The sequence below is a fragment of the Vulpes lagopus genome, chromosome 2 (genome assembly GCF_018345385.1).
Source record: "Vulpes lagopus strain Blue_001 chromosome 2, ASM1834538v1, whole genome shotgun sequence".
Lineage (NCBI taxonomy): Eukaryota > Metazoa > Chordata > Mammalia > Carnivora > Canidae > Vulpes > Vulpes lagopus.
Genome location: NC_054825.1, coordinates 167,634,935 through 167,694,679, shown reverse-complemented (window position 1 = coordinate 167,694,679; position 59,745 = coordinate 167,634,935). Strand labels below are relative to the sequence as shown.

Genomic DNA, 59,745 nt, shown 5'->3' with positions numbered 1-59,745 from the left:
GACCCTGACATCATGACCTAGCTGAAATCAAGAGTTGGATGCTTAAGTGAGCCACCCAGGTGCCCCAGTTAATTGCTTTTTGAAGTTGATTAGTTACATATCAAAATACAGAATGTGGAATCCCTTTGATCTGGAGGTGATAGAATAAGAATTTATGATTAGGAGATTCAAATAGCACGTTCAGTAGCACATTAATGCTGTTAACTAAATTTTAAAAAGTGGAAATATGTTCAGTGATAGGAATTTATATAACTTTTGATAAACGTGCAATAACAGATTAATTAAAATCATGGCTAAGACTTGAGACAAGAAGGTAACAGTTTAAGGTAGTTTAGGGATGTCAAATATCTTAAACGTGTGTCTGTGAATGTGTTAATGCATTCAGTCATGTGAAGGAATATATAAACAGTGGCAAGATTTTCAGGGATTTTTACATATTTAATTCAGTTTTTATTGAGCATCGGTTTTATAGTAAAATACTGTTATTTTACAGTAGCAGTAAACTATGTAAAATATGATTTTAAAAGTTTCTGAGAGCATACCTTTATGTAGTAAGAAATCCTATCATCATGTGGCATAAAAGACCAAAATTAAGGAGCAGAACTCTGGAAATCAGTTGTAAGAAGAAACAAGATTCCATGGTCATTCAAAGACAGATACATTAGTAATTATATACCTTTAACTAATGTATTTTAAGTTTAGGCATAAATCCATGTTATACTAATCCAATTATACTAAAAGATTCTAGTATAATTCCAACGCTGGAAATTTATATATCCTCGTTATCAGACTTCCTTTCTAGGCGTATAAATATCCCAGAGTACTGGCTGGTCCTTTCCAGTGCTTGGTCTGTCTGATTAGGGAAGTAGCTGGGTCTTTCCAGACACTGTGGCCCAGAGAACCTTGAGCTGTGGGAGAAAAGGAACGATGAGAAAATTGTTTACCAGGTAGCCAAGTGGGCAAATCTTGAAGATGGAGAATAAAAAAGTACATATGTTTTGAGGTAAAATTTAACAGATTTCTTAAGGAAAAGATAAACATAGGGGAGCATCTAGCATGATGGGAACAGGCTTTTGAGCAAGTTTGAATACCATTTCCTACTTTGTCATTTCACTAATGTTTAATGGTTCTGTAGTTAATGGGCTTTACTCAGCAAAGGATGAATATAATACAATGTGAAGGCAGGTTTCCAAAGTTGACTTTTGGACCCCACCTTCACATGCTATCTCAAATTGCATTAGATGTGGGAAATCCTATTCCCTTCATGTTTAGTTTTGTTTAGTAGGTACCAGGATAGTCCATCAACTCTCAAGGTAATTTGTAGTTTAGTGGGTTAAACCAAAAGTTAGCAAGCTATGCCAGTGGGCCAAATGTGGCCCACTGATCTTAAAGCTTTATTACTGCCCATTCAATTATGTATCTCTGGCTGTTTTCTCAGTTGCAGTGACAGAATTTAGTACTTGGGACAAACATTGGCCCACAAAACCTAAAATACTTTTTGGCCCTTTACAGAAAATGCCTCCTGGTCCCTGTGTTAAGCTAAAAAGATTTGTATCCCATAGCTGGAAAGACCACAAGTAGAGCAGAACTTAAACCGGGTTCAGTCAGGATTTCAGAATGTGTTCCTTTTGATTCTTGTATCTGCCCTTCTGGTTGATCTTGTTCTTTAGGTTGGTCCAAAGATGATGTAACCATAGGGACTGTTTCTTCACAACTAGTGAAAGAACTAGTCTTTGATTTGTAATTTTGGGTAGTTTACTACTCTGTCCCTGTATGCATTCCTCTGACCTTGACTCCCATCTACACAAAAGATCAAACCTGTAACTGTATCCAGTTCCATTGGCTATTGTAGGCCGTTCAGTTTCAACTCCCACTTGGCACCATGGGCTCACACTCTGGCCTCGGGGGGGATTCTCCTATCTTCATTTTGAACTTGGCTACATATTAATACTTTGGGGACTTATTATATAGGCTAAGCATTTATCTTCTTTTTAAACAAAAAGAGGACCCAAAGTCCAATTCAGTCAGCAGCTGACTGATAACACCTCTATTTACAACCTTGTAGATTCTATTATAGGGCATCAAAGGGAAGGAATAGAAGCCTGAGAAATTGAGGCAGGAATATATGGACGGATTTCAACAAAGCTGAGGCCTTTGACTTCTATATAGATGAGTCTCCTTTGCCAGTAGGAGGAAGCATTTTACTCTGCTCTGACATACTCCCCTTTTGCCTGAAGAACCTGTAATGATTTCCCCCAAGATGGTTTCTTGGCAGGAAACTAGATCCTCTGGTGAGCTTTTCTTATTCTGATCTGAGTTAACATGAGAGTGTGGCCAATTCCATAATGAGTCTATTCCCATTTCCAGAGTATCTTAAAGGTCAGGCTGGGTCCTCTTGAAAGAGTCTGATATACTGCCAAAACTATACCACAAATTGTTCTAGACTTCCTCGAAGTGATTGCAGCTATATTTTATGGAGGTTGTACATTAGGTAAGTGGAAATAACCAGAATATAAGGGATGACCGGACACAAGATGACATTAACTCCTGGAACCTCAAATGCATTGTGCCCAGCAATTAGTAGTGGGGCTTACAAACAATGAATAATTAGTGGGATGCTTTTGCTCAGGTCCCTATATGGTGGTCTGAATGGATGCTTGCACCCATTGGTTATTTTCCAAGTTCCAAAAAGCAGAGTGGCAATAGAAATACCCAACTACTGGCAGAATTCTCACATTGGTTCCTTCACCCATGAAACAAGGGCTATTTTGATAAGAAAGGACAAATAAACACTAACTGCCTTGTATGTACCCAAATAGAAAACCAAAAGTGTGCCTGGGTGGCTCAGTTGGTTAAGCACCTGCCTTTGGCTCAGGTCCTGGGATTGAGTCCTGTATTGGATGGGCTCCCTGCTCTGCTCTCCCTCTGCCTCTGCCTCTCTCTGTCTCTCATGAATAAATAAAAATCTTTAAAAAAAGAATAGAAAACCAAAAGCAATACCATATTCTTTAAGGAGTTCTAGTGACTAGTGCCATTAGCAGTATCTTGAAAGTCATAGGAGTCATGTTTTCTGTTGTATCCCTCTTCAGTGTACTCATTTGATTTGTGCAGGAGACAGGTGAATCTTGGGGAATGATATGGGATTATTGTAAATTTAATTAGGACTTGACATCACATGCAGCTTCAGATAAGGTTTTATTGGAGCAAATTAACACATCTGCTGGCACCTGATAGGCAACCATGGGGCTAACATGCTTTTTTTCTTTCTTTCTTTCTTTTTTTTTTTTGCTCTACCTGTTCATAAAAATCTTCCAAGGAAGTTTGGTTTGGTTTGGTTTCATCTGGTAGGATTATTGATAAACTTTTATGTCCCCAGGTCAGAGCTACTCCAGCTTCCCAATCTTCACTCACACTTTAGTCTGGGAACTGGCAAACTATGGTCCAACGGCCAAATGTGTCTGCCATTTGTTTTTGTTTTGCCTTGTTTTTAATTTTATTTATTTATTCATGAGAGAGAGACAGAGACACAGGCAGAGGGAGAAGCAGGCAGGGAGGCCGATGTGGGACTCGATACTGGCACTTCAGGATCACACGCCCAGCCAAAGGCAGACGCCCAACCACTGAGCCACCTATGCATCCCACCACTTGTGTTTGTAAAATTTTGCTGAAACATAGGCATTACCACTCGTTACATACTGTCTATGGTGCTTTCAGGCTACTATGGCAGAGTTGAATAGTTGTGACAGAACTGTGCAAAGCATAAAATATTTACTAGCTGGCTCTATAGAAATGGTTTTATGACCCCAGATATATCTGATAATGTATGAAGTGTCTATGACAGGTATGGACACTGCTTGGATATCACAGCATACGTAACATATTTGGGGTTTGGGAGCAAAGTTATGCCATTCTCTGTAGATGGTGTTACTCCTGAAAAACAACCTCTGGCTTTTTTGATCCCTAGTTAAAACTAAATATTTGACCATGAGCCAGAAAATTACCATGCAATGATATCATAAATTTGAGTATACCAGTAGCACTTAAACATCAAGTGGAAGTGACTGATAAGACTGGGTTTGGACAGAAGTCACAAAAAGTTGCATGAATAAGTGACTTGTTGCCATACTCTAGTTCCTGCTACCATGACTCCCATCTCAAGCCATGCCTGTGGCCTCATGAGGAGTCCTCTGTGATCAGTTGAATGAGAAGGGAAAAATTTGGTACTCTTCTCCATAGAGAACTACACAGCTCCCTGCTAGGAATTTGGTTACACAAGACCATTTCTACCATGGAAGGGACAACACATTGCTTTCATGGGAGAAAAGTTGCTCTAGATAAGGAGTTGCCTTTCCTGCAGCAGTGCTTCTGCCAAAAGCACTGTATGTGGACCTTATAAAATGTTTTATTCTCCCTCATGGCATCCATCCACCATTGCTTGTGCTTTTATTAAAAAAAAAAGAGAAGAAGAATTGTAGCAATTGGGTTCATGTTTGCAGGATTGACTGGTCTTATACCATGCTCCCTATTAACCATTCTGTTTCAGTAGCTGGATGTGCCTGGATTCTCAGAATTACTACAAACTCTGATATCTCCTTCCACATTGGTGTAAGGTCCTATTTTAAAATTACCTCATCTCTAAAGTCAATGTGACACAGATTTCCTGATGGGACACTGACTAGTTATTGAACCCTGTAGTGTAAGTGCCTGACATTAAGCTATTGATTACTGAGGCATTCATTTAAAAAGATTCATTTTGAATAGACAGATTTCCAGCAATATGACACAGTTTCTAGCAAAACAACTGGGTAAGGAACTAGGCCGTCTATTTCCATGAATTTACCTTTTCAGAAACCATGGTGACCTAAATAGCTACTTAGGTGACCTGGTCTCCACTTTCCCAGCCTTTAATTCCACTTGTAGGTTTGAAATTAGCCAACAATGAGTGGACCCATGTGAAATCCCAGACATCCCACCCTTGAAGGTAGAGCCTCAGGTGTGAACTTGTTCTTTCTGTCTCTTTGACCTCACCATGTGGCCCTTGGCTATGCCATGTTCCCTCTAGAACATGTGAGTTGCACATTTTATTCCTGTTTTTTTGTTTGGTTGGTTGGTTGATTTTTTGTTTTGTTTTGTTTTGCTGAAGTGTGTTCTGTGATGATAGTAAGAACCAACAAGGGCTGATCCAGGCAAAACATTGGCCCCAGTGGGGGAAATGTCTGTGGGGCTCTACACAAGTAATACAGAGCCTGGGCCAGTGCCTCAGGCATCCATAGGCAAGAGTATTACCATCAGTAGGCTTGGACGGACACAACAAACCATTTTTTAAAATATTTTCTTTATGTTTTTAAAGATTTATTTATTCATGAGAGAGAGAGAAAGAGAGGCAGAGACACAGGCAGAGGGAGAAGCAGGCTCCATGCAGGGAGCCTGATAACGGGACTCGATCTCAGGGCCCCAGGATGGCGCCCTGGGCCAAAGGCAGGCACCAAACCGCTGAACCACCCAGGGATCCCCCAAACCATTTTTTTAAATAAAGATTTTATCTTCCTCTGCCTGTGTCTCTGCCTCTGTGTGTATGTGTGTGTCTCATGAATAAATAAATAAAATCTGGGATCCCTGGGTGGCGCAGCGGTTTGGCGCCTGCCTTTGGCCCAGGGCGCGATCCTGGAGACCCCGGGATCGAATCCCACGTCGGGCTCTTGGTGCATGGAGCCTGCTTTTCCCTCTGCCTGTGTCTCTGCCTCTCTCTCTCTGTGACTATCATAAATAAAATAAATAAATAAATAAATAAAATCTACACACACACACACACACACACACACACACACACAGGCAGAGACATAGAGGGAGAAACAGGCTTCCTGTGGGGAGCCCCATGCAGGACTCGATCCCAAGACCCTGGGATCACAACCTGAGCCAAAGGCAGATGCTCAACCACTGAGCCACCCAGGTGCCCCCAACAAATCATTTCTGCTCCTGCTTTTCAGTGACTACCCCTCTCTCAAATGCAGTTTCCTAACTTCTATCACCATTGACTGCTTTTCCTTTTGTCTTTACATAAATGGAATTATATTGTATATATTCTTTTTAAAAAATTATTTATTTATTCATCAGAGACACACACAGAGAGGTAGAGACATACGTAGAGGGAGATGCAGGCTCCCTGTGGGGAGCCGGATGTGGATTTTTATCCTGGGAATATAGGATCACGCCCTGAGCTGAAGGCAGACCCTCTATCACTGTGCCACCCAGGGGTCCCTATTGTATATATTTTTTTGTGACCCACTAATTTTGCTCAGTATTCTGTTTGTAAGGTTGAGCCATATTGCTGTTTATAAGCAATCATTAACTTATTTTGTTACTGCAGAGTAGAGGTAGGCAAACTACATCCTATGGGCCAAATATATGTATTTTGGGATGTGTGTATATAGTGTGCTTATTTTTCTGCTTCCCGGAAATGGAATTCTTATGTCATGGAGGATACAAATATTTAATTCTAGCAGAAACTGCCAAACACTCTCCAAGTGATTGAACTAACTTATACTCTCACAAGCAAAGTGATAAAAGTTATAGTTGCTCCATATCCTTGTTAATGCTTTGTAGTGTCATATGTTTTAATTTTAAAATTAAAAAATTGTTTTGGTCATGGTGGTATGTGGAGAGAGGTATCTCACTGAGGTTTCCCATTATTACTGATAACTAATGCAGTTGAGCAAACTGAGGACCTATTTAAAGGCTTATTGTATATCTGTATATTCTCCTTTATGCACTATGTGTTCAAGTGATTTGTGGACTTTTCTCTTGGGCTGTCAGTCTTATTCTTGGATTTACAGGATTTCTTAATATTGTCCTGAAAATCTTTCCTTATGGTACCTTTCAATGAACAATCATGCTTTAAGTTTTACAATAGTTTTTTTTAGTGATTTTTAGAAATATTTGCCTATCACAAAGTCATGAAGATATTTAATGTGTTTATTATTTAAAAAAATTAAAAATTTTTTATTTAGTTGAGAGAGAGGAGAGAGTGAGAAAGAGCATGAGTAGAGGGGAGGGGCAGAGGGAAAGGAATAAGCAGACTCCCCACATACACACTGAGTGGGGAGCCCAATGTGGGGCTCGGTCTCTGGACACTGAAATCATGACCTGAACCGAAGGCAGACACTTAACCGACTAAGCTACCCAGGCACCCCTTATTTTTTTTATGAAGATATTTTATTTTATTTTTTATAATAAATTTATTTTTTATTGGTGTTCAATTTGCCAACATACAGAATAACACCCAGTGCTCATCCCATCAAGTGCCCCTCTCAGTGCCCGTCACCCATTTATGAAGATATTTTAGTAGCTCTTTTAAAAATCTTTTAAGATCCACATTTCATTTCATATTGGTGTTTGTATACAGATCAAGATTAATTATTTTTCCATATGACTATACAAAGGACCTAGCCTCACTTCTTGAAAAGAATGTACTTTCCTCATTATTCTTGTCATCTTTGTCATATATCAAGGGACTGGACATGTTTGAATCTGCTTCTGAACCTTGTATTGTCTACTTCTCATCTATTCATATATTGTTGCATATGTAATATACCGTTTTATTATTGTAAACTCATAAAAGGTCTTGATATCTTGTAGTATAAATCCACCCCTTTCTATTTTCTTTTAGATGGTCGTGGTTATTATTGACTGTTACTTTTCCTTATAAATTATAGAATCATGTGCATCTGGCTGGCTCAGTTGATAGAGCATGTGACTCTTGACCTTGGGGTTATGAATTCGAGCCCCATATTGGGTACTTATTTATGAGAAAGAGAGAGAGAGAGAGAGAGAGAGAGAGGCGCAGAGACACAGGCAGAGGGAGAAGCAGGCTCCATGCAGGGAGCCGGAGGTGAGACTCAATCCTGCAACCCCAGGGTCACACTCTGAGCCGAAGGCAAACACTCAACCACTGAGCCACCCAGGCATCCCTAGAGATTGCTTTAAAATTAAAAATATATATTAAAATCAGCTTTTTTACTTTACATACACACACACACACACACACACACAAAATCTGTTGGGATTTTTGCTAAATATATAGCTCATTCATGGGAGCATCTTTACAGTATTGAGTTTTCTAATATATGAATGGGACTACATATTTTTAAATTTATCATGGAAGTATAAATGCATGTAAAAAGTGCACATCATAGGTTAATTTTCAACAGTCAAATAACCAAAACCTAAATAAATCAAACTAACACCTGTGATAGCCATGAGTATGCACTTCACAAATATCCTAATGCAAGTGACCAAAGGGTTCCAGTTGCTGTGTTTTAAGAGCATTGCTGTATTTGCACTGAAGCCAAATGTCCCAAGTACCACTGCTGGTCAGTAACTAAGTGCAGCAAGGATTCTAATATAGGCCCATTCCTAGAATGTGGGACTCCTCTGTCAGGCAGATAACATTGTCTCTAGGACTTCCAATGAACTTGACTAACTTTTCTAAGATTAGCTAGGTAGAGATCTACAGTCATTCCACCCAATCTTCCTTCCCTGTCCTTTACTCAATGTTAGACATGTCCTAGTCTGGCAGTTATTCCAGCCTCTTCTGCTCACTTTCCATTTTCTCTCACAGTCATTTCCCCTAATAAAACTATTGCACATTTGTAGACCTGCACTAGCCTATCACCTCATGTCTCACTCAAATCATTGCCCTCCACCTTCACAAAGTAGCCACTATTTTGATTTATAATAGCACAGATTTGTTTTGTTGTTTTTATACTGGATATAGTCTCATAAGATATGTATAGTTTTGTGTTGGCTTCACTCGCTCAACATTATGTCCATGACATTCATCCATACTGTTGGGGGTGAATGTAATTGATTCACTGTCATTGCTGTGTATTATTTTAGTGTATAAATATACCACAGTTATTTATCCGTTTGGTTGTAGATGGTCCTGTCCTTGGCTATTAAAAGTAGTGCTGGTATGAGCATAAAAGGACATGTATGTTGCTGAATATATGGATCTATTTCTTTTGGGAATATTTCTAATGAAAAGGTTATAGGGTAATTTTAATAACTACTTTAGTAGTAGTACTAGAGCTACTCACCTTTAGTAGTTATTGCAAAACCTTATTCCAAAGGGGTTATATCAGACTACATTCCTATCTGCAGGATACAAGTATTTATATCTTTGTCAACTTTTATTCTTTCTTTTTAATTTTGCCCTTCTGGTTGGAATGTGGTAGAATTTCAAAATAGGGATGCCTGGATGGCTCAGTGGTTGAGTATCTGCCTTTGGCTCAGGGCACGGTCCCGCGGTCCTGGGATTTAGTCCTGCATCAGGATCCCTGCACGGAGCCTGCTTCTCCCTCTCCCTCGGCCTCTGTCTCTGCCTCTCTCTCAATCTGTGTTTCTCATGAATAAATAAATAAAATATTTAAAAAGAATTTCAAAATAGTTTAAGTTGTGTTTTTAAAATAGCTAATGAAGCTGAATGTCTTTTCACATGATTATTGGACATTTTGATATCCTCTTTTCTGAACCTCCTGTTCAGTTTTTTTTAATACATTTTTTCTATTTGTTTGGCTGGTGTTTTCTGAATGATTCAAGAATGTGTATATTCTGTATCTAAGTCTTTTGTAATATATATGACGTACAAATTCTGCCAATTTAGGGATTACCTTTTTCATTATCTTAATGGTGCCTTGGTGCAGAGAGGTTCTTAATTTTAAAATAGTCCAATGTAGTTATTTATTTATTTATTTTAGCAGTGGGTGCTCTTTGGTTCCTCTATTCTATGGTAACAAACATGCTCTCTTAGGTTTTATTCTTAAAAGCTTCATTGTTTTACTTCTCAAAATTAGATCTGCAGTCCTTATGGAAGTTATGTTTGTAGATTCTATGAAGTAGATGTAAATATTTTTTTCCTCTATACGGACATCAAAATGATAGAGAAATATATCTAAAATACCCCCCCCCTCTCTCTCTCCCTCCCTCTCCCCCCTCTCTTTCTCTCTCTCTCTTGCAGTGTCTCCTTTTCACAAACCAAATAAGATGGTCTGCTTTGATCTGGACTCTATTCTTCATTATTTATCTATCTTTAAGCAAACATCACACTTTCTTAAATATTGTTGCTTTACAATGATTTAATATGTGATAAAGTCCTCTATTTTGCTCTCTTCACATTATCTTTACTATTCTTAGCTCTTTACTTCTTTACAAAGTTTTCATAACCATTGCATCCAGAAAACTTCCGGGAAAAAAGCTAGTATCTAATTGAGTTTGCACCGTTTTTGTAGATCACTATGGTAGCTGACATTTAAATTATGGAATTTTCTACCTATAAATACCTCTATTCTGTTTCTTTTGTATATGTAGAAAAATAAAGTGGATGCTCCTCTAATATCATATACATAGGTAGACTCTAAAAGGATTAAAGTATCTAAATATAAAGAATAAATTAGAAAGTTAATTTTTAGAAATTTAAATTTTAGAAATTTAAAAATTTCTTTAAAAAATTGGGGGACAGAGATAAAGGGAGAGAGAGAGAATCTTTTTTTTAAAGATTTATTTATTTATTTGAGAGAGTTGGAGAGAGAGAGAGTGAGGAGGAGCAGAGGGAGGGGGATAAGCAGACTCCTCATTGAGTGCAGAGCCAGAAGTGGGGCTCATCCCAGGACCCTGAGATCACAACCTGAGCCAAAATCCAGTCAGTTGCTTAACTGACTGAGCCATCCAGCTGCCCCAAGAGAGAATCTTAGGCAGGCTCTATACTCAGCAGGGAGCCCAATGCAGAGCTCTATCTTACAACCTTGAGTTTTTTATATGAGCCAAAATCAAGAGTCAGATGCTTAACTGACTGAGCCAACAAGGTACCCCAAGAAAGTTAATTTTTAAAATGCAAGATAAGGGGAAGTGGGTGGGAAGATGGGGTAATTTGGTGAGGGGCATTAAGGAGGGCACATGATGTGATGAGCACTGAGTGTTATACACACAACTGATAAATTATTGAACACTGCTTCTGAAGCTAAGTATGTACTATATGTTGGCTAATTGAATTTAAATTAAAAAATAAAGCTGGTCTTAATGCTCAAAAAATTAAAAATTTAAAAAATGCAAGTTAATATTATTGAAACTTGGGAGTTTCAAAAGCACAGAAATTAAGACAAATTCTGTTAAATTAATTTCTTCATAATTAAGGATGTTTATTCAATGTAGGACACAATAAATGAATTAAAAAATCCAGTTCAGGTGCCAAGATAATTCAGTGGCCAAAGAACAGTCTCTTCAACAAATGGTGCTGAGACAACTGGATATGCATGTGCAAAAGAAATTGCATGTCCTACCACACACAATATACAAAAACTAACTCAAGATGGATCAAGGATCTGAATGTAAGAACTAAAAATTATAAAACTTTTAGATGAAAACAAGCAAAATCTTCATGACCTTGGATTAGGCAATGGTTTTCTCTTTCTTTAAAATAAAATTTTATTTATTTATTTTAGAGAGTGAGAGAGCACAAGGGAAGGGGCAGAAGGAAAGAGAGTCTTAAGCAGACTCCATGCCTAGCATGGAGCTCCATATGGGCTCAATCTCACAACCTCAAGATTACAACCTGAGCTGAGACCAAGGGTCAGATTCTCAACTGACTGTACCACCTAGGCACCCCAGGCAATAGTTTCTTGAACGTGACATGAAAGCATAAGGTACAACAATAAAAAATAGGTTTATTGGACTTCACCAAAATTATAAACTTTTGTGTATCAAAAATGCCATCAATAAAGTGGAAAGACATCCACAGAATGGAAAAACATATTTGTTTTCATATCATATATGAAATTGTATATCTGATAAGGAAGTTGTAAGTAGAATATATAAAGTACTTAAAATTAAGTAATAAAAAGACAATTAAACAATGGTCCAAAGGATTTGAATAGACATTTCTTCAAGAAGATATACAGATGGCCAATAAACACATAAAAAGGTGGTCAGTGTTATTAGCTGTTAGGAAAATGTAAATCAGAACCACAATGAGATAGCACTTCACATTCACCAGATTGGCTATACCCAAAACAAAACAACTAGATAATAAAAGAATTGGAAGTGGAGAAGTCAGAACCATCATACACTGTGAATGGGAATGTACTATGATGCAAAGGCTTTTGAAAATAGTCCAGCATTTTCCCAAAAGGTTAAAGTAGCTATTATTTGTAAGTATATGAATATGCTGTAAACCAACAAATGCACTCCTCAGATATATGTCCTAAATAAATTCTCATACATTTGTATAGGAGCATGGAGACCTATCACCTTATAATTGCCAATGGAAAACTGGGTGTCTGTCATGGAAGAGTAAATAGATAAGATGTTGTGGATGAGTTCTATAATATAGTTTTTTAAATATAATATAGTTTAGATGTATGCTGAAAAAACATGAACTTTAAAGACATACTACTGGATGCGGAGTGTAAAATTTCATGCAAAACTGCATCACACATATTTTGCACAAGAATACACACAAAAAGAAATACAGCTGCCCTAGAACAACACCGGATTAGGAACACTAATTGGACCCACCCAATTGAAGATCTGTGTATAACTTTTAACTCCCAAAACTTAATAGCATACTATGGACCAAAGCATTACTGAAACAATTAGCACATATTTTGGATGTTACATGTATTATATATTCTATTTTTACAATAAGGTAAGCTAGAAAAAAAATGTTATTAAAAAAATCAGGACGCCTGGGTGGCTCAGAGGTTGAGTGTCTGCCTTCTTCTCAGAGCATGATCTCAGGGTCCCAGGATCAAGTCCCACATCGGGCTCCCTGCATGGAGCCTGCTTCTCCCTCTGCCTGTGTCTCTGCCTCTCTCTCTCTCTGTGTCTCTCATGAATAAATAAAATCTTTACAAAAAAGAAAATCATAAGGAAGAGAAAATACACTTATAGTGCTGTATGATATTTACTAAAAAGGAATCCAAGTATAAGTGGATCTGACAATTCAAACCTGTGTTGTCCAAGAGTCAATTGTACATCAAATGAAATAATATCCTATGGGTAAAGGAGTGAATGAAAGTGTTCCATGGGGGGGAAAAGGAATAAATACAAAATTATTTTATCATATTTTACCACATTTTCTAGGATTTAAATTTAATCATACTGAAAACAAATTCTGCAATTTGCTTAAAATATTCCAGCAGGAATCGTTTTGAAAAGTATGAAGGGGCTAAAAAAAACAAGAGTTCTTGTCAATGCACAGAAGAAAAATACATAAAAATATAAATATTGAAAAAGAAGAAATATGGAGATTCCTGGGTGGCTCAGTGATTTAGTGCCTGCCTTCCGACCCGGGGCATGATCCTGGAGTCCCTGGATTGATTCCCATATCGGGCTCCCTGCAGGGAACCTGCTTCTCCCTCTGCCTATATCTCTGCCTCTGTGTGTGTGTGTGTCTCTCTCATGAATGAATAGATAACATCTTAAGAAAAAGAAGAAATACAACTTATTTACCAATGATATGATTATGTATTAAAATCTAACTTACAACTAAGTTATTGGAATTGACAAATAAGCTTGACCAGTTTACTGGATACTGGGCCTAGTACAATTTCATTAAAGGGGTGGTAATTCAGCATTTTCTTCGGATTCCTGTCCTCAACGATAAAATTTTCAATATTTTATCACTAAGTATTATGTGTAATTATTGTGTATATTGTGTAAATTTATTTTAGTTTTAAGGTGGATTTTTCTAAGTTTATAATCATTTCACATATATTTCATATATATTCATATATTTTCAAATTTGCCATTGTAATGTTTTCCATAATGTTTTCTTAATATCTTTACTGATGTTTCAATTTTTATCACTGAAATTGGTAATGTATCCTTTCTGTCTTTTTTTCCTTGGGCAGAGGGAGAGGGTGAGAGAGAATCTCAAGCAGGCTCCACACTCAGCAGGGAGTCCTGCTTGGGGCTGGATCCCACGTGGATCCTGACCTGAGCCAAAAATCAAGAGTCGGTAGCTTAACCAACGGAGCTACCCGGGTACCTCTTAATTTTGCTTTTTAAAGTTTGCTTTTTATTAGGTTGAAGCTGTTATTCTTGAAACTTCAAACTGTTTCTTTATACACATCTCATAATGCTTTTATCTTCATGGACTATTTTGTCTAGTATTAATACATTTTAAAGTTATAGAAATATTTGAAGCCCGGGACGAGGCTCTTTCTCTAGAAAAGATTTTCCTTAGTTTCTGCTAGGTGCTTGAAGAGCGTAACAAAAAAGGTTTGCTCTAATCCAATTTCAATTAGTGAGGTGATTTGGAGTTTGTCTTCAGTCTCTACCAAAGACAATCCATTTCCCCTCAACTTTTACTCCTACAGCGCAGCTCTTTGGGATTGCTCACCTCCCTACCCCAACTTCCTCCCGACCCCTCCTACCGAGTGGCTAAAGTCCTGCTCAGTTTTCTTTTTTCTTTGTTTTGCTTTGCTTTCTTGCTTTCTTTGTTTGCTTTCTTGATTTTATTTATTTACTCGTGAGAGACACACAGAGAGAGAGGCAGAGACACAGGCAGAGGGAGAAGCAGGCTCCATGCAGGGCTGCTCAGTTTTCAAGAACAGAATCTAGGAGCCACGGAAGAAGACACTCGCAGCCTAAGGTGGCACAATTCCGTACAGATTCCCTCTGGCATTCTAGGAGTTAATACCCAGAGCCTCATTGTACCCGGAAGTAATTACGCTTTAGGAGGCGGAACTGAGGGCGTCATTTTTCTTCCGCATTCTGGGAGGTGTAGTCCGGGGCTCTTGTAGCCCGGAGCACTTCCGCTTCTGGACGGCCTGACGAGGGAATTGTGGGAAGTGGTGCAGGAGCTCCCTCTAGTAGGAAGGAGACTCTCTCAATAGAAGTAGGGCTGCGCAGCTTCCCATCTTCCTGTCAGGTAGATGTGTTTTCCATCTCGGGACTCTTTCTTTCTTTTTTCTTTTCTTTTCTTTTCTTTTCTTTTCTTTTCTTTTCTTTTCTTTCTTCTTTCTTTCTTTTTTTCTTTCTTCCTTTCTTCCTTCCTTCCTTCCTTTCCTTCTTTTCTTCTCTTTTCTTTTCTTTTCCTTTTTTCTTTTCTTTTCTTTCTTTTTTTCTTTTCTTTTTTTCCCGGGGGCTCTTTCAAGCCTGGAACTCCCCATGGCCTGGGCGAGGAGTCAGCGGGGCCCTAGTTCTCGGGGAAGGTGCGAGAACCGCGGCGGCGGGCGAGGGTGGTGGTGGTAGAGAGTTGCGTTCCTCTCCGCTAAACTTCTCGTGAGGAGCGCCTGGTGCTCCTGGGGGTTGGGCCGGCCCGTCTCCTGGCGCTCCAGGCCGCTTTCCTCACCTGCCGGTCAGCTCTGCCACTTCCAAGCAGAACAGCGTTGTGCGATTTACATAATTTCTCTTGCTATCTTACAAGATATCTTGCTATCCTCATCTCTCAAGTGTCATTCATTGGTAGCGGTCCATTATCATTTTATACGACTTAATTCATGAAAAGACCTCAACAGCCTTGTGGGGGTAGGGAATCATGTTTTACTTAATGGACTTTATCTGAGGGAATAATATATCTTATCTCCCCTGTTAGCAGATACACAATTCAGGGAAAAACACCTTGGTTCAACTCCCACAGTGATAGGGACGCCACATTATTTTCTCGGATCTTTACATTTAAAGGGGACAAAGCCTCAACCTTTTATTTTGAAATTTTTAAATTTAAAGCCAGACTTTTAAAAAACACTTCTGGATTTTAAACGTGGTAAGAAGGTTATTTGACGTCTAACAAGATTTACATGTGTGTCTAAAGGTCAGAGAAAAGATCCAAAAAAGCACTTGGCTTCCTGTGGGAAAGCTCCATGGTTTCCTATGCTCTAAGAAAAAGGGCAGGAAGAATGCATCTTTTGGATAAGGAAAATCTTTTTTTTTCTTTTTGATTACTCTTGGTAAGTTTACCTTGTTTGCCCAAAACTTAGAGCTAGTAAGAGGAAGAACTGCTATTTGAACCCGTGGTGTTAGACACTTAAATCTTTGCTTTTAATATCAATGTTGTATTTTTTTTTAAATAGTATAGGAAATAATTCTGTATATAGTTTGAGGATGTCTTTTTCTATCAAATTTGAAAGATGGTTTAGGGCTTTATACTTTATATTCTAATTACAGAACGAATACATTCCCATTATAGAGAGATTAGGACATACAAAAATTTATGTAAAAAGGAGAGAATAGGAATACCCATAATCAAAAAAAAAAAAAAAGAAATACCCATAATCTCAGGGTTTAGAGATAACCTCTGTTAACATTTGTAATGCATTTATGCATTGGGGGTGTACTGTGCATGATACTTCTTCCTTAAATTTTTATTATGTAAAATCCCAAATGTACACAATCAGGGAAAACACCATAATGTACCCCACTCCACACACAAACACACATCAGTCATCTGCAACCCTTGTCAACATTTTTCTTATCTTATTTCATCCATTCTCATTCTCACACAAAATACTTTTGGGGGGAGTGGGGGGAAGGAGAGCTGACATACTTCTTTTAGGTAGGCTCCATGCCCAGCGTGGAGCCCAGTGCAGGGATTGAACTCACAACCTTGAGATGGAGACCTGAGCTGAGATCAAGAGCTGGATGCTTAACTGACTGAGCCACCTTGGCGCCCCAGAGCTGCTGTACTTCCCCCGTCTTCCTACCTTGATAGAAGCGCGAACTCTCCTCACTGTAGCATTCCAGCTGTTCTATCTTTAAATCTCAAGCCGAATTCGTAGGTTTTCAGGATGACTTGAAAGTTATCTAAGTAATTTGGTGGGGACAGGTGACTTGGAGCCCCTACTCTTCTGCCATCTTGCCCCGCCTCCAAGCCGCTGTATTTTAAACCAACTCCCAGTCATGGAGTCACTAGAGTTCAAAATCCATTAACAAATTGATTGTATATAGAAAGCAAAGGAGAATAAATGTTAATTCAGGGTTTTCATTCCTGGCAACTAGGAGGATGGTAGTTACATAAGCTAGGAGATATAGAAATAGTGAACTTTGAAGAGGAATAGTTATGCATTTGGTTTCTTGGAGTTTGACTTGGTATAGTCATCTAGATCTTAGTGTTTTTGAAAACAATTTTATTTAATTATTCATGAGAGACACAGAGAGAAGCAGAGACATAGGCAGAGGGAGAAGCAGGCTCCCTGTGGGGAGCCCGATGCAGGACCCTATCCTGGGACCCCGGGATCACAACCTGAGTTGAAGGCAGACGCTCAATCACTGAATCACCCAGGTGCCCCTAAATCTTAATTTTTTATTTGTTTCTCCCTTCGGTGCATGCTACTTTGCTGCAGGTGTGTCCCATTCTTTACAGTGTGCTCTGCACCCAGCCAGAGACTTGGCAGAAGTTCCTCAGTGTTTGTGGTCAGTGTAGCTGCCCAACATCCTGCAACATGGGCCTGGAGATCAGTTGGATTTTACTCGGATTTTACTCAGAATTCCTTAAATGGATTTTTTTTTTCCTTAAATGGATTTAGAAAATGATAAAAGGGAATAACAGAGACTTTAGTAATCCTTTATCTCACTTTCAGCGGGTTGTAGAATCTGCCAGTTTTTTTCCCCCACAGCATTTAAAAATTGCTGTACAATTGTTGGTAGTATTTTAATGATCTTAAAGCAAGGTTACTAAACCAACCATCCCTCACTGATGTTTCTTATCATCTGAGGAAAATATTTACTTTTTACAGAGTCAGAGTTTCCAGTGCTCTTTCAGGTATTTATCAATACGTTCCTCATATCAATCCGATTGTTATCTCCATTTTACAAGTGAAGAAAAAAGAGACTGAGTTCACAGAATAATTGGCAGGAGTAGTATTTTAACCTAAGCAGCCTGATTCCGAGTCTGTAGTCTTTGTTACTACATATTGCTTTTTATTAGTGTACAAGACAAAAACCCACAAGAAGTCTTACTGGAGTGAGGAATATTTAAGCTGTAGATGAAGACTATGCCCTGGAAGTGAATGGAGCAACTAGGTATGATATAATGAACAGCAGATACAAAGAAGCTTTTTTTTTTTTTTATAAGTCCAAGTTATTCGCTATGGCTGGACATGAATAGAAAGTGGATTTGAAGAGGAAAAAACATGGAAGTTTCCTGTGTGTGACATGCTAAAGTATTTGGAACTTCTCTTGAGGGCACCAGATAGAAATACAGATGAAAATAACTGAATTTCCATGACATGCTGTATCTCTCTGGCATCATCAATTGATTGAAATGAAATATCTGTTCATGCATGTAGATAATACAAGATGTGGCTAGTGAGTAGTTTAGCACTCAGGCTCTGATTGTCAAATGCCAAATGTTGAAACTTGGCTTTAGTGCTTGATAATTGAGCAACATGGACAAATTACTTAAACCTTCCTCTGTCTTTGGCTCCTAAACTGTAAAATGAAGGAAATAATAATATTTACCTAAAAAAAGTTGTGACAAGAGAATCCCAGAGTTGAAAGTGTTTGGGATAGTCCCTAGCGTACACTAAGTACTTCATAAGAGAGTGTTGCGTGTGGGATCCCTGGGTGGCGCAGCGGTTTGGCGCCTGCCTTTGGCCCAGGGCACGATCCTGGAGACCAGGGATTGAATCCCATGTTGGGCTCCCGGTGCATGGAGCCTGCTTCTCTCTATTCCTGTGTCTCTGCCTCTCTCTCTCTCTCTCTCTCTCTGCGTGACTATCATAAATAAAAAAAAGAGAGAGAGAGTGTTGTGTGTAACGGGAGGAATACACGTTTTTTTTTTTAATTTTTTTTTATTTATGATAGTCACAGAGAGAGAGAGAGAGAGGCAGAGACACAGGCTGAGGAAGAAGCAGGCTCCATGCACCGGGAGCCTGATGTGGGATTCGATCCCGGGTCTCCAGGATCGCGCCCTGGGCCAAAGGCAGGCGCCAAACCGTTGCGCCACCCAGGGATCCCAGAATACACGTTTTTTATTGAGAGGTAGATGGAAAAGAAAAGAAGCCTCAGTCCTTTTCACTGGTACAGAAAGGAATTGCAGGACAGTGAAATGAAAGTAAAGTTGTGTAAGTACACTCCAAAGGAGGAGTAAGCCAATCAACAGAGACTATGCACCTCCCCCACCCAGGACATACTCCAGGGTGTGGGCTTATCTCAACTTTTTCTTTTGGTCTGGTCTTAGGGTCCTGACATCTAAGTGACAGACCTGGATTATATAATAACTAGCCAACTACACATGTCCTTTCCCAAAATATATTGGAAATGCCTGGGCAGGGTAGGAAACTGGGACACTATTTCTATTCTGGAGATAGGTCAGATAAGGACAAGAGGCTGCTTTCTGCACAAGTGCAACAAGCACAACAAACTTAACTCTTCCTCTGCCAGGATGTTGTAAACACAAATCATGGGCATAAGGTGGATGGGATAAGGATGGGATAAGGGTGGTCCCTGGGCAATCCTTGTTTGGGGCTCTCCATCAGGACATCTAAGGCCCATTCTCCTGTAGCTCATGCCTGACTTCCTGCCTAACGTTCAGTAAATAAGATCTGCAAACATATATTGTATTGAATATATGGATATTTCTAGGTATTCCTCTCTGCTCCCCATCTTTATTTCTTTGAAACATAAGTTCTATCATAAATTTGCGCAAATAACAATAGTTTTTTACAGTGACCATTGCATAAAAATGTAATTAACAATAATGTATTCATCCTTCAAACTCAGAAATCTGAGGAATGATTGCAAACCCCCCAGTTAGGAAATTGATCATACACGTGTTCTGAAGCTTGTCTTTTTACTCTGAGTATGCCTTAGTTAACTTAAAAGTCAAGTTCTGAATTATTCGTGCTATTCACAAAAGTTGACATCTACAATATATTCTGTCTCCATTGCATCTTTTTAAAAATCCCTCATCCTTTTTTTAATATCTAAAAAGTGTCTGAAACTGCAAAATAAAGACTATCATTTTATCCCTTCTTTGTCTAGTAGTAGTGGATACAATTTTATTTTGTAAAGAATCACGTGATCTGCTTGTTACAAACTTATTTTATTCTAAGACTGACTATTCAAGTATCAGCTAAGTATGTTTTGTCAATTGGAAAAAAAAACTCAACTTCACTGGCGCCAGAGAACTGCTTTATGCCTGCAAAATAAGAAACCATAACGCGGATTCTGCAAGTTGCAGTCCTCAAACTACCAAAGGGGAGATTTGCTAGAGGGTGGGGAAGGAGGTGGCTTACGGGGGCGGACATAGTTCTCCCTCCTCTTGGGGGCTCTGGGAACTGTAGTCCTCAACTCTGTCTGGAACCAAGGATCCGCTGCAGCGCTTGTTCCGTTTGGGGGCGTCTTGGGACATGTAGTTCCGGGGCGCCGCGGAGTCGGAGGCACTTCCGCCCCGGAAAAACAAGACGGCCGCCATGTTTTCGGAAGTCCGGAGGTGAGTCAGGCTTGTACCCCACCCCCGACGCCTCGGAGCCCTCCCGGCCTGAGCGTGGGACTAGTCGCTACCTCGCCGGCCGTCTTAGAATGGAGAAGTCGCGGCCGCCGGCGAAGGCTGAGACACGGAGGGCAGACGCTCTCCTCCCCCACTTACCAAGCGGCGCTGCTACTCGCCTCGGTACACTATCTGGCGACTTGTTCTTTGCGCTCCTCTGTCTTCCTCCGTCAAGGAGCGAGCGAGCGGGAAAACACTGGGGAGGGTTGTGATTCGCAGGAAACGGGGCGATACGTGTTCAGAGCTTAGAACGGTGGCGGCACGGGTAGCGGGGTGGCTCTTGCTATTGGGAACGCGAGTTCTGTCGCCCGCGCCCGTTGGCCTGGAAGCCCCAGCGGAGGGAGGGAGGGAGGCAGGGAGGCCGGGGCTCTGGGAGCAACGACTCGGCCCCGCTGTCGTCCTCCCGGACGCTGAGCTCTTCCCGAGCTTTACCCACCTCTCCCGAGGGCCCGAGGACCCCGCGCTCGCGCCTGGCCGTGGCCGCGGGGCCCCTTTCCTCACCGTCCCCGACTCCGGAAAGGAGAGGAAGGACGGACCCCCTGGCTCCTCCACCCGCCGCCCCGGGTGCCTCCCAGCCGCAGTACTTTCTTGGTCTGTCATCTTCCGTTTTCAGTTCATTGGGTTTCCTTCCCTGAGTAAATTACCTCTGGGAAAATGTTGCAAGTGTTTGTTGCACCAATCTGCGGGATGTTTGATCTCCTTGTTAACATGTGTCAGTGTGTGTATTTTAAGTATACTTTTTTAAAAAATATATTAATTTATTCATCAGAGACACAGAGGGAGAAGCGGGCTCCCTCCGGGGAACCTCATGCGAGCGAGACTCCATCCCTGGACCCCGGGATCACACCCTGAGCCAAAGGCAGACACTCAACTGCTGAGCCACCCAGGTGCCCTATACGTATTTATTTAAAAAAAATTTTTTTTTTAATTTTATTTATTCATGATAGGCACACAGTGAGAGAGAGAGAGAGGCAGAGACACAGGCAGAGGGAGAAGCAGGCTCCATGCACCGGGAGCCCGACGTGGGACTCGATCCCGGCTCTCCAGGATCGCGCCCTGGGCCAAAGGCAGGCGCCAAACCACTGCGCCACCCAGGGATCCCCGTATTTATTTTTAAATCGATCGCGTTGTATATTTCTTTTGCTCTCCTTTCTTCAGTTTTGTTTCTTTTTGTTTGCTCTCAACTGGTTTGGAATAAAAAACGGTTGTCTGTCTCAGATACTAAATTTAATCAGCGTGTGTTCTCATTCTGAGAAACGTTGAGTCTTAACATACTTGATATCTGATGATGGCCCCTCACAACCACCACCTTTTTTAAACTGGAGGGCAAGAGGGCACCTGGGTGGCTTAGTCCGTTAGGGCACCTGCCTTCGGCACAGGTCATGATCTCAGGATCCTGGGATCCAGCCCCTAGTCAGGCTCCCTGCTCAGTGAGGAGTCGGCTTCTGTCTTTGACCCACTCCCCTGCTGATGCTCTCTCTCTCTCTCTCTCTCTTTTTTTTTTTTTTGCTCTCTCTCTCAAGTGAATAAATTTAAAAATCTTTTAAAAAATAAGCTGGAGGGCAGGTTTTAAGTCTACATTTTGTTATAACCACTCTCCAAATTGGTCCTATCATTCTTAGCCTTTTTTTTTTTCTTTTAATTACAAAGACATACCCAAGATATTTACAGGTGTTTACTTACCATTGCTTCTTTCCAGGTTCATATAGTTGTGATTGTCCTTCATCTTTGTTCAGCTGAAATGTTCTTTTCTTCCCTCCTGTCAGTAATCTCTCGATTGAGCTTAGAATTCAAGTTTGACAATTATTTTTTTTTTCTTCCTCTTGGAGATAGCATTCTCCATACTCTTTCCTGATTCTGTGAATCTAATAGTCATTTCTATTAGTAAACTATATTTTCTTTCTGGGAGCTTTAAGGATTTTTGTTGTATTTAGGTCTTCTTAGCTATTTAGAGTTTTTCTTTGTATTCCTGCGTTTCAGCATGATTTTCTTAGGATGTATTTATTTATTTTTACTTTAAAAAGATTTTATTTATTTATTCATGATAGACATAGAGAGAGAGAGGCAGAGACACAGGCAGAGGGAGAAGCAGGCTCCACGCAGGGAGCCCGACGCGGGACTCGATCCTGAGACTTCAGGATCGTGCCCTGGGCCAAAGGCTGGTGCTAAACCGCTGAGCCACCCAGGGATCCCCTAGGATGTATTTATTTTTAAAATATTTTAGAAGTGAAGTGAGGCAGGGGAGAGGGAGAGAAAGAATGTTAAGCATGCTCTATACCCAGTGCAGAGCCCAAGGTGGGGCTGGATCTCATGACCTTGAGATCACGACCTGAGCCAAAATCAAGAGTGGAATGCTTAACTGACTGAGCCATCCAGGCATCCCAGGAGTGTATTTATTTTTATTTACACTGTTCAGAACTGGTGTATATGAACTTAGCAATTATCTTTTGAATTAAGACTTCTCTGACATTTCTTCTGTTTTCTTTTCCTCATATTCCTTCTATTGGACAAATATTGGAGCCTCTCAATCTATCTTCTGTCTTGATACTTACTTTGTATCTTTTTTTTTTTTAAGTCTCCATGTTCATAGGATAAAAGGCTTTTTACCAATAATTGTTTTTGACTTCATGAAGTAAATTGGAAATGATGCTAATAACAGTGTGGATAAAATGTTATTAGCTGAGCAACAAATTCTTAAGAAATTTATTAATGTATGTACTTATTTATTTTTAGATAAGTAAGAAGAAATTTTAAGTCAGAATTAGGATTTTCAGAGAATAAAGATGATTTTCGTAGGAGAGCATTAATACATTTAGTCCAGATATCTTTCAGGTCTTTTTTGCTATTGATGGAAAAGACATCTGCAGATAAGAGTTTATGATGCAGACTATCATCTGCTTTTTTGCAGCTGCAAGAAAAAGGGACTCCTGGTTCTTTGAACTTTCCATCTACTCATTTAATCCGTGGAACAACCTTATGAGGTGGGTATGATTTGCAATTCTTATATTCATGTGCAGATGACCTCAGTGAGGCACGGAGAGTTTTTTTTTTTTAACACCGCCAATGTTATATAGATGGTAAGTATCATTTCTAGGATTTAAACCTAGGTTCTTGGCTGTAGAACCCACTTAAAAAAAAATCTACATGTTAACCATGCCATTCATTTTCTATCATCCTCAGGATGAGAAATTCTTATAGTAGGGATACTGCATTTGGTTGTACAGTGAACTGTACAGTTGTTCACTGTCCAATGGCCCCAGGCTGACAGACTTAGTAGTTGCAATCTGCTCCATGCTCTGCTTACCGTGCTATATGTGGCTACATCTGCCTGGAAGTAGGAGAGCTATTGTATAATTTCTGCAAAGATCGACATGGGCTTGTGGCAGCCCTGGCCTGCATCTCATGGCTTCTTTGTCCTTCCCAGTTATGCCTCCTCAGGACTCTGACCTTCCCCAGAAGGAGCAGGAGAAAATGACCAAGTTTCAGGTAAGGCATTCTTTTCTGTCTCCTCAGATATGATTTAATTTCTAAAAAATTAGGCACATCTTTTTCCTCTTCCTTGGAAAAGTTAGTGGAAAACAGATTTTGAGTACATGTTGTATGCCAGGCTATGTGTGTGCACGTGTGTTTTGTTTTATGTTTATTATGTCACAAAACAATCTTTTTTTTTCCCCACAAAACAATCTTTGAAAAAATAATACAAATTTGAAATAGACCAGAAGAATTTACACTTACAACTTGGCTTTCAAACCGCCTCTTTTCAATTTCCCATATGATTTTTTCACTTGCATTCTTAACTCTGTAATATTGGAATTGGCAGGATATATAGTTGAACCTCAATAATGCAGGGGTTATTTGACCTCCTCCTCCACAGTTAAAAATCCATGTAGAACTTTGACTCCTTAGAGACTTGACCTTAGCCTACTATTGATCAGAAGCCTTACCAAGAACATAAACAGTTGATTAACACAAATTTTGTATGTTCTACATATCCTATGTTGTGTCTTATAAAAAAGTAAACTAGAAAAGAGAAACTATTATTAAGAAAATAATAAGAGGGATCCCTGGGTGGCACAGCGGTTTGGCGCCTGCCTTTGGCCCAGGGCGTGATCCTGGAGACCCAGGATCGAATCCCACGTTGGGCTCCCGGTGCATGGAGCCTGCTTCTCCCTCTGCCTATGTCTCTGCCTCTCTCTCTCTCTCTCTCTCTCTGTCTCTCTCTCTGTCTCTCTCTGTGTAACTATCAAAAATAAATAAATAAAAATTGAAAAAAAAAAAGAAAATAATAAGAGAGGATACATTTATAGTACTGTAAAAAACCAATGGGCGCCTTGGTGGCTCATCAGTTAAGTGTCTGTCTTTGGCATAGGTCATGATCCCAGGGTCCTGGGATCAAGTCCTGCATTAGATTCCCTTCTCAGTGAAGAGTCTGCTTCTCCCTCTGCTCCTCCCCACTGCCTGTGTACTCTCTCTCTCAAATAAATAAATAAAATCTTTTTAAAAAACAATCTTCATGTAAGGTAGACCCATGCCATTCGAATCCTTGTTGTTCAAAGGTCATCTGTGTTTATATACATTAGAGAAAGGCTTAATAGCTCTTATTAAGATAGATGAGGAAAAATCAAGTTGGAATATGAGTAAAATGAAATATCAAAGCAAACTTATGATGAAAATAATGATCATTAATAAGTAAATGTGTGCAAATGTTAACAAAGGCTTTCTATTTATTTATTTCACTTAGATTTCCAAAAATTTTTTTAAAAAGGAGTTATGTCCTGTTTGGCCAGAGTCTAGAGATTTAGGAACACTTGTACTCTCTTGCATGAAAGGTGAATTGGGAAAACCTTTTGAGAGGGAAATCTGCCATTGTGCTTAGAAAATTTTGGAAGTGTTTATTCTATGACCTTATAGTTGCTACTTTTAGCCAAGGTCTCTATAAAAGGATCTTTGCAGTGTTGATTACAATTAAAAATCTATAACTAATTATACATGATTTGGATTGATTAAAGATAAATCATGATTTCTAAGGAATGTAATATTCTGTGGTTGCAAAATGGAATGAAACACTCTAACAATAATAATTGTTTGGATTTATTGAGCAATTTGCTCACATACCAGGCACCATTCTATACTTATCTAATGTTTTCAAACATCTTGTGGTTTAGACATCATTAAAGAGAAGAGAAAATTGAGATAGTGGGAAGTTAAGGAATTTCCCCAGGGTCCTGGAATTAAAACTTTGAAATATGACCTCATTGCCTTCACCAGCTGTGAATGCTGCAGGTGGATACAACATGTACATTGAAACAACAGAAGAGCTGTGTGTCTGTCCTGGAGGGCTACTGAAGGCCTGTGAATATTGCAAACATTAAAAACTGACAGAATCCAAGCTTTGTTGGGTGGTTGGAAGGGGACATTGATGGGGGACAACTGCTGGGCTAAAATCTGCCTGGGTTCCCTTCTAGGTTGAAAACAATTTTTTGGTAATCCTCTTTGGAGATCATGGAATTGAGGTTGTGTGTGTTTGATGTTGTAGGAGGTAGTGACGTTCAAGGACGTGGCTGTGGTCTTTACCATAGAGGAGCTGGGGCTGCTAGACTCCACCCAGAGGAAGCTGTACCGAGATGTGATGGTGGAGAATTTCAAGAACTTGGTCTCAGTTGGTGAGAACAGGGGCCCTATGACACCCCCTTGAGAGTCGGTGTCCTTAGTTGTTAAAAGCTTTGGACCTTTTGAATTGGTTCCCTAACCCTGAAGACACAAGTTTTTCTAATCCCTGGGACTGCAATCTTGGTCTTTCTGCTCAGGCAAAATTCTGTTCAGGGGTGATTTTTCCCCCAGGTGACATTTGGCAATGTCTGGAGACAGTTTGGATTGTTACAAGTTGCGGGGGGGGGTGGTTGCCACTGGCACCTTGTGGCTACCAATGCTGCTAAACCTCCTACAATGCACAGTACAACCCCCATGACAAAGAATTAGTTGGTCTAAAATATGAGTAGTGCCTCAGTTGAGAAATCCTGTTTAAATTAATTATAAGTGGGAAACATAAATTATAAATGGGCTTCTATACTGTGTCTTTTAAATACTTTTTAAAATTTTGGTCATGACCCACTGGTGCATCATGGAATTAATTTAGTATCTTGTGCTGGCATTTTTTTTTTTTTTTTAATGAAATAGGATAAAATGAAATGATAGAAACTATTAGAGTTCCTTATCAAGACCTGCTCACATTGTAGCAAAACTGACTATTTGCAGTAAGTGCTGTGAGAGTGTGGGAAATAGGATGAGAACAGACATTGGCTAAATCTAATTTTATCTCTATCTAGACATGACCTAGGTCATGACCTAAATTTATTTATTACAGTTCATGATCAGAAAAGTCCCTAAAATATCACTTTAGAGATTCTGAGGATTGTAGAACTTGGACAGAAATACACTTTAGCTGTGTGTTTACCTTAAAAATGTATATCTACCTTTTCATAGGACGTCTTCCCTTCAAGCCAGATATGGTATCCCAGTTGGAGGCAGAAGAAAAGCTTTGGATGATGGAAAGAGAAACCCAAATAAATGGGTATTCCAGTGAGGACCACGTGACTGTTCCTTCAGGTACCAGCTAATCTGCTTCTCACCACGTCCATGATTACCACCCTTGTCCAAGTACTATCCTCTCTTTCCTGGACTGTTACAGCAGCCTCCATGTTGGTCTCCCTGCCTCCTCCCTTGCATTCCTGTTGTCTGTTGTCCACATGGTACCAGAGTGATTCTTTAGAAAGCAAGTGAAGTCATGCCATTCCCATGCTGAAAACCCTCCAAAGACTTCCCATTTCACTCAGAGTCCTCCCAGTGGCCTGCAAGACCCTACCCAATCTGAATTCCTCACCAGGTTCACCTTTGATCAACCTTGGTTTTATCCTGGTTCAGATCATTCCTTGCATCCTGGATCCCCTGGAGTGTTCTCCCTGCTGTTTCAGGGCCTTTGACTAGCTGCCCCTCTGCCTGGGCATAGAATCCGCAGCCACTCTCTTATTAAATAAGGTCTTTGCTCGGATTTCATCTGTCTGCATCAGCTAGGTCTTCTGTGTCTGCCATTTAAGACATCATCCTCTTCCCGTTCTCCATTCCCTTACCTTGCCTTATTTTGTGTCTAAGTACTGATCAGCTCCTGACCTACTAACACATTTTTATTTACTTGTTCACCATCTGTCTTTCCATAAAGTAGGAATCTTGGCAGTTTCATTTGTTGTGTCTACTCAAAGCCTCGGATGGTACTTCTGCATAGGAGGTGATCCTGTGCACTTGTTAAATGAATAGGTTATTTAAATAGTTACTGTCCTTGTAGAAGTGAACTGTGATACCAGTCTTTTCCGAATGGGAGGAATGCCTGGTCCATGTCCCAAGCCTGCTGATTTCCTTCCCACCTCGCCTTTCACTGCCCCCCTCCTTTCTCCTGCCCGCCCTCTCTTCATTTTTTTACCTCACTTCTCCATGTCCTTTCCTTTCTCTTGAAATTTATATATTTCTCAGTTCTACCATTTTGAAATTAAAAATTCAATATTCCCAGAGCAAGCAAATTTGTGTGCTCTCCTTTCTGCTTGAAAGATGAAGTGGAGAAGCTTGTCTGCAAATGTGATAAAATAGGTGATGAGTTCTGTGAGTAATTGATGGATGTGCCCCTTCTTTTCTCCTTTCCCTATTTATGTCACTTCATTTTTGATATGTTCAAGATGTTAGATACTTCACTGGTTCTTACTAAGTCTCACTAAGTGCAGATTTAACCAGGAATGATGACCCTAGTAATTACTGTCATTTCTCAGTTTTGCACAATAGAGTAGGAGAAAAGCCACAAGCCTAGGTGAGCTCACAGGGAGAAGAAGAAGGCCCAAGTACTGGGCCCTGGGTCCTTCCTACAGTAAGAGGTCAGGGAGAGGAGGAAGATCTCTCTTTTAATCAATCTTGTAGCATTTTCTGCCACCTTTTCTCAAAGTTTTTTTTTTTTTTTTTTTTAAGATTTTATTTATTTATTCATGAGAGACAGAGGCAGAGACATAGGTAAAGGAGAGGCAAGCTCCCTGCAGGGAGCCTAATGCAGGACTTGATCCCAGGACCACAGGATCATGACCTGGGCTAAAGGCAGATGCTCAACCACTTAGTCACCCAGGTGCCTCTCTCAAAGGTTTTTGATGTCTTCAACATCAGCATCATGCCACACATTAAAAAATTGTCCTAAAACGTTCTTTGTAGGTCACAAGAGGCCAAATTAAAGGGCTTATCTTTTGTAAAGATTCTTAAAACAAAAAGCTTACAGATACTAAAGACCAGCAGACATCACATCTCTATTATTCCTAGAGATGGCTGATAGATTTAGAGCACACTAGTGTGACCAGTGGATTGTTCTGGAACATTGTCTTCCGATGAATGTCTAATGTCTCATTTCTAAGACATCTTTGAATATGTAAATATTTATACTGATTAACCTTAGAAGATAAAAGCTGTTCACAGTGGAATGCTGTGAACTAATTAAACTATCAGAAATTACTGATGCCCGTATGCCAGGCATTTCAGCTCATCAGCTCTCCTGAAACAAGCTCAGGTTGACTATTTAAAGTGGAAACTGCCTCGTTCATACAGCCAGCTTTGCAATTAACCACCCTCGCCTCTCTCTAACGCCTAAATAATCATAAAACCTATATATGGTGGTTGTTTAGTGGTTTCAAATTGAACATATCCAAGCATCAAAAGTCACTGATGTAGTTGTGGAGATGAGGAGGGTCCTTGTTAGGAAATAAAATTACAGACTTTCTAAAGTTTTCTGGTGCAGTTTGCATCCTGGTGGTATTAACTAGCTGATAAGAAGCTTTTTACATGCTGTAGTGAGTTCTGATACCAAACAACCTGAAGTTGGCTTCACCAAACACCGATTTCCCAGGTTAATGGCATAGTCCTCCACAAGACTGCCCACCAAGACGCCAGACACCAGCTGGGCTTTCCAGGGCCACCGTCACTTCTAACCCAATTGGCATTCACTAGAATGACAGAATTCGGGAAAGCTCTACACTTAAAATTATAATTGTATTATAGCAAAAAGAAAACAAATTTGCTAGGGCACCTGGGTGGCTTAGTGATTGAGTGTCTGCCTTTGGCTCAGGTTGTGATCCCAGGGTCCTGGGATCAAGTCCTGCACCAGGTTCCCTGCTTCTCCCTTTGCCTGTGTCTCAGCCTCTCTCTCTGTGTCTCTCATGAATAAGTAAATAAAATCTTAAAATATATATATATAAATTTGCCATTTTTTTGGTATATTTTTTATTGGACTGCGATTTGCTCATCCATCAAGTGCCCCACTCAGTGCCCATCACCCAGTCACCCTGTCCTACCTCCCACCTCCCCTTCCACTACCCCTTGTTCGTTTTCCAGAGTCTCTCATGTTCTGTCACCCTCTCTGATATTTCCCACTCATTTTCTCTCCTTTCCCTTTTAATCCTTCTCACTATTTTTTAATATTCCCTGTATGAATGAAACATAGAATGTTTGTTCTTCTCCGATTGACTTACTTTTTTTTTTTTTTTAAAGATTTTAGTTTTAAGTAGTCTCTATATCCATGTGGGGCTCCAACTCAACCCCATGATCAAAAGTCACATGCTCTACTGACTGAGCCAGCCGGGTATCCCAAAAAGAATACAAATCAGAACCAACAAAAGGGAAAGATGCATAGAGTGGGCCTGGTTGCCTCCCATCTCCCTCTCAGGAACCTTAATTTAATGAAATCTAAAGTCCCTTTTGCCATGTACATATTCACGGGTTCCAGGGATTAGGGCATGGACATCTTTAGGGGGCCATTTGACTAGCCTACCATACCTAGAAATGTGTACACACCTATTGAGACCTTTTCAGCTTATATTATTAGAATGTAACTTTACATTTAAGGAAATTAATTATTAAGGACTTGGTACTGCCTCCCTCCCTAACATTTTAAGCCAGTGGCTTCCATTTATTTTTAGCTATGATCCTCAATCAAATATTTTATATCTTGACCCGGCATGAATATAATATATGTGTGTATGTGTGTGTCTATAGCTAAAACAAGCATTTCATATAGTGGTGTCCTTACTGCTTGTGATATACTTCTCATATTCTTACTCTAGTTCTATCTTCTCTTTTCTTTTTTCTTTTCTTTCTTTTCTTTCCTTTTTCCTTTCCTTTTTCCTTTCCTTCCCTTTCCCTTTCCCTCTTTCCCTTTATTCTTTCACTTGTCCAATTTGTGAAATTGGTTTCATAGTTCATTAATGCATCCCAACAATTTGAAAAATTCTATTAGAGATAATGTAATGAAGAAAACAAAACACATGTTTTCTTTGTGACTGTTTAATTCTAGTGGGTCTAAAAAGATAAGAACTAGTTAGGAAGTATGCAGTAAGTCAAGTAGTATGTGCTGTAGGGAAAAGTAAAGCAGGTAAGCCAAATGTAGAGACTCAAAGGTGTATGGGAGTGGGGAGGAATTATTTTATATCAGGTGGTAAGGAAGGCATTTTAGTGGGGACCTAGAGGGAATGAACGAAAAAGCAAGCTGTGCAACTTTCTGGGAGAAAGCCTTCCACACCAGCTTAACTGCCCTCTTCCTTTTCAGGGTTGCCCTTAAGAGTCTCCACTGTGCTCTGTTTCTTGCCTTCTCCCAGGTCCTTTCTTGGTCATACAAGATTAGTTTTCCCTTTTCCATTTCTTTTTAGAGCCCTGAATGACTAGCAGGTTTAGAACAATGAGTGTTAGTATTCCACTCACTTCCCAAATTTACTCTTGGAAGATAATTCCTGCCAGGACCTAAAATATCATTTAATGCCTACAATCTGAGCTTTTATAGGCTACCTGGGTAGAATCCCTCTTGTCAGAAGCCTACTGAGGAACAGGTTAGTAGGCTTTTAATGGATGTTATTGTAAGATGGAGTGTGGATTGTCTCTGTGGCCTACAGTCATTTGATTTTAAACTTACAACTCTCAAACCATCAAATTTATGGTTCTAAATGGGTCACACTTATACTTAGTAGATAAGAGTGTGTTGACCCCATTCTTTGCTTCTACTTCCATAGAAAAACATAAGAGGATAAATGATACTATACAGACATGACCCCCCATCCCCCAAACCCCACTCTGTTCTTTGCTTCCACTAGTATGGAAAAACATAAAAGGATAAATAATATTGTACTGACATAACCCACCCCCCCCTGACCCTCAGACATGAGGCTTTATGCTATGGCTTAGATGTGAAACCCTGATATTTCTGTACCTAATCATTTACTTATCGTCATCTCTGAATATTGCTTTTTCTTATAGGCAGCAAGAATCAAAATGAGATGGAGACACTTCGAAAAGTTGCATTAAAATTCCTTTCAAATGAAGAACTATCCTGCTGGCAAATCTGGAAACAAGTGGCAAGTAATTTAACCAGGTGTCTTCAGAGAAAGCGCTCCCAGTTACAACAAGGCGATTCTATTCAGGTTTCTGAAAGTGAAAATAGTGTAATGAATCATAAAGGAAATGGCTCTGCTTACACTGCAAATCAAGAGTTGTCCGTTTCAAGAATCCAGGACTCTTCTGGTAATACATACTTTCACGAGTCACAGAATCAGAGTAGAGGTCAGCAAGTTAATACGAAAAATAACCAGCGTATATCTGAAGCCTTCATGAAGAAATCACCACTTAATGATCATATTAACATTGACACAGAACAGAAACCTTACATTTTCAACAAATGTGGCAGAAGCATTTGTGATAGCTTTAATCAGCGTATACCTCCGAGACCAGAATTTCATCCATGTCGTGAGTGTGGAAAGGGTGTCAATTATAGCTCAGTGCTTCTACTTCATCAGAATGTTCACACAAGAGAGAAATGCTCTAGTCAGAGCTCACATTTGCAGACGCATCAGAGAATTCGCCCAAGAGAGAAACTCAGTAAGTACCATGAATCTGGTGATTGCTTCAAGAAGAGCACTTCTCATCCTCATCAATCTCACCATATAGGAGAGAAGTCCTATAGATGTGACAGTTGTGGCAAGGGATTCAGTAGCAGCACAGGACTTATCATTCATTACAGGACTCACACTGGAGAGAAACCTTATAAATGTGAGGAGTGTGGTAAATGCTTCAGTCAAAGTTCAAATTTTCAGTGCCATCAGAGAGTCCACACTGAAGAAAAACCATATAAATGTGAAGAGTGTGGTAAGGGCTTCGGTTGGAGTGTTAATCTCCGTGTTCATCAGAGGGTTCACAGGGGTGAGAAACCCTATAAATGTGAAGAGTGTGGTAAGGGCTTCACCCAGGCTGCACATTATCACATACATCAGAGGGTACACACTGGGGAGAAACCTTACAAATGTGATGTCTGTGGTAAGGGCTTTAGTCACAATTCGCCATTAATATGCCATCGGAGAGTCCACACTGGAGAGAAACCGTACAAATGTGAGGCATGTGGGAAAGGGTTTACCCGTAATACAGATCTTCATATCCACTTCCGAGTTCACACAGGAGAGAAACCCTACAAGTGTAAGGAGTGTGGGAAGGGCTTCAGTCAGGCTTCTAATCTTCAGGTCCATCAGAATGTCCACACTGGGGAGAAGCGATTCAAATGTGAAACGTGTGGGAAGGGCTTCAGTCAGTCATCAAAGCTTCAAACCCATCAGAGAGTCCACACTGGAGAGAAACCATACAAATGTGATGTGTGTGGTAAGGACTTCAGTTATAGTTCAAATCTTAAGCTGCACCAAGTAATTCACACTGGAGAAAAACCATATAAATGTGAGGAGTGCGGGAAGGGTTTCAGCTGGCGATCAAATCTTCATGCTCATCAGAGAGTCCACTCTGGAGAGAAACCCTATAAATGTGAGGAATGTGATAAGAGCTTCAGTCAGGCTATAGATTTTCGGGTACATCAGAGAGTCCACACTGGAGAGAAACCATACAAATGTGATGTATGTGGTAAGGGCTTTAGTCAGTCCTCTGGTCTTCAGTCCCATCAGAGAGTCCACACTGGGGAGAAACCCTACAAATGTGATGTCTGTGGAAAGGGTTTCAGATATAGTTCACAATTTATATACCATCAGAGAGGCCACACTGGAGAAAAACCTTATAAATGTGAGGAGTGTGGGAAAGGCTTTGGAAGGAGCTTGAACCTTCGTCATCATCAGAGGGTCCACACAGGAGAGAAACCCCATAGATGTGAGGAATGTGGTAAGGCCTTCAGTCTCCCCTCAAATCTTAGGGTCCATTTGAGTGTTCACATTAGGGAAAAACTATTTAAGTGTGAAGAGTGTGGTAAGGGCTTCAGTCACAGTTTACGTCTTCAAGCCCATCAGAGAGTCCACACTGGAGAAAAACCATACAAATGTGATATATGTGGTAAGGACTTCAATCACCATTCACGTCTTAAATACCATCAGAAAGTCCACACTGGCAGGAATCGTTAAAAGTGAAGAATGTTAATGCTTCAGTCAGGATGCGTATCATGTGTTTGGAGAGTCCATGCTGGTAAAAGGGATTCCTCAGCTCTTTCTAACAAATCCATTAAAATGATAACATGGGACCATAATAACAGGAATAGAACTGAAATTCAGGAGGAATGGCTTGCAACTCTTGCCAAGATCCAAGTGATATAAATGGTCTTTAAAACTGAACATATGCCTAAAGATAATGTGTGAAAAGGTTATTTGCCAAATACTAGCTAGTTTGGGGGGGCGGTCAGGGAGGCTTTTGGATAATTTTCCCTTTAATTTACATTTTATACTTATTTATAGTAACTGTTATTTTTACTAGAGCTATCAAGCTGTGAAAAATGAATAAAATTACTGACTAAGGTTTCCTGACCAAGAACTCATGATTGCTTTATTTCATATGGTATATTAGATTACAATTAAGGAATAGAACCCCAGTGATGAATCTTTGATCTTCAGAAGTAAATTTGTATCTGCTGCAGATGTATATAAAAGAATGGTCATTGCCTCATTGTTTACAATAGCAAACAATTGGATTGCCAAAGTATTTTATGATTTAATTCAGTGGAACGCTAGCTAGACATCAAATAGAAGGTAAATTTGTAGTTAAGGATGTTGGAAGATGGAATATATAAAATATATTAACCTGAAAAAACCAAGCATGGGATTTTTGTGTAATCACATGAATAGGTACTTGTAGTTCTTGCTAAATAAGATTTTGCTTCCTATATTTTGTATTTCTTTAAACTTACTGTTTTGAGGGATCCCTGGGTGGCGCAGCGGTTTGGCGCCTGCCTTTGCCCCAGGGTGCGGTCCTGGAGACCCGGGATTGAATCCCACGTCGGGCTCTCGGCATGGAGCCTGCTTCTCCCTCTGCCTGTGTCTCTGCCTCTCTCTCTCTGTGTGTGTGTGTGACTATCATAAATAAATAAATTAAAAAAAATAAACTTACTGTTTTGAAACAATCTAAAGCTACAAAAATGTAAAAATTATATAAAATCTCCTATATACCCTTTACTCACTTCAGCAGTTAATATGTTTGAATCATTTGCTCTATGTATATGAATGTCTATATATACACACATATTGATTTCTATGGGTACACAGAATTTTTAACCATGAGTATATTAGAGACCATTTGCCCCTTGCACCCAAATACGTTAAGTGTACTAAGAACTAGGATATTTAATTTACTTACATAGCTACAATACAAAGTATAGCATTCAGGAAAATTTATTTATTTTTTTAAAGATGTATTTATGATAGGCAGAGACACAGGAGGAGGGAGAAGCAGGCTCCATGCCGGCAGCCCGACGCGGGACGGGAGCCCACGCGGGGCTCGACCCCAGGACTCCAGGATCGCGCCCTGGGCCAAAGGCCGGCGCTAAACCGCTGAGCCACTCGGGGATCCCCGCATTCTGGAAAATTTAATGTTGATACATAGCACTAACTTATATAGCATCAAATTTTATCAATTGTCCTCATATTTACCACATTGTTTCTGGTCCAGAATCCAGTCAAGGATCATACATTGCATTTCAGCTTTTTTTTTTTTTTTTTTTTAAGATTTACTTATTCATGATAGAGAGAGGCAGAGACCCAGGCAGAGGGAGAAGCAGGCTCCACTCTGGGAGCCCGATGTGGGACTCGATCCTGGGACTCTAGGATCGTGCCCTGGGCCAAAGGCAGGCACCAAACCGCTGAGCCATCCAGGGATCCCCGCGTTTCGGTTTCTTTAATCAGGATCACTATCTCCTTGTTTTTAATGACCTTGATATTTTTGAGTGTCTCTTAACTGGATTTGTCTGAGGCTTTCTCATTATTGGATTTAAATTATGCATTTTTTTGACATAAGATTCCCTAAATGATATGTCCTTGGTGTGTCACATAGGAAAGATGATATGTTTGTCTGATTATAGGTGAGGTTAACTTGGTTAACTCAAGGTAGGTGTGAGTTGGGTTTTTCCCCTGTGAAGTTACCATTTTTACCTTTGTAACTAGTGATTTGTGAGGAGGTATATTCTGGTTCTGTACATAGCTTGTTTCTCAATAAATTTTCCTCCGCTAGTTTTACCATCCATTGGAAAATGTGGCGTAAGTCAGCTGTTACTGATGGTTGCAAAAGTGGTTTTCTATAATCATTCCTTCAACATTTGTTAGCAAACATCTGTCCTGTTTACTCATTTACTTTTCACAGATTTGAGCACATCCTTACTGTGGCACAGTATGATGTCTCACACTTATTTTGTACTCCCCTATTTCTCCAGAAGCCTTGGTTCTTTACAGTGGGGAATGGTTTTTAGAAATCAAGACCTGGGAAATAGATATGCTGTTTTTCACTATGGAGAGGACTGAGATGATAAGTAGGTAGGTAGATACGGTGGTGGGTAGGGAGTGCATAGGTAGAATGAGTCATGAGTTTATTCTACCACCAACTTTTTTATTTAGAGATTTAGAGAGAGTGTGTGAGTGGGGAGCAGGGGCAGAGGGAAAGAGAATCTCAAGCCGACTCTAGAAGGTGAAGCCCAATGTGGGGCTTGATATCACAACCCTGAGGTTGAGATCTGAGCTGAAATCAAGTCAGACAGTTAACCAACTGAGCAACCCACATACCCCTCTACCATCAATTCTTTTTTTTTTTTTTTAAGATTTTATTTATTGCTGAGAGACAGAGAGAGGGAGGCAGAAGGAGAGGCAGGTTCCCTGTGGATCAGGGAGCTTGATGCAGGACTAGATCCGGGACCCCGGGATCACAACCTGAGCCGAAGGTAGACACCCAACTGACTGAGCCACCCAGGTGTCCCTCTACCATCAATCCTTAATCCAACATCATAGTGTTCTTTCTTGCCTTCCCCCATTATAAATTGCATCTTTGTTCTCCAAGAATAAGAAATTTGACTCTCAGTATCATCCACATATTTACCGGAGAGTGAATATGCACTCAGCTACACCTTGGGAGTTCCGTTGTTCATGGAAAAAGAATAGGGTATTGGAAAACTAGTGCCAGAAGTGATTTGAATAGTTTAGTCTTTCCACTATAACTTTTCACATTCTCAGGGCATTGACTCTTTAAACCAAATAAAATCTCATAGGACCATGAAGAAAAGAGCCTAATAGAAAAATAAATCCAAAGATGGACATATCCAAATGAGAACCCACCAGTTAGTGATTCCTTGCTGATACTTGTACAGCTAATGTGAGGGGATGGTTCCTGGTGAAGTGCAGGTTGGAGATCAGTTCTGGCCATTAACCAGTCATCCATTATCATCTACTATTCACCTCCCATTTTCCCCTATACTTCTGAGTGAGTTTGACAATTCTCAGGCCATCAAGGACCACATCCTTCCATTGCTCCTTGAGAGAACTAAAGTATTTTAGGAGAAACTAAATAGACCAAAAAAGAATATTGGTTACAAAGTAGAATATTGTAATTTAAAAAAGACTCTGGAACTAGACTTTGGTTCAGCGATTTGCCAGTTGAGTAACTGCAAACAAGATGCTCAACCTCTCTGTTCCTCAGATTGCTTGTGTGTTCAGTATGGATGATAAAATCTCTTCTGTTGTGAAGGTTGGAACTTTATGCCTGGCATGTAGTAAGAGATATTCAGTATTAGCTATTATCTTCAACAGATGAAATTATTACTATATATTACAAAATTCTAAGCCAGGGAACAGTATAGTTGTTGGCCAAATCCAGCCTGTATCTTATTTTTGTATGGCCCAAGAGCTGAAATTTTACATTTGTAAAGAATTTAAGGAGAAAAAGTTAAAAAAAATTGTAAGGAGAAAGCAAAGAATATGCTAAAGTTAATGTATATGGACTACAAAGCCTAAATCATTTATTGTCTGGCCCTTTAAAAAAATGATTATTTTAGAGAGAGAGAGAGTGCACAGAGTGGGAGGAGGAGGGGCAGAGGGAGAGACAGTCCCAAGCAGATTCTGCATTGAGTGGGGAACCTGATATTGGGCTTGATCTCAAGACCCTGAGATCACGACCTGAGCCAAAACCAAGAATTGGATACTTAACTGACTGCACTACCCAGGGACCCCTGTCTGGCTCTTTATAAAAATTTTTCCCCTTGGTGTGAGCAAATTTCAGTTTCTCAAAATCCCTTCTGAGATATACACAGAATATGTGATAATACAGAAGGGTGTTATCTCAACTTAGCACTCTTCAAACCACAGGACTTAAAACTTTGAGCACTTTAAATCTTCAGGAGGTTTAAAAAAATGCCCTAAGCAACATCAAAAGCTATATTTTTAATACAAAGTTATGACCGTATGTGAAGCAGTATGCTGCTATGCTACTCTTGATGTCTAGTTAACCTGCAGTCCCAAGAATAGATGCTATTTATTTCTCCATTTTTGCATGTAAGAAAATTTAGGCTTAAAGACATTAAGTATTTTCCCGAAGACAGTGGGTAATAAGTAGCACAACCAGAGTTTGAACGCAGGTCTGTCTGACAGACTTCAAAGCTACTTTTAACTGCCATCTGCATGAATTAAATTGCAAGGCCACAACCCCTAAAAATTGCATCTATACAGCATTCACCCTATCCCATGTGAATGAATCATGAATGTAAGACTGGAAAATCCATAGACAAATAAATACCAGATTAATCTACAAAGCCTTTTGTTATATTTCTAGTCAGGTTTTTTTGGTAATAATAACCCAAGGGATACATTTTTTATTTAGTGTTTCCTTGACTATGCTTCTGACCTTCTTAATGCAATTAATTTTCAAAAAATTTTCCTTGATGTTCTCAAGTATAAGTTTTAAATATCTATGAAGTCAATTTTGCAATTGTTCTTTCATAGATGAAAGAAATCTTTGCTTAATCCAAGGTCACAAAAAATATCCAAGATCAGAAAGATTTTCTCCTATGTTTTCTTATACTAGTTTTCTAAGTAGGTTTTACATTTAGGTCTATGATCTATTTTGATCATTCATTTTGATACTTGTACATGATACAGGACGTGCTTAGGTTCACTTTATTTTTTATTTTATTTATTTTATTTTATTTTTTTATTTTTTTAGGTTCACTTTAAAATGTAGATACCCAGTTATTACAATACTATTTTTGTTCAAGAGATTATCCTTTTTCCATGGAATTGGCTTTTGCACCTTTGTTAAAAAGCAATTGACCATATATGAATGGGTTTATTTCTGGACTCTATTCTGTCCTATTAATCTTTGTGTTTATTCTTTTATCAATACCTCTTATTCCTGATTACTATAGCTTTATAACAAGCCTGTAAATCAAGTAAAGAAACTTTGCTTTTTCAAAAATTTTTTAGCTATTCCAGCTCTTTTGCTTTAAGCTGTAGAAGGATCTTGTTGATTTCTTTAAAAAAAATATTTGCTAGGACTTTGAAGGGAAGTGTGTTGGATGACCTCACATCTTAAGTCTTCCCGTCCATGGATATGGCATGACTCTATTGAGATCTTTTATTTCATCAGTGATTTTGTTTTTCAGTACCAGATTTTGCCTGTGTGTTGTTAGACCTATACTTAAGTATTTCCTGAAATTGTTTTGTTCTTTGTAACTTCTATGTATATGTGGCCCGCAAAATGTCTATTGTCTGCAAAGTTATTTCTTCTTATCCAATCTGTTTTTTGTACTAAGAACTAGGATATTTAATTTACTTACATAGCTACAATACAAAGTATAGCATTCAGGAAAATTTATTTATTTTTTTAAAGATGTATTTATGATAGGCAGAGACACAGGAGGAGGGAGAAGCAGGCTCCATGCCGGCAGCCCGACGCGGGACGGGAGCCCACGCGGGGCTCGACCCCAGGACTCCAGGATCGCGCCCTGGGCCAAAGGCCGGCGCTAAACCGCTGAGCCACTCGGGGATCCCCGCATTCTGGAAAATTTAATGTTGATACATAGCACTAACTTATATAGCATCAAATTTTATCAATTGTCCTCATATTTACCACATTGTTTCTGGTCCAGAATCCAGTCAAGGATCATACATTGCATTTCAGCTTTTTTTTTTTTTTTTTTTTTTTTAAGATTTACTTATTCATGATAGAGAGAGGCAGAGACCCAGGCAGAGGGAGAAGCAGGCTCCACTCTGGGAGCCCGATGTGGGACTCGATCCTGGGACTCTAGGATCGTGCCCTGGGCCAAAGGCAGGCACCAAACCGCTGAGCCATCCAGGGATCCCCGCGTTTCGGTTTCTTTAATCAGGATCACTATCTCCTTGTTTTTAATGACCTTGATATTTTTGAGTGTCTCTTAACTGGATTTGTCTGAGGCTTTCTCATTATTGGATTTAAATTATGCATTTTTTTGACATAAGATTCCCTAAATGATATGTCCTTGGTGTGTCACATAGGAAAGATGATATGTTTGTCTGATTATAGGTGAGGTTAACTTGGTTAACTCAAGGTAGGTGTGAGTTGGGTTTTTCCCCTGTGAAGTTACCATTTTTACCTTTGTAACTAGTGATTTGTGAGGAGGTATATTCTGGTTCTGTACATAGCTTGTTTCTCAATAAATTTTCCTCCGCTAGTTTTACCATCCATTGGAAAATGTGGCGTAAGTCAGCTGTTACTGATGGTTGCAAAAGTGGTTTTCTATAATCATTCCTTCAACATTTGTTAGCAAACATCTGTCCTGTTTACTCATTTACTTTTCACAGATTTGAGCACATCCTTACTGTGGCACAATATGATGTCTCACACTTATTTTGTACTCCCCTATTTCTCCAGAAGCCTTGGTTCTTTACAGTGGGGAATGGTTTTTAGAAATCAAGACCTGGGAAATAGATATGCTGTTTTTCACTATGGAGAGGACTGAGATGATAAGTAGGTAGGTAGATACGGTGGTGGGTAGGGAGTGCATAGGTAGAATGAGTCATGAGTTTATTCTACCACCAACTTTTTTATTTAGAGATTTAGAGAGAGTGTGTGAGTGGGGGCAGGGGCAGAGGGAAAGAGAATCTCAAGCCGACTCTAGAAGGTGAAGCCCAATGTGGGGCTTGATATCACAACCCTGAGGTTGAGATCTGAGCTGAAATCAAGTCAGACAGTTAACCAACTGAGCAACCCACATACCCCTCTACCATCAATTCTTTTTTTTTTTTTTTTAAGATTTTATTTATTGCTGAGAGACAGAGAGAGGGAGGCAGAAGGAGAGGCAGGTTCCCTGTCATCAGGGAGCTTGATGCAGGACTAGATCCGGGACCCCGGGATCACAACCTGAGCCGAAGGTAGACACCCAACTGACTGAGCCACCCAGGTGTCCCTCTACCATCAATCCTTAATCCAACATCATAGTGTTCTTTCTTGCCTTCCCCCATTATAAATTGCATCTTTGTTCTCCAAGAATAAGAAATTTGACTCTCAGTATCATCCACATATTTACCGGAGAGTGAATATGCACTCAGCTACACCTTGGGAGTTCCGTTGTTCATGGAAAAAGAATAGGGTATTGGAAAACTAGTGCCAGAAGTGATTTGAATAGTTTAGTCTTTCCACTATAACTTTTCACATTCTCAGGGCATTGACTCTTTAAACCAAATAAAATCTCATAGGACCATGAAGAAAAGAGCCTAATAGAAAAATAAATCCAAAGATGGACATATCCAAATGAGAACCCACCAGTTAGTGATTCCTTGCTGATACTTGTACAGCTAATGTGAGGGGATGGTTCCTGGTGAAGTGCAGGTTGGAGATCAGTTCTGGCCATTAACCAGTCATCCATTATCATCTACTATTCACCTCCCATTTTCCCCTATACTTCTGAGTGAGTTTGACAATTCTCAGGCCATCAAGGACCACATCCTTCCATTGCTCCTTGAGAGAACTAAAGTATTTTAGGAGAAACTAAATAGACCAAAAAAGAATATTGGTTACAAAGTAGAATATTGTAATTTAAAAAAGACTCTGGAACTAGACTTTGGTTCAGCGATTTGCCAGTTGAGTAACTGCAAACAAGATGCTCAACCTCTCTGTTCCTCAGATTGCTTGTGTGTTCAGTATGGATGATAAAATCTCTTCTGTTGTGAAGGTTGGAACTTTATGCCTGGCATGTAGTAAGAGATATTCAGTATTAGCTATTATCTTCAACAGATGAAATTATTACTATATATTACAAAATTCTAAGCCAGGGAACAGTATAGTTGTTGGCCAAATCCAGCCTGTATCTTATTTTTGTATGGCCCAAGAGCTGAAATTTTACATTTGTAAAGAATTTAAGGAGAAAAAGTTAAAAAAAATTGTAAGGAGAAAGCAAAGAATATGCTAAAGTTAATGTATATGGACTACAAAGCCTAAATCATTTATTGTCTGGCCCTTTAAAAAAATGATTATTTTAGAGAGAGAGAGAGTGCACAGAGTGGGAGGAGGAGGGGCAGAGGGAGAGACAGTCCCAAGCAGATTCTGCATTGAGTGGGGAACCTGATATTGGGCTTGATCTCAAGACCCTGAGATCACGACCTGAGCCAAAACCAAGAATTGGATACTTAACTGACTGCACTACCCAGGGACCCCTGTCTGGCTCTTTATAAAAATTTTTCCCCTTGGTGTGAGCAAATTTCAGTTTCTCAAAATCCCTTCTGAGATATACACAGAATATGTGATAATACAGAAGGGTGTTATCTCAACTTAGCACTCTTCAAACCACAGGACTTAAAACTTTGAGCACTTTAAATCTTCAGGAGGTTTAAAAAAATGCCCTAAGCAACATCAAAAGCTATATTTTTAATACAAAGTTATGACCGTATGTGAAGCAGTATGCTGCTATGCTACTCTTGATGTCTAGTTAACCTGCAGTCCCAAGAATAGATGCTATTTATTTCTCCATTTTTGCATGTAAGAAAATTTAGGCTTAAAGACATTAAGTATTTTCCCGAAGACAGTGGGTAATAAGTAGCACAACCAGAGTTTGAACGCAGGTCTGTCTGACAGACTTCAAAGCTACTTTTAACTGCCATCTGCATGAATTAAATTGCAAGGCCACAACCCCTAAAAATTGCATCTATACAGCATTCACCCTATCCCATGTGAATGAATCATGAATGTAAGACTGGAAAATCCATAGACAAATAAATACCAGATTAATCTACAAAGCCTTTTGTTATATTTCTAGTCAGGTTTTTTTGGTAATAATAACCCAAGGGATACATTTTTTATTTAGTGTTTCCTTGACTATGCTTCTGACCTTCTTAATGCAATTAATTTTCAAAAAATTTTCCTTGATGTTCTCAAGTATAAGTTTTAAATATCTATGAAGTCAATTTTGCAATTGTTCTTTCATAGATGAAAGAAATCTTTGCTTAATCCAAGGTCACAAAAAATATCCAAGATCAGAAAGATTTTCTCCTATGTTTTCTTATACTAGTTTTCTAAGTAGGTTTTACATTTAGGTCTATGATCTATTTTGATCATTCATTTTGATACTTGTACATGATACAGGACGTGCTTAGGTTCACTTTATTTTTTATTTTATTTATTTTATTTTATTTTTTTATTTTTTTAGGTTCACTTTAAAATGTAGATACCCAGTTATTACAATACTATTTTTGTTCAAGAGATTATCCTTTTTCCATGGAATTGGCTTTTGCACCTTTGTTAAAAAGCAATTGACCATATATGAATGGGTTTATTTCTGGACTCTATTCTGTCCTATTAATCTTTGTGTTTATTCTTTTATCAATACCTCTTATTCCTGATTACTATAGCTTTATAACAAGCCTGTAAATCAAGTAAAGAAACTTTGCTTTTTCAAAAATTTTTTAGCTATTCCAGCTCTTTTGCTTTAAGCTGTAGAAGGATCTTGTTGATTTCTTTAAAAAAAATATTTGCTAGGACTTTGAAGGGAAGTGTGTTGGATGACCTCACATCTTAAGTCTTCCCGTCCATGGATATGGCATGACTCTATTGAGATCTTTTATTTCATCAGTGATTTTTGTTTTTCAGTACCAGATTTTGCCTGTGTGTTGTTAGACCTATACTTAAGTATTTCCTGAAATTGTTTTGTTCTTTGTAACTTCTATGTATATGTGGCCCGCAAAATGTCTATTGTCTGCAAAGTTATTTCTTCTTATCCAATCTGTTTTTTTGTCTGTTTTTCTTTCTTATTGTACTGTCTGGATCTTTCAAAGAGCTGTTGAATGGGAATGTTGAGAGCAGTCATCTTTGCCTTTCTCTTTCTTTTATTTTATTTAAATCCAAGTTAGTTCACATATAGTGTATTCTTAGTTTTAGGGATAGAATTTATTGATTCATCAGTTGTATCTAATGCCCAATACTCATTACATCGAATCAGTCTGCCTTTCTCTTAAGAGAAAGCATTTAGTCTTTTAAGTGTTATATTAACTGTAGGTTTTGCAGATGCCTTTTCCAAGGTTAAGAAAATCCTTCTATCCTTAATTTGCTGAAATTAAAAAAAAATTTTTTTTAATTTATGATAGTCACACAGAGAGAGAGAGAGAGAGAGAGAGAGAGAGGTAGAGACATAGGCAGAGGGAGAAGCAGGCTCCATGCACCGGGAGCCCGACGTGGGATTCGATCCCGGGTCTCCAGGATCGCACCCTGGGCCAAAGCCAAACCGCTGCGCCACCCAGGGATCCCAATTTGCTGAATTTTTGTATCATGAATAGATATTGAATTTTCTCAAGTGATTTTTCTGTATCTATTATGATGATCACATAGTTTTTCTTCTATAGTCTATTAATATGGTAAATTACATTAGTTTTCAAATGTTGGAACAGTATTGCATTCCTGAGATAAACCCACTTGATCATGGGGTATTTTACTTTTAAAATATTGTAGTCTACTTGTTAATAGTAATTGTTAAGGAATTCTGCATGTGTGTTTACGAGGGATTCTGGCCTGTAGTCTTTCTTGAAGTAATGTCATTTTCTCTTTTTGGTAGTAAGGTAGTGCTGGCCTCATAAAATGAGTTGGGAAGTGTTCTCTTTACTTCTATTTTCTCAAAGTGTTTTTGTAGATTTTTAAAAAATATTTTATTTATTTATGAGAGACACACAGAGAGAGGCAGAAACATAGGCAGAGGGAGAAGCAGGCTCCCTGTGGGGGAGCCCGATGTGGGACTCAATCCCAGGACCCTGGGATCACGACCTGAGTCAGAGGCAGATGCTTAACCACTGAGCCACCCAGGTACCTCTCAGTTTTTTTTCCCCCTTAAATTTTAGTAGTATATAAGCAGTCTAGGCCCGGTTTTGTTGTTTTAAAAGTTTGTAAAACTTGAATTCAATGTCATTAATGGATTCAGGAATACTCTGGTTGTCTATTCTTTTTAAAAAGATTTTATTTATTTGAGAGAGAGAAAGTGTGCACATGAACAATGGAGAGAGGGTGAGGGAGAAGCAGACTCCCTCTGGGGAGCTGGACTTGGGGCTCCATGCGGGACTCAATGTAGGGCTCAATCCCAGGATCCTGAGATCACCACCTGAGCTGAAGGCAGATGCTTATTTGACTGAGCCACCCAGGCACTCCATTGGTTGTCGATTCTTGAATGAGTTTTGATAGGAATTTTGACAAGGAATTTGTTCATTTGATCCAAGTTGCCACATGTGGCAAAATACTATCATAACATTCTCTTATTATCCTTTTGATGTCTTTAGGATCTGTAATCATGTCTTTTAGTCCTGCCATTGGTAATTTCTTGTAGCCTCTTTTCAAAGTTTATTGCTTTTTTTCTCTGGTGTGTTTCCTCTGTCAGTTTCTTTGATTTCTGCTTCTTTTATTATTTTCTTCCTTCTGCTTGCTATAAGCTTCATTTTTTTTTAACTTCCTAAGGTAGAAGCTTAAATAATAGATTTAAGAGCCTTTTCCTTTTCAAAACAAGCATTTAATGCTCTAAATTTCCCTCTAAGCATGTCTTAGCTGCATCCCACAAGTTATTTTTTAAAATATTTTATCTAAAAAAAATAAAATAAAATATTTTATTTAATTATTTGACATAGAGAGCACAAGCAGGGGGAACAGCAGGCAGAGAGAGAGAGAGAGGGAGAAACAGGCTCCCCAGTGAGCAGGGAGCCCAACATGGGGCTTGACCCCAGGACCCAAGCCAAAAGCAGATGCTTAACTGACTGAGCCATCCAGGTACCCCATCCCACAATTCACAAGTCCCCTTGTGACTTCCCTTCTGGTTATTTAATTTCCAGATTTGGGGGGTTTTCCTGTTCTTTTTAGAAGATTTTATTTATTTATTCATGACAGACACACAGAGAGAGACAGAGAGAGGCAGAGACACAGACAGAGGGAGAAGCAGGCTCCACGCAAGGACCCCAATGCGGGACTCAGTCCCGGGGCCTGGGGATCACGCCCTGAGCTGAAGGCTCAACTGCTGAGCCATCCAAGCATCCCTTGGTATGACTTTTTATTGAAATATATCTTAGATACAGAAAAGTGTACAAATTATAAATATATAGCCCCATGAATTTTCAGGGTGTAAAATAACTTATCTGTCTTATGATTCTTTTTACTGAGGCACAATTTAAATTTATACATCTTAAGTATGGAGTTTGGTGAGTTTTGACAAATGGATACTCCTCTGTAACCTGTATTCCTTAGAATGCTGAACACATCTTACAGCACATTCTACCCCTATCTCCCTTATTAAATGCTCTTTTGGGGGATCCCTGGGTGGCTCAGAAATTTAGCACCTGCCTTCTGCCCACGGCGTGATCCTGGAGTCCGGGGATCGAGTCCCACATTGGGTTCCCTGCATGGAGCCTGCTTCTCCCTCTGCCTGTGTCTCTGCCTCTCTCTCTCTCTCTCTCTCTCTCTCTCTCTCTGTGTGTGTGTGTGTGTGTCTCTCACGAATAAATAAATAAAATCTTTTAAAAATAAAAATAAAAAAATAAAAGTTCTTTTGGCAAACATCAGAATACCCCAGGATTTTGCATTTTGTCTATCCATCTAGGTGCATTGCTCCATCTATGAGGAATATTCTTGAGGTCTATTTTCACTGCACAGAAGCACAAATTAAAGGGTTTCTTAATCTTTACAAACAAACTCACATAGAATAATGCCAAGTGGATCCTACTGCCTTCGCACCTCCTGGAGACAGCTCACATAACAGAATAAACTAGCATGATTAAAGGATTACTTTAGAACATTGTGTGTGTGGGGGGGGTGGATTTTAGAACATTGTTAATGTCTGATCTAGAGTTTCTGTGGCACTTGTATTTATTTATTGCTGTATAACAAATTATGCTTAAACTTACTGGCTTAAAATCACAAACTTTTATGTACAGTTTCTATGAGCAAGGAATCTTGGATCAGGTTTCTGGGTGGCTCAGGCTCGGGATCTCATGAAATCCCTGTCAAGGAGTCACCATAGCTGCAGTCTTCTGAGGTCTTGGTGGGGCTGAAAGGTTTGCTTCCAAGATAGGCTTATTCACATTGTTGTTGGCAAAATACCTCAGTTCCTCGCTAGCTATTTGGGGGTCTCAGTTCCTTGCCAAGTGGGCCTCTCTGCAGCCCTGTCTGAGTGACCTCAAAACGTGGCACCTGGTTTCCCCAAGAGCTAATGGTCTAAGAGAATGGAAAGCAGAATCCAGCATATGTTTTATGACCTAACCTTGGAAATGATGTAGCATCATTTCTGCCATATTTTGTTGGTTTCATAGACCGATCCTGATACATTGTGGGAGGGAACCTTTATAGGGGTAAGGATGCCAGGGGGCAGGGATCACTGGGCACCATCTTGTATGTTGACTACCACAGTAGCTTTTGTACAGATATGAACCCACAAAACCTAAAAGATGACATTAACCATTCAGGTTTATCAGAAAATCCAGCCACATTAAGTGACCACAATGGTCATAGGGTTTTTACTCCCATGGGATGTGTCCACTGTGAGAATACATTTTCTAGGTTTTTCTTCTAGTTATAGTGTTCATCAGTTGAATATTATACATTAGGACTTCACTGAAATAAAGGAGAATCCTCTCAAATTTAGCTTGTTTAATGTGTGTTTACTAGCTAAGGATATAAAGGTACCATCTCATGGACTCATTATTAGGACAGAGGAAGTATTTCCCTTTGCAAATACATTCTTTTCATTTTTAAAAAAATATTTTACTTATTTATCCATGACAGACACAGAGAGAGAGGCAGAGACACAGGTAGAGGGAAAAGCAGACCCCACACAAGGAGCCCAATGTGGGACTCAATCCCGGGACCTGAGGATCATGCCCTGAGCTGAAGGCAGATGCTCAACTGCTGAGCCACCCAGGTGTCCCTTTCTTTTCACTTTTCTGAGGATGTCCTCTCTTTTTTTCTGTGGGAACTCTTGGCATCACAAGATAATTCATCTGTAAACACAAAAGGACAGATTCAGCCTTAGTTTCTAGCCATTTTTAGTTTGTCTTATACAAATATGCAGGTGGTATAATGTTTTAACCATGACTTTGTAGCTCTTATACACCTGTTGCAGAAAGAGGCAATCATTATTTAGGTGATTATTTTTATGAACAAGAAAGTAAAGTTATCCTCTGCAAAATCTTTCTGGGACATCTTTTTATTGCTCTGTAGCCTTGTATTTCTATTTTGACCTCATACATTAGTTTTGGTATAACTGTAAATGAGTCTCTTGGCCCTTAATGGGAATGAGCCTAATCATTGCCTCTTTGTTTCTATAGGCATGAAAAAACCAGTGATAAAGTCAAGCTGAACTCTTCATTGGTTCGAATAGGGCCTCTTGGAGTGATTGACCTGTGAAATATTTCTGTCTCTGAACAAACATTCACTTGTGTGCATTTTCACCTCTGAATCTTCTTTATCCTTCCAGGACTCAGGAATCAAAACAGGATACAGACTTTTCAAAAACTGGGATTAAGATACCTTTTACATGAAGATGTGTTAGATGCTGGCAGATATGGGAACAATTCACAAGTAAATTAACCAGAAATCAAGACTCAGTAACAAATCTGCAAAGCAAGAAGTCCAAGTTGCCAAAACAAGGTGATTCCTCCTGTCAGATGCAGGCAGGAGAATCTGCTCAGGTTTCTGAAGACGAAAACTATGTAATAAAGCTTCACTGGGAGAGTTCCAATATCAAAAGCCAAGAGTTTCCAAATAAGACCACCTGGGATTTCTGCAAGAAAATCTGAGAGAGCCACACAACTATCAGAGTAGGTGTCATCAAGTTGATGTAAAAAATAAACCATATAAGTGTGACCATTATGTTATGACAAAGATCTCTCATCGTCATGATGATCAGGAAGTTCACAAAAGCAAGAAGTCTTATAGCCACAATAATTGTGGAAAAGACTTCATGAGGAAATCATGCCAACATACTATAACCCACTCAGAAGAGAAGCACTATGTATGTAGTGAGTGTGGGGAGGACATTGGTGACAGCTCAGTGTTTTGCATTTGCCAGAACATCCATGCAGGGGACAAAGGTGGTGAGAATGATAAGTGTGATGGGGGCTTCAGTCAGAGCTCACACCTGCAAAATCATCAGGGGTCAGCACAGGAGAAAAGCCCTACAAATGTCAAGTATGTGCGAAGAGCTTCATCCAGGACTCCTGTTTTCCCACTCACGAGCCCGTCCACCCAAGAGGGAATCTGTACAGGTGTGATGTGTGGGAAGGGCTCCATTCATTGCCTAGATCTTAACATTCGCTGTGTAGACAACACTGGAGAGAAATCATCTAAACGTGAGATGTATGATAAAGGCTTCAATTAGACATCACCACTTCAAGCCCATCAGAGATCCCACCCTGGAGATAAACCAAACAGATGGGAGGCATGCAACAGGCTAGTTCATCAGAATCTTGGTCCTCATCAGAGAGTTCACACTGGAGAGAAAACACATAAATGTGAAGTAGGTGGGGAGGACTTCAGCAAGGCTCAAATATTCAAGCCCATCAGAGAATCCACATTGGAGAGAAGCCATATAAATGTGCTATGTGTAATAAGAACTTTAGCCGAATTCCCATCTTTAGGCCCATCAGAGAGTCCACACAAGAGAAAAACCATTCAAATGTGACATATGTGGTAAGGGCTTTGCTCAGATTTCACATCTTCAGGCCCATCAGAGAGTCCACACAGGAGAAAAGCCATACAAATGTGAGACATGTGGTAAGGGCTTTTGTCAGAGTTCACATCTTCAGGACCATCAGAGAGTCCATACTGGAGAGAAACCCTACAAATGTGATGTGTGTGGGAAGGGCTTCAGTTGGAGCTCACATCTTCAAGCCCATCAGAGAGTCCATACAGGGGAGAAGCTCAACAAATGTGAAGAATGTGGGAAAGGCTTCATCAGGAACTCCTATCTTCATGTTCATCAAGGATCTACACGGGAGAGAAACCACATAAATGTGGCAGGTGTGGTAAGAGCTTCAATCAGACCTCACATCTTCAAGCCCATTGGAGAGTCCACATGGGAGATAAACCCTACAAATGTTTTGACTGTACTAAGGGCTTTAGTAAAAGTTCATGTCTTCGAGTTCATCAGAGAGTCCATAATAGTGATAAATCCAGTTCATGTGATGAGTGTGATAAAAGTGTTCTTCAATTTGTAGACTTCACATTTTCTTCCAAAAATCCACACAGCAGAGAATATTTATAAAATATTATGTCTTAATAGTTCAAGAGTGAGCTGAACTTTTTTACAGTCATCTCAGTTCCATTGGAGGAAACCTATTTGTTGTGTGAATGTAGCCAGTGTTTCTAGCAGGAGTCAAAAGTTCAGTCCTCAAGACATAGAAACCCGGTGAGAATGGTACAGTAAGTTTCGGTCAGAACCTTCACATTCAATCAAATTTACACAAGAGAGAGGCCTTAAAAGTGATAACTAACGTCAAGATGTTAGCAAAGTATACTTACGGACATGACAAACCCCATGTCCACTAGAAGAGAAGCTCCATGGGGGCAGGAAGTTTGTTTACTGCTGAATGACCATGACCTCAAACCAGTTCTTAACAAACAGTAGGTGCTCCGGAAATGCCTAATTTGGTGGCTAGGAAAACCTACAATAAATAAGACAAATACTTAAAAATTTTAAGGAGCTCAACCCTAGTCATAATCAGTTGTACCAGGAAATGGATTCATTATCAATTATTTTATTTGAGAGAGGATGAGTGGGGGGTAGGTGGGAGCAGGGGCAGGAGGAGAAGCAGACCGCCTACTGAACAGGGAGCCTGACATGGGGTTCGATCCCAGGGCCCTGAGATCATGACCTGAGCTGAAGACAGATGCTTAACAGACTGAGCTACTAGATGCCTGAGGGAAAAAATCTTGTAAGAAGCTTTAAAACAATTCAAGGAAGTGACCACTTAATAAAAATACATAAAATCATGCAATCTGCAATTTGAGTGTAAGATTTTTTTTTGCAGTTGGCTCCTATCCTCTGCACGTCTTCACTTTCCAGCAGTAATAAGCTGAGTTTTTATATTACCATTTAAGACTTTGTACATCATCAGTTATGTATAGTGTAAATCTCATTATATCTTTTGTGTCTTTTGTACCAGGAACAGACTGAATGAAAAAAGATGTTTGTTTTTAACTCCATAAAAGATCATGAGAAAGGGGTGTGGAAAGAGTGGGAACATTATAGCATGTATTTTGGACAATGAGCAAAGCTATTAAGGCACAGAGCATTTTGGATACCACCCCACACTTCCCAGCTGCTTCAGTAGTTTCAAGTGTGCTTGGCTGAACAGTTTACTTCGGTGTATATTTACTGGGGAGAGGGAGAGAGAGAACAGTTTCTCACAATTTTTTTTTTTTGGCCCTTACCTTCCAGGACACTGAATAGTTAAGTTCCATGTTACTAGCAAAAGTTCAAGGTGAGTAATGCTGTGCTTTGTCATTTCAAGATCCCAGGGTGGGTACTGGATCTCATGGCTGTTTATCAGGATGTTTTCAGTTGTAAGAAATAGAAAGCCCAGTTCAAACTGAGACAAAAGGAGAATTTACTGGTGTGCATAATTAAAAGGAATATGGGTAGGATCAGATATAGGCCCAGTTGAAATTGGCTCTGGATCAAGTCTTCTGTCATTTTCTAACCTCTGCCCTTCTGGTTGAATTAGTTCTCACATTCATTTTTTTCCCAACCCACTTTTAGGAAATTTATTTAAAGAACCGACACTCTATTAACTCTTCTAGCATATTCCCCTGTCTGTATACTTCTAAAGTAGTTGTTTTCTGAATCTCTTGTTGTTCCTGTTAGTTACCTAGAGGTTTGGCATTTTCCTAAATATTCCATATCTAAATGAAAATATCTGTAAGGTTACTGTGAATTATGATTTGCTATTTTTATCATGCATCTGTGTTCTGGAGTATCTTTTTCTTTTCTCCTGTGTAAATTAGGGTTTCTTTTCTAAAAAATAATGCCTGAAATTTTTTAAAGCAAAATAATTCAGAAAAGGCACTAATGCAATACTGCGGACATACATAAACAATACTGAATATTTTTAGGATATCTGTGCATATGAATACAGATCTATTCAGGTTTACAAAACTAGGATAATATGCATACTATGTTGTAACTAGATTTTCTTCACTCATTAATACATTGGGAACATTTTCCATCAATATTGATCTATAACATTTTAATTGTGTAATATTCCAGTAATGCAGACATACCACATTTTAACCAATTTCCTACTGATGAATGTTCAGTTTGTATCTTCTAAATGGTTCAGCAAATAATTAGAACAGTGATATCTATTTTCAAGTTCTTGTACTGTTATTTCCTTGGAAGAAGTTTCTAGAACTAGTGCTGTATCCGAAAATAGTAACTTTTAGATTTGGTGTATACTGGGCTGCTATATTTCCAAAATACACAAGACTGTTCATTTCTCTCAACCCTTATGAGTAAAGGATACACAATCTTGATGGGATAAATATGACCTCCTGGTATTCATCTTGCTTACCAGAAGAAAAGAAATCCTCTGTGGAAAAAGACACTAGACAGAGCCTCCACATATTTTTATGAGCAATGTCTGGCATTAAAATATAAAATCTTATGAGGAAAAATAACGATTAAATACCCAAAGAAAAAGATGGTTGTAACTGACCCATAGTGATCTAGAAATTGGATTTACCAAATATGGATTTAAAAATATCTTTTATTATGTTCATGAAGATGTGGACAATTTCACCAGAGAACTGAAATCTATTTTTAAAATACCATCAAACAGTTCTGGATTTGATAAATACAGTAACTCATTAAGAATTTAGTAGATGGACTTAAATTAGATGTGGCTAATGCTGTTTATTCTCAAGTATTTTGCTCAGTAGACTGAGCAACTCCAGGGCAGACACCATGTTTTATTGTGTAATATCTATGCAGTGAGTGTTTGTAGAATTGATGAGGCTTCAGAGGATAGGATCCTTGCTGGAGAGGTTTTATTTATTTATTCATGAGACACACACACACACACACACACACACACAGACAGAGACAGAGACAGAGACAGAGAGAGAAAGGCAGAGAGAGGCACAGGCAGAGGTAGAAGCAGGCTCCATGCAGGGAGCCCGACATGGGACTTGATCCCGGGTCTCCAGGATCACGCCCCAGGGCTGAAGGCAGCACTAAACCGCTGAGCCACCCAGGTTGCCCAAACCAGACAACTCTGTCAATAAAAATCTTTTGCACAGCAAAGGATACAGTCAACAAAACTAAAATACAACCTACAGAATGGGAGAAGATATTTGCAAATGACCTATCAGATAAAGGGCTAGTTTCCAAGATCTATAAAGAACTTATTAAACTCAACACCAAAGAAACAAACAATCCAATCATGAAATGGGCAAAAGACATGAGGAGAAATCTCACAGAGGAAGACATGGACATGGCCAACACGCACATGAGAAAATGCTCTGCATCACTTGCCATCAGGGAAATACAAATCAAAACCACAATGAGATACCACCTCACACCAGTGAGAATGGGGAAAATTAACAAGGCAGGAAACAACAAATGTTGGAGAGGATGTGGAGAAAAGGGAAGCCTCTTACAGTGTTGGTGGGAATGTGAACTGGTGCAGCCACTCTGGAAAACTGTGTGGAGGTTCCTCAAAGAGCTAAAAATAGACCTGCCCTACGACCCAGCAATTGCACTGTTGGGGATTTACCCCAAAGATTCAGATGCAATGAAACGCCGGGACACCTGCACCCCGATGTTTCTAGCAGCAATGTCCACAATAGCCAAACTGTGGAAGGAGCCTTGGTGTCCATCGAAAGATGATGGATAAAGAAGATGTGGTTTATGTATACAATGGAATATTCCTCAGCCATTAGAAACGACAAATACCCACCATTTGCTTCAACGTGGATGGAACTGGAGGGTATTATGCTGAGTGCAGTAAGTCAATCGGAGAAGGACAAACATTATATGTTCTCATTCATTTGGGGAATATAAATAATAGTGAAAGGGAATATAAGGGAAGGGAGAAGAAATGTGTGGGAAATATCAGGAAGGGAGACAGAACATAAAGACTCCTAACTCTGGGAAACGAACTAGGGGTGGTGGAAGGGGAGGAGGGTGGGGGGTGGGGGTGAATGGGTGACGGGCACTGAGGGGGGCACCTGACGGGATGAGCACTGGGTGTTATTCTGTATGTTGGCAAATTGAACACTAATAAAAAATAAATTTATTATTAAAAAATTAAAAAAATCTTTCCTGAGATTTCTTTCCAAATCAGTAATTCTGGAACTTCCCATCCTTGGTAATTAAGGCCTAGGTAGTGTGGCTGCATTTGGGAGACTTAGAAAAGAAAAAAGAACATGGAGGATTTGATTTAGAAGCACAAGAAGAGAAGTGAGAATGACAAGGGTTGGCGGAGGCAGGGGGGCAATCTTTGCAGGTAAGGAGCAAAGTGAAGATATCTTCAAGGAAAAGGGTAGATGAGGAAATGTTTCAGGCTAGGAGGAGCCAGTTGTCATAGCTGGTAAATGTTAAACTTCCTACCAGGTAATGCCCAGGCTGAGTAGTTAGGAGGGCCAAGCAGACCTGGTTTTACGGATTCTTTTCTGTCATTTGCCTTCTCCTGTTCCAATGGAAGACAGTTCAGCAAATTCCAGCGAAGTGAGATGTCTTTACATATCTTGTCTAATCTCAGAGATGGATATGTATGTCCAATGAAGGAAGCTTAACTTCCATGGGGGTGAGGAGTACTGCAGGGTCACCATTCTTATGTATTGGAGCCTCAGTAAAGTGAGTGATAGTAATCCTCATTGTAACATAAGAAAATAGGCTTGGGAAAATTAAAAACATTGCCCTAGTTCACACAAGTAGCAGGATTTCCACAGGTTGTCAATTTTCAAGATTTTAATTCTTTTAAAAAAAGATTTTATTTATTTATTTATTCATAAGAGAGAGAGGCAAAGACATAGGCAGAGGGAGAAGGAAGCTCCCTGTAGGGAACCTGAAGTGGGACTCGATCCCAGGACCCCCAGATCATGACCTGAGCCAAAGTCAGATGCTCAACCACTGAGCTACACAGACATTACAAGATTTTAATTCTTAATTATGAAAAATTTCATAAAGAGAAAATATAATGGTTTCCCACATACTGATCTCTCACATTCAAATTACCAGGATTTTACTACATTTGCTTAATCTATCCCCTTTTACTTTTTATTTTAAATGCTGAAATAATTTAAAGCAACTCTGATATTTTATACCTATTTCAATAAGCAGTTCTTAAATATTGGCTTTTTTTGTTTTTTACAAAACCACAAAGCCATTATAAAACCTAATAAAATTATCAAATTTCTGTGATTGCTCCAAATGCTTATTTTACAGTTTAATTTACATGTTTTTTCATTTCTTATTTTTTATTTTATCTTCCTTCATACTGTTTTTATCTAATTTTAGTATTGAGATTTTATTGCCCTCTCCTATTTTCTGGGAGAGATTGTGTAGAATTAGTTCTGATTATTCTTTACATGTTTGGTAGAATTCTCCAATGAAACCATCTGGCCTTGGGTGTTGTGCCCAAGAGTACAAATGTGGACTCAGACTGTTAAGTTTACGTACTGGTGTGACTACTTAAAAATTGTGTGACCTTATACACATAGATGAACCTCTCTGCCTCTATTTTTTCATTGTTAAGTGAGGCTAATATTTGGAATGTTATGAATGAAAGACTTAATACATGTCAAGCAGTGGAAACTGTACCCTGCTCACAGTAACAGCTCATGGATCTTTGTCTCACTAGTCTAATAGATGGTACACACAATCACAAAACCGCGAGAAACATAATTCTTAATAGTTACACACCCAAATCAATCCCCTGAGATCAAGAATAACACAGGAATGTCTACAATCAGGACGCTTGGGTGGCTCAGTGGTCGCCTTTGGCTTAGGGTGTGGTCCCGGGGTCCTGGCATCGAGTCCCACATCTGGCTCCCCATGGGGAGTCTGCTTCTCCCTCTGCCTATGTCTCTGCCTCTCATGAGTAAATAAATAGAATCTTAAAAAAAAAAGTCTACTATTACATATTATCTATAATTATAGATTTTAGCCAGTGCAAGGAAACGATAATTAAACAAGGAGTAGAAAGGAAACTAATTATTTGCAGATATTATAATAAAATATAATATAAATAAAATATTAGAGGGGCACATGGGCAACTCAGATGGAGTCTTGATTTTAGCTCAGTCATGATCACGACCCAACTGGGGCTCCACACTGAACGTGGCATCTGCTTAAGTTTCTCCCTCTACTTCTCCGTTTGCTCCTCCACCATTCCATGCTCTGTCTAAAAAATAAAAATAAATTTAAAAGATTTTAAATATTAGAATTATTAGGTAAATTTAAGTCACAACATACCATAAAATTAAAAATTCAATGATATTCTTATATACTAGCAACAATCACAATATTAGAAGTAAAAGAATTTGTGAAAAGTTGAGAGTATCAAATAGGCAGAACTAAATCTAAAGAAAGAAATGTGAGACCAGGGCGGCCCGGGTGGCTCAGCGGTTTAGCGCCGCCTTCATTCAGCCCAGGGCGTGATCCTGGAGTCCCGGGGTCGAGTCCCAGGTTTGGCTCCCTGCATGGAGCCTGCTTCTCCCTCTGCCTGTGTCTGTGTCTCTGCCGCTCGTGCGCGCTCTCTCATTAATAAATAAAATCTTAAAAAAAAAAAAAAGTGAGACCAACACAGAAAACAAAACATTACTGAGAGAAATTGCAGACCCAAATAAATGAAATCTCTCCTAGTTGATCTATAGATTCAATACAATCTCAATACCAAGCAGGATGTGTTTAAAATGACAAATTGATTCTAAAATGTGCATAGGTATTTTAAGGGCCAAGAACTGTGAAGACAATCTAGAACAACTAGAGGGGTTATGGTTACAAATACCAAACCTTTGATAAAAATACAGTTACTAATGGGACTCCTGGGTGCCTCAGTTGCTTAAGTGGTGGACTCCTGATTCCAGCTCAGGTCATGATCTCGGGGTTGTGAGATCAAGCTTTGTGTTCTGGCTTTGCCTTTCACTGGGAGTCGACCTGAGATTCTCTTTTCCTCTCCCTCTGCCCCTGATCTTAACTCCATAGTATGTTAAATAAATAAATAAATAATAAATAAATAAATAAATAAAAGCAGAAATTGACGCTATATAATCCCCCAATTTTACCAGTTTTTTTCTAAAGATTTTATTTATTTATTCATGATAGATGCAGAGAAAGAGAGAGGCAGAGACACAGGCAGAGGGAGAAGCAGACTCCATGCCGGGAGGCTGACGTGGGACTCGATCCCGGGTCTCCAGGATCACGCCCTGGGTCAAAGGCAGGCACTGAACCACTGAGCCACCCACGGATTCCCCAATTTTACCAGTTTTACAAGTCCTTTTTTTTGTGTGTGTGTATATATTTATATAATTTTATGTAGTTTTATGTAACTATTACTGCAATCAAGATACAGAGCTGTCCCATCACCACAGGCTCCCTGGTGATAGGGTGATATGGTTATAGACACACCCACTCTCACCATCCCTCACCCCTGGCAACCAATAATCTGTTCTCCATCACTACAATTTTATTTTTAAAATGTTACATAAATAGAATCATACAGTGTGGAAGCTTTTGAGATTGGCTTTTATCATTCAGCATAGTGACCTGGAAATCCAACCCAATTGTTGCTTGTATCAATATTTTTTTCTGTTGACCTTAAAAGTAAAACTGTTATTTTACCAGCAAAAATGGGTTTATTCAGGAATAGCAGAGAATTGCAATTTGGGCCAAGCAAGTTGCAGCAAAAACCATAGGCTAGTCCAACAAATAAAGGAGAGGAATGTTATTTTATGAAGAAGGAGGAAGTTGGAAGAGATTATTTCAAAGGAAAGTCCATTGGACAAAGGGAAGAGTCCGAGGTGAGGACAATCTTTCCTTAACCGGTCCGTGTCTTGTAGGAGATGCAGTGGATGCTACAAGATGCAAAGCAATCTTTCCCTGTTGGGGTCCGTAATTGACATTTCTTGATGAGGAGTGGGATGGTATGAGAGCGCCCCCTTCTGGCCTTCTGGCTCTATTTTAGTGAAGTTTCTTTTTATTAATTAATTAATACATTACTTTATTAATGCAGATTCATATTCCATGGGATGGATGTACTACAGTTTGTTTAACCATGCACCTGTTAGGGCAGCCCGGGTGGCTCAGCGGCTTAGCGCGCCTTCATCCCAGGGCCTGATCCTGGAGATCCAGGATCAAGTCCCATGTCAGGCTCCCTGCATTGAGACTGCTTCTCCCTCTGCCTCTCTCTCTCTTTCATGAATAAATAAAGAAAATATTTTTAAAAACCATGCACCTGTTAGAAGACATTTGGGTTGTTTCCAGAGTTTATTTAAGTTCAATTTTCCAACGTATAACACCCAGTGCTCATCCCATCAAGTGCCCTCCTTTAGTGCCCATCTCCAAGTTACCCATCCCTCTTCCAAAAACTGTTTCCAGTTTTTGATGTTACAAATAGAGCTGCTGTAAAGAGTCACATACAGGTTTTTGCATCAACGTAAGTTTTCATTTCACTTCGTTTATTCATAAGGGCTCAAGAGTGCAATATTAGTGCATATCTTGTTTTAAGTGAAATTACAAAATACTCCTCTAGAGTATCCATGACGCCTTGTATTCCCACCAGCAACGTATGAGTAATTCAGTTTCTTTACATCCTCACCAGCATAGTGTTTTCACATTTTACATTTTGATCCACATTGTCTGAGAGCCCTCCAGAAAGTCTTTATCAACATACTCTCACAAAAGGTTCATGAGAAACGTACTTCCCTATCCCATTACCAAAGAGTTGACATTGTCAATTTCTCTGTGTCAAATATAAGGAAACAGAGGACAGATGTTGTAAAAGATACTCATGACCACTGACATTCTGGGAACTTGGATTTCTGTAAGGTTCTCGCCATTCCCTCAGTGGTAAAGGCTATTCACTATGCCAGGACTGTACAAATAATGCGGTTTATGCCAAACACTTGCTTTCCCTCTGGGTCAGGAATTTGAGCTCATTGCTAGGCGGAGTTTGCTGATGTGACCAGCCTGTAATAGAAATCTTGGGTATTGAGTGTGTCTAATGGGCTTCCCTCATAGACACACTTCACATGTGTTGTCACAATTTCCCTTGCTGGGGAATTAAGTGTGTTCTGTATGACTCCATATAGAGAGGACTCTTGGAAGCTTGGATTGCTTTTTTCCTAGACTTCACCCCATGAAATAAAGTTTCAGATAAACTAGACCAAAAAAAAAGAGGGTGAAGGAGGGAAACACTGAGCTTCCTTGATAGAGAACACTTGGCAGCATTGTCACAACCTCCCTCCTCAGCTGT

At 39.5% G+C, this 59,745-nt stretch overlaps 1 protein-coding gene and 1 pseudogene across 4 annotated transcripts; both read left to right on the top strand.

Annotated features, from left to right (window-relative positions):
* Positions 1-20,257: 20,257 nt before the first annotated feature.
* Positions 20,258-34,784, top strand: ZNF227 (zinc finger protein 227). 4 transcript variants are annotated; one of them, XM_041743924.1, is made up of 7 exons: positions 20,258-20,431; positions 21,258-21,375; positions 23,397-23,469; positions 23,913-23,974; positions 26,025-26,151; positions 26,972-27,094; positions 31,811-34,784. In XM_041743924.1, the coding sequence occupies exons 4-7, from the start codon at positions 23,915-23,917 to the stop codon at positions 33,937-33,939; spliced, it is 2,439 nt and encodes an 812-aa protein (XP_041599858.1). In that variant the 5' UTR covers positions 20,258-20,431; positions 21,258-21,375; positions 23,397-23,469; positions 23,913-23,914; the 3' UTR covers positions 33,940-34,784. The 4 variants fall into 4 exon arrangements, with proteins under 4 accessions (XP_041599858.1, XP_041599860.1, XP_041599856.1 ...); XM_041743922.1 differs by lacking the exon at positions 20,258-20,431 and adding an exon at positions 20,438-20,611; XM_041743926.1 differs by lacking the exon at positions 21,258-21,375.
* A 14,120-nt stretch (positions 34,785-48,904) lies between these two features.
* On the top strand, positions 48,905-50,428 carry LOC121484542 (annotated as a pseudogene).
* Positions 50,429-59,745: the final 9,317 nt, after the last annotated feature.

Coding starts and splice junctions, on each gene's coding strand:
- ZNF227 (XM_041743926.1), top strand. CDS start 23,915: ATGCCTCCTCAGGACTCTGACCTTCCCCAGAAGGAGCAGGAGAAAATG. Junction 26,152..26,971: donor CAAGAACTTGGTCTCAGTTG/GTGAGAACAGGG, acceptor ACCTTTTCATAG/GACGTCTTCCCTTCAAGCCA. Junction 27,095..31,810: donor CCACGTGACTGTTCCTTCAG/GTACCAGCTAAT, acceptor TTTTTCTTATAG/GCAGCAAGAATCAAAATGAG.